Source organism: Dama dama, chromosome 4 (assembly GCF_033118175.1).
Source record: "Dama dama isolate Ldn47 chromosome 4, ASM3311817v1, whole genome shotgun sequence".
NCBI classification, from domain to species: Eukaryota; Metazoa; Chordata; class Mammalia; order Artiodactyla; family Cervidae; genus Dama; species Dama dama.
In genome coordinates this window covers 19,874,516-19,934,703 of record NC_083684.1, presented here as the reverse complement: position 1 = coordinate 19,934,703, position 60,188 = coordinate 19,874,516, and the positions used below count along the sequence as shown (strand labels likewise).

General features: G+C 53.3%; 2 protein-coding genes and 1 pseudogene across 3 annotated transcripts; 1 reads left to right on the top strand and 2 right to left on the bottom strand.

The window, feature by feature from the left end:
- Positions 1 to 3,558: 3,558 nt before the first annotated feature.
- ZC3H18 (zinc finger CCCH-type containing 18) lies at positions 3,559 to 45,569 on the bottom strand. 2 transcript variants are annotated; one of them, XM_061138354.1, is made up of 19 exons: positions 45,390 to 45,569; positions 38,705 to 39,276; positions 32,646 to 32,730; positions 31,895 to 31,963; positions 24,697 to 24,845; positions 24,291 to 24,383; positions 23,490 to 23,647; positions 20,913 to 21,030; positions 19,710 to 19,972; positions 10,764 to 10,955; positions 9,954 to 10,079; positions 9,463 to 9,564; positions 8,383 to 8,529; positions 8,014 to 8,073; positions 6,935 to 7,095; positions 6,597 to 6,796; positions 6,098 to 6,194; positions 5,042 to 5,138; positions 3,559 to 4,362 (listed from the first exon to the last, which is right to left on the bottom strand). In XM_061138354.1, the coding sequence occupies exons 2-19, from the start codon at positions 39,260 to 39,262 to the stop codon at positions 4,155 to 4,157; spliced, it is 2,883 nt and encodes a 960-aa protein (XP_060994337.1). In that variant the 5' UTR covers positions 39,263 to 39,276; positions 45,390 to 45,569; the 3' UTR covers positions 3,559 to 4,154. The 2 variants fall into 2 exon arrangements, with proteins under 2 accessions (XP_060994337.1, XP_060994338.1); XM_061138355.1 differs by lacking the exon at positions 31,895 to 31,963.
- Positions 45,570 to 51,313: 5,744 nt separating this feature from the next.
- LOC133050133 (large ribosomal subunit protein uL11-like) lies at positions 51,314 to 51,926 on the bottom strand. Its single transcript, XM_061134268.1, has one exon. It carries the CDS (start codon positions 51,839 to 51,841, stop codon positions 51,344 to 51,346), a length of 498 nt encoding a protein of 165 aa, XP_060990251.1. The 5' UTR covers positions 51,842 to 51,926; the 3' UTR covers positions 51,314 to 51,343.
- Positions 51,927 to 59,754: 7,828 nt separating this feature from the next.
- The window catches only part of LOC133052553 (thyrotropin-releasing hormone receptor-like), a 4,360-nt pseudogene continuing 3,926 nt past the window's right edge, over positions 59,755 to 60,188 (top strand).

The window sequence follows — 60,188 nt, the reverse complement described above, 5'->3', positions numbered from 1 at the left end:
CCAGCCCTGGTGGCCCCTGTGGTCCTTGGAGTTCCTGTGGGTGCCTCTCTCCCCAGGTGTCTCTCCTTCTCCACGGCTTTTACACTCTCCAAATCCAGGAAGACATCATCAAGATCTGACCTTGACCACGGCTGCAGAGACCCTTTCCTCAGGCACATTCCTCACGGGCACTGGGGCTATTAGGACCTCGACATGGTTTTAGGGAAACAACAGAGCCCCTTATACCTTCCCCTGGGCCTGATGCTCAGGTTGAGAAAGACCCCGCCTTTCTGCAGGGCACTGGGACCTCAGAAATTCCAGTCCCTCCTGCCTGGGCCCCACAAGTGAGGGGAAGTGGTACCTGTGCCTGGCAACAGCCCCTGGGGAGAAGCCACCTGGAGACCGGGGAGGTGGCCCCAGCAGTGGCCTTGCCTTCAAGCGGCTGGGGTCTCCACACAGGATCTTTGGAAGTGAAAGGCTGTAGAACTCGCTTGCACAGTGGTCCCTACGCCGAGGGCTGAGCTCTGGCATTTTCTGTGTCTTTCAGAACAGCTGAGTGAGTGGGCGAGTCAGGGACAGGTCTTGAGGCCAGGCCATGTGCCTCCCTCACCGCTGCCCTGAATTATTCTGTGGGCACTGGCGGGCTGGTTGGGGTTGGGGTCGGGGTCCGGGGCACCAGCCGGAAAGACAGGGCGGGGCCCAGCACTGCCTCATTCCTGCGGGTGGCTGAGGCAAGCACACCAGTACAGGGTTGGGTAAGACTGGAAAGGTGGCTGCAGGAGGAAGGCCAGAGGGCGTTGTGGAGGAGGTGTCCTGGATGGCTCCGCCCCCAGACCACTAAACCACACCCACCATATCCCTGTCCCCAGACTGCACCCACAGGTCCATGCTCCCAAGTCCCTGCCTGGAGAGATGCAGAAAGGGGATGGAGGGGGGACAGAGTGGGAAATGGAGGTACGGGAGGAGGGATGGAAGGAAATAGGCACAGAGATCCAAGGAGACTTGGACAAATGCAGACGCTGAGGACAGAAGGCAGCAGAGAGAGAAAAAGATCCAGGGCAGGAGACACATGGACAGATTCAGCAGGGACAGTCCCTCTATCCCTGCCCATGACTCGGAGCCCATGCAGCCCTGGCTGGAGTTGGGGAGGTGGCCTGCAGGACGGGTTTGCTCTAGGCTCTTGCAGCTAGGGGCAGACCTCAGTACCACCTGTAAAGTGGGGGTGGAAATCCCCTCCCCGTTCAACCCTCCTGTGGTGTGGCCTTCTCGACCACTGGGCCAGGCAGCGCTGCCCATGGTAAGTCTATGCCACAGTCCAGTTTTCTTGTGCTCCCCAAACTTTGCACTGTTAGGAGCAATCTCTTTGCCTTGTCCTAGTCCATGGCCCGTCAGGGGCTGGCTGACCAGGGTGGGGGTCCCTGCTTGTATACCCAGGGCTTGTGCCTCCCTTCAGCCCAACTCCTCCTGCCAATGGAGGCGGACTGCCGTCGTCTGGGGTGTACAGGCCTGAGGGGCTGGGGTGCTGGTGGGACTGTCACAAGGGCTGCTGGACAGTTGGCACAAGGTGGGAGGGTGTGTCCGAGTCAGCGGTAGATGACAGCAGGGTCGTGGGGTGGCAGGCAGGGGTGACCCCCATCATGAGAAACCCGAGGGAACTTCACTGTTACTGAACTGAGCTGCGCCATTAGCTTGATGTGTTCACTCGTACGTTGGAGACTATATTTCACATTTGAGTTAGAAAAATTATAAACTAAAAACATGGTGTCTTCCTTTTCTTACCCTTTCAAGAGAAGGGGAGAAGTCCTCACCTGAAGCTGGAGGTGGGACCCGTGGGGTGGGCTGGTGGGCATAGGTCCTGAGGGCTGCTGCACCTCATGGGTGGGGATGTGTAACTGAGACCCGACCCCTTCCCTGGAGAAGAGGGTTAACGTGAGAAAACTGAGAAGGCTGGGGTTTCAGTTTACCCTCCAGAGAGCCAGCTCGAGGATGGCACTCGGGCGGGCAGTGGACAAGGGAGGGGACGGAGCAGGCCTGGTCGGAGCTGTGAGAGGAAGTGTGGGGTGCAGCTGGGTCAGAGTTCCAGGAACAGGAAATAGTGTGTGCAAAGGCCCTAGGGTGGGAGGAACGCTAGTGGGCAGGGAAGGCTCGGCACTCTGCTGCAGAGGAGGAGGCTGGAGGGGCAGGGCCTGCCATGGAGGAGGAGGGCTGGAGAAGGGGTGGGAAGCAGAGCTTGGGCTTGAGGAACAGGTCGCGGCTCCCATCTTCGCAGGTGAACAGCCTGGCCGCACATTCCCTGGAGGGCAGAGATGCTGAGAACCCATTACACCACAGAACCTCCCTTTTCCCAGATGCTTGGCCTGGAATGTTCTTTCCACAAGACCTGTGGGGGAGCTGGCTCTGGGTGTGCTCTCAGCCCTCCTGGGACAGGTCCCTGCCCCCAGGTGGCAGAGGGCAAGATGCCAGTTTAAACCCAGCCCCGGTCCAGGGACCCAAGGCCACAGGTCCAGCCCAGGCATGAAAGGTCAGGTCAGGCCAGCCCCTCGGCTGAGTGCAGAGACCTGCATGGGGGCTCACTTGTGGACTCCTGGCTTCAGAGGTCATCACTGCCTGGCTGGCTGGTGGGGCCCAGCATGCAGAGCCAGGCTGTCACCCGAGGTGCTCTGCATTCCTGCCCCGTGTCCTCGAAGGCCGCCCATTTGGAGAATGGGAGTTCCCTCTGCACCTGGCTTTGACCTGATGGCAAACCAGATAAGACCTGAGAAATTACCCAGACACACGCCATGATGAGGCCGGTGGTGCAAGAGGCCTTACGTGTGCTGTGCTGCGGGGCCGGCACTACGGATAGGCCACTGGAGGCCCCAGGACGCTGGCTCCCGCCCGGCTCTCCTGTCCCACATTTGAAGGGCCACGCAGCCTTGGGGCAGAGGACCTGGTCACTGCACGCAGCTCCAGGGTCACGACCCCAGGCCAGAGCCCTAGGTGGCTCCTCCTGACACCCCCACAGCGAAGTGCTAGGATGTGAGTCGTCTGCCAGGACTCACGGGACTTGCTTTAAAGGTAGTCTTCTGAGGGCAGAGGCCCTGCTATCGGTCTGGGTAGGGGCACTCCCAGGCCCCTGGCACCACTCTGCAAAGTCAACCCACAAGGGAGGGTCTCCCTCCAGTGGTCCTGGTCCCCTGGGAGGGGAGCAGGGGCTAAGCAGGGTGCGGCGGCGTTCCTGCCCTGCATTGGGATGGCAGCGTGGCCCCGCTGGCGTCTCACACACAGACACCTGCATGTCCGCGTGGGGTCCAACCTTGTGTGAGGCACTCGCTGGAGAACTGGCTTGTAGGCTGGAGTATCTCTGGTCCAGGGCTCACCGGGAAGGTGGCCTCCGGTCCAGGCAGAGATGGCGGCCCTCAGGAAGCCCCGCTGGGCCAGCCACTGCAAGGAAACCAGGCGGGGGTGCCACGGGGCTGGGCTAGCAACTCCGGGGGCATCTTGGTGGCCTCCTTCAGCCAGCAATGCCCAGTGGGCAACGCCAAAGGGAGGATGCAGGGGGGCTGGGCACAGGCAAACTCACCACCAGGGCAACACAGCTGTTTATCAAAATATTTTATTTTAGGAGACCCCTCAAAAAAAGACCCTCCACATCTGACAGATGCCCAACAATACCCTCGGCCTGTTTTTTTTTTTTTCAGTCTTTTCTGTTTTTTTTTCCATTTTAAATCAACTAAAACAATTTGATGCTTAAAATAAAAGACAGGAGTATTTTCCAATCAGACTTCAGTCAAGAATATATATATTTTTGATCCTGGGGACGGCGGGGTGGGGAAGACGCTCGGCAGCACTCAGTGTTCCTGGTTACAGAGGAGGGCGGAGCTGAGGACGCCTGCCTGAGCGGAGGGAGGACTCGTAACTGACATAAAATCAGAGCTGGTCCTCGCTGCCCCCACGTCCCCACCCACCTGGCTCGCAGGACTTCTGCTCTGGGAAGGGGTTGGTTCAGTTTGGGATTCAGCATCATCTTCATTACATGTGTGGCTTCTTTTCCAGCTGAGAAACTTTTTTTTTCTTTTTTAATTTTTAAAAAGAATCACAGCCAAAATAAGACATAAACTGCAAAATCCAAAATGGCTGCGCTTACCCTATTTATAAAAACAGGTGAGTCCCTGCCTCGGGGAGCAGAGCCCGGGCTACACCTTCCCGGGGATCTTGGCCCGCTTGCGGGCGATGGCGTCCTCCACGGCCTTGAGTTGCTTCAGCAGCTCCTCCCGCCGTGACAGCGTGCTGGCCTTCCCTGACTTGGTGCCCGCGGCGGCGGTGGTGCTGGTGTCCGAGGCTTTGCCAGGCACGCTGGTGACCTTGCTGGAGCTCTTGGACTGGGGTGACAGCGGGCGCTTCCTGCAGGGGTGGGGAGGCCATCAGGGCTGCTCTCTGAGAGCCTCCTGTCAGGGCCTGGGCCCCAGGAGCTGTACCTGCTAGGCAGAAGGCACCCCCTCCCCAGCGGACGAGGCTCCCACCACAGATGAGTGTCCGGGGCCCAGCTCGGGTTCTGGCCACAGTCAGCACAGCCCCCCGTGTGGAGCACACCTGGGAGGTGGCGGGCACAGCTCCGGGGCTCGCCTGGAGCCCCCTGACCTGGCTGTCCCGCTCTGGTCCTCGCTGTGTGCCAAGGGCTGGGGGTGTGGGGCTGTGCCCGTGCCCCTCCTGCCTGGCCCTCCACCCGAACCCGGGGTGCCGGTGGCTCAGGGACTCAGCCTGCTTCCAGGGAAAAGGTGAGCCCCGCTCCCGCTTCTTGAGCCAAGTGGGAGGGAGGGAAGAGCTGCTGCCAACTGGCCCCTGGCCCTCCGGCCACAAGCCACGCACTCACAGGCCGCTCTGCACTCTAGGACCCGCTGGGGGCCCAGGGTAAAAACACGGGCCAGCAAAACCTTCCCAGCACCTCTGAGACTGCCCCGAGCTAGTCCTGACAGCTCAGGCCTCCGCCTGGGGAGGAAGCTCAGCTGGCCCTCTCTGCAGCCAAGAACCCGATGTGCTGTACCCAGGGTGGGAGCAGGGGGGTTTGTGGGGAGACACTCACCTGTCTGTTGGGGCCGAGGGGGCCTTGGAATTCTGGCCCCTCTGCCGCTCTGGCTTCGGGGAATTGACTCTCCCACCTGACTTCCGGTCCCGAGAACCTGAATGACAGGGGACAACGTTAGACCAGGGTCCCAGCTCCATGTGGGCCCAGCTGCACAGGGGCTAGTGGGCACAGGCAGGGAAGGGGCAGCCTCTCTCTGGCCCCCGGTGACCCCACGCCAGAGAACGGCGGCCATTCAGCTCAGCTTCCTCATTCTCAAAAGTGCCCAGGTCTAATTTGGGTTTTGGTTTCCTGAACCATCATCAGCATCATTCAAAGCAAGGAGCTTCCAGTGTGCAAGGCCAAGCAGACCAAAACCGTCCTCCTCTGACTTGGAAGAAACTCACAGTGCAGATCAAGTGGGGAACAAAAAGACATGGCTGCTTACAGACCACAAGCAAGACCAAGAACAGGAGTGCCTGCTGCCCTGTGAGTGTGGGCCCCGAGTGAGGGCACACAGGGGTCCCACCACTCAAGAGGCATTATGGGCAGCCTGGGGTGGGTAGGTGAGTGTGTGTTTCAGGGGTATGCCGTGTCCTCCTCCTGCTCCTGGTGGGGTGTGCTGGGCCCTCTCCTTCTATTTTAGGGGGAAAGATGGCCTGGCAACACTTGGGGTTTCACTTTACTAATGGAGCAAGCCAGGCACACCCTGCAGCACTGAGACGCCGCCCCCTCACAAGCCCACAAGCTCACGGCCTCACAAGCCCAGGTGGGGTTTCCCTAGGTTGAGCTACTTGTGTGATAACAAGGGATGACCCCACCTGTAAGGAGGTTGTGGAAAAAAAACAAAACAAAAAAACAGTGCTACTCCTGATAGCTTCTGTTTCTGAAGATACATTTTCCATAAAAAATTCTTCTTTGTGTTAAAACACAGTATCTTATTACTGTCAAAGTATTACGGTTTTCACTTCTAAAATTGTAAATGCTGACAGATGCGGACCACTCGGTCAAAAGCCCCCTGGGGGCTTCAATACTTCTCAGGGCACACGAAGTGCGGCTCCAGAGGCAGAGGCTCACCTCGGTCTGGGGAGAGGTTGGCGCGCTTGGCTGGCGGTGGGCTCTGCCTGTCCTTGTCTGAGGGCTCGTAGCGCTTCCTGCTCCCCTTGTCAGCAGCCTGGAATGACAGGTGTGCAGTCAGGACCAAGGCCTGAGTGGACACAGGCAGCCACCTGCTCTCCGCTCCTGCGGACCCTCCTCTGGGGCCCCTGCACCACGCGGCCCCAAGTGAGGCAGGGCCCATGGTCTCTAGGCTGCCACGCCAGGGATGGATTCAGGCCCTCCAGTCCCCTGGGCACTGTGGCCGCCACCTCGGAGAGGCCACGTCTGTTCTGCCCCCCGACCCAGGTCCCAGGGCTGTCCTGTGGTAACCGGCTCCTCTCCCACCGTCAACCCCCTGCCCACGCGGCACGGGCCATGAGGCTGTCCATCAGGGCAGGACAAGCCAGGCGGTGTGGAGAGCCGCTAGCTGGCCCAGCCATGGGTCTTGGGGCCCCAGCAGCACTGCCCACAGCCCCACCTTGTTCAGCAGCGTCAACTTGATCTCCTTGTGGGCGATGAACGTGGCTGCTGGGGGCTGGCCTGGTGGCACCTGCTGGGGGGTGGTGGGCTGCTGGGAGGACCTGCCGCCCGCAGGGGTTCTTGAGGGTTTGGGCGGCTGTGTGGACGAATCCCGTTTCCGCTTATCCACTTTCACACCATCTTCCTTCTTAGATTTTCCTGCCAAGGAAAAACGCCCCCTCATAGCCTCTCTTCCGGTGAGGCAGTTGCCTGCGTGCTGTCTGGGGGAGGTGTCATCAGCCCACATCGCCTCTCCTCTCAGGACCCCAAGGCCCGGCACACCTTGTGGGCACCTACCTTTCTCCTTCTTGGTCTGGGCTGGGGTGGGCGACCGCGAGCTAGCCGAGGACACGGGGCTGGCCAGGTCTGCGTACATGTCATCCGAGTCCACGCTGTGTGCTGAGCTGCTGCTCGACGTGGCGCTGGACACCGAGGACACGCTGCTTACGCTCAGCGATCTGCACAGACAGACACGTCTGTGCCCACACAGCCCCGAACCCCAGGGAAGGGGAACCCCCCAGCCTGAGGCTTTAGGGGCTCTGGACAGTTTACAGGTGCCACCCAGTGAGGGGACACCTGCAAGGCCGGGGCCAGGCCCTCGTGCTTATGGTTCCCGCACTGTTAGCTGGGCAGGGATGCACAACTGCATGTGACCAACACACAACAGAGGGCAGGGATGGGCTGCAGGACGAGCAGACACTGTGTCAGAGACGCCCCAAGGGGCCGGCTCGGGAGGCTTGAGACACGGATGGTCTACTCGGTCCAGTCCCGTCACAGCCCAGGCTACTCAAGGGCTCTGCTCTCTGAGAAAACTGCCAGCCGCATGTCCCGAGCTCCAGCAGGGAAGGCAAGAGGCAGCCTATCATGCGTATTATTTTTGGCAGTGCTGTGTCTTCGCTGCTGCTCAAGGGCTTTCTCTAGTGGCGCACAGGTTCAGTTGCCCTGCGTCCCCTGTGCTGGTGGGCGGGTTCCTAACCACTGAACCACCAGGAAAGCCCAGAGCCCAGCCTTCTTGAAAGGTTAGGTATTTAATAGACCGCAGACCTACTCAGATTCAGGCAAATGTGTATACCACCTGCTGCCTACAAGTGAAAGAGAAAACTGAATTCAAGGAATCTCAGGACTAACTTGATACCATCTTTTTAAACTAAATGGCAGAATTCTCTTCTGTTTGTTCCTGTCTCAGATCTTTTCAATAGGCCATCCCCCAGCTGCCTCGGCCTGCTCGTCCTTCTTGCCCAAGCTCTGCGGAGTGGCAGGGCCAGCCCAAGCGAGGGGCTGTGTGCACCCGAGGTGGCCTCTGCGGGGTTTCCTGGACCCTGACCGTGGGCAGAAGCTGCGGGACAGGACGGGGGAAGGACAGACATGACAATGACCTGGATCTGGAACTGGAGCCACTGTAGCTGCTGCCGCTGCCGCTGCCGCTAACTGTGCGCCTGCAACACAACCAAGAGGCCACAGCTCACGTTTCTGGGGCCTCAACACGCGGGCGCCCCCAAAGCCAGGGCTCGCTGGTCCGAGACCAACAATCCACCAGGGACTGGCCACCGAAATCAGGCGGGGCTCGGATTTCTTCTATAGAGGACTCCCCGACAAAGTGAGTCAACCACACCCCCACCAGCCCCCACTCCCCTGCCACCACCAGCAGGGGACGTCGCCGTCGAGCTCCTAGGACACCAAGGCTGGGGGTCATGCAGAGTCCCTGGGAGCATGCCTCCCCCAGCTCTGGAAGGCGGTACACTCACCTCCTGGGGGGGCTCCTCGCCTGCCGCTCCCTCCTCCTGGCTTCCCGAGGGTCTCCGCCGGGCTTGGTGGGCTCAGGGGCAGTGGTGGCGGTTTTGGGGGCCTGCGGTAGGGCTGGAGGAGGGGCTGGCTTCTTCAGCAGCTTCTCTCTGTCATGTGGGACACAGGGAGCTCAGACGCACCCCGGCAAGCCTCAGTCCTGCAGGCCAACCTCGGGGCATGGGCACTACACACACACACACACACACACACACACACACACGCACTTCACACACACCCACACCTCACACACACAGCACACACACCACACGCACTTCACACACATCCACACCACATGCACTTCACACACACACACCACACACACACACCCCACACGCACTTCACACACACACCCATACACCACACGCACTTCACACACACACCCATACACCACACGCACTTCACACACACACACACACACCACACGCACTTCACACACACCCACACACAAACACACACACGTCCCCTGTGCCCTGACCTCAGGCACTGTTTCCTGCAGACCCCACCCCACACCAAGCATCACCCTGCCTCCTCCTCAAAGGCAGGAGAGGGATGAAGATGGGGCCATCAGGAGAGCTCTGGAGGAGAGCCCACGAGCCAGGCCATGCTCCTTCAGTAACGGCACCCTGACCCCTGCCCTGCATGGCGGGGGCGGCGGCCCTTGGGGAAGGCTGGATGTGCTCGTGAGTGGGGACCTTAGGCAGGCAGGAAAATGGCCCCAAAGTAGTTCTTCGCTGTTGCGTGGGGAAGATACCCTGCCAGTGTCGAGCACCCTGAACGCGCACGGGACTGATGGGCCACAGAGCAAACCTGCCAGTGGGACACAGCGTTTGGGTTACAGGCAGCTGCCCAGCGTGGCAGCAGGACTGAGTCCACATGCAGACCCCATCTGTGAGGCTCGGGGCCGGGGCCCGGCACTGCGGTGGGGTCCCCTGTCTGGGGCCCCAATGGAGAAGAGATGCGGCCCGTGGCCTGAGGTCCACGCCCAGGAATCTAAAGGCCAGGCCTGCACCTCTTCCCCAGGGCCCGTTGGCAGCACTCACCCTGCTTTCGTAGGAGGTGGAGCTGGCTCCCCCTTGGCTCTGGCAGGTCTGTGTGGGGAGGGCGTCGGGGACGGCGATGGGGACGACGAGAAGGACCGGGACCTGGCGGGAAGCAGAGGTATGAGGAGGGCACCCCACCATCCACGTCCCGAGGGGCAACTGCTCAGCCTGGGGTGGCTCCTGGTCATTTCCTAAAATGCACCTCTGGGGAAAAACAGACGCTGGGGGCAGGCAGCACCCCCATCAACTGTCACAGGGGAGCTGGCGGGGAGGCCGCCGAGCATGGGGCTCTCGGACACAGGCTGGGGGAACGGTCAGTAGTAAAGAAACTGTCCCTGACCTTGTGAGAACAGCTCAGACACAGGGCTCTGTCATGGGTTCAGCATCACCCACTGCTCACATGGGGCCGGCTGCAGGTGAGCCCCACACCCTGGGATCGCCAGAACCCCCAGGTTCCTCAGCTGGGTTCCATGTTTCTCCCCACAGCTCACCTGGACCGGCTGCCTGAGAACGAGCTGTGCCTGGAGGACCGGCTGGAGTAGGAGCTGTAGGACGAGGAGCGGGACCGGGAACGGGACGAGCCGGAGCCAGAATAGGACGACGACCGTGAGGAGGACCTGGCCCGGGGAGAGCAGAGGTGAGGCATCTTCCCCCGCCCCGCTCACACAGACGCGCCCCCACAATCAGACACTCCGCCCTTGGGGCACCTCATGGACACTCTGAAGTCCAGTCCCCTTCTCGTGGGAGAGGTGGCTCAGAACCTCTAGGTGCCGGGTACACTCACAGTCAAGAGTGACACAGCTCCCAGGCCCTCGGGCACAGAGCCAGGACACGTGCTCATGCGTGCTGATGAACCAGTCTGACTCAGGCAGACACACACGTGTGTATCTGTATGTCCACCAGGGCAGGTAGTGGAAATACTGAGTCCACACACACCTCCAGCCCCTCCCTCTTCAGGGAGCGCCCCCACTCTCACTGCCCACAGCGTCCTCACTTGTTTGGGAGACCTGTTGCACACACACATCTCAGAGCTGCCGACCTGAGCTCGCAGGAGACAGGTGAACTGACTGGACACCAGGTCAGGCTGCTCCTGGCTCTTCTGCCAGCAGTGCCTCTTCCCTCGCTGACCCTTGCCCAGGCCTGTGCTCCGCTCTGGGCTGCCTGCACCCTGGTTCACCTCACCATTTATTCTGGGGTTCATGGAGGCCTTGCCTTGGTGCTAAGTTTCAGTCCTGTTAGCCAGTGATGCTCTAGAACCCAGCCTTGCTGAGGAGAGACAGAGTCCTGCTGACCTCCCTTACCTGGAGGAATTGGAGGCAGAGGCCGACGAGGCTGATGTTTTTCGACGCCGTCTAGCACGGCTCGGAGAGACCGACACCCCGAGTTTCTTCTTCGGAGACTTGGACCGGCGCCAGGGGTCCTTCCACTCGTCGGCTCTCTTCACCTGGGGTCCTGTGGATGCCGTCTCCTTCTTTGGTGGCTCAGCTTGACGGCTGAAATCACAGAGGGGTTAATAGGTCTGGGGCCACCTCCCACCAGACAACTCTGCCATTTGGTGAAAGAAACTGTGTGGGAGGAGAGACTATGACCTAACAGCTCACTCCAGGGATGCTACACATACAAGGCAGCAGACACTGGCAACGGGAGACCTCCCCTGGAACTGGACATGCAGGGCTCTCTCCACGAGCGCTGTCTCACAGAGCCACAGGGGAACTGGACAGTCAGCAGTGCCCTCGGAATCCCCACCCTGCCCACCACACAGGTGCTAGGCGGGGCGCGAGGAAGGGGCCCGTGGGTGTGTGCCCTAGAGCTGGGTGCACGGTGGCAGCACCACCAGCCCTTAGGACGCTAACATGATTGAAGAAATCCTGGTTTCCAAGTGAGTTAGAAACTCTAAGTATTAACCTAAGCCCTAGATACTTCCTTTGTTTTCGGGCAGGGCAAGTCAACAGTGTGAGGATGCGTGTCCAGACCAAAGGCTAGCGGGTCAGAACAACCCACCCCCACCACAGGTCACCACCAGTCAGAAACACACACGGCCGAACCTCCCAGGAGGGTGGGATCACAGCTGGGTCCTGAGGGCGTGAACGGTGGGGCCGGGCGGCAGCTCGGCAGGGCAACACCGAGAGCACAGGGTCCCAGAACTACAGCAGTTCAATACCAAGGTACCTGCTGGCCTTGTGACACACCGATCAGATAAAAATCACAGAAAGTGAAGCAGGGCAATAACCCCTGTCATCCGGCTCTCCTGGCACAGCCGCTCCTAGCATGTCCGAGTGTCCCCTTTGCCCGTGTTCATTCTCCACCAGGGACCCTGCAGGTACGGCCAGGGCTGCTCAGGGACTGCCCCGCCTGGAGTGGCCCTCCCTGACCACGGACAGCAGTGCTTCACTGTCAGGTGTTACATAATCTGAATGTTTCTCTACTGTTCGCTATTTCTGTGTTTAAAAAACACAAACGATAAAATCACCCTTTCTATTGAGTCTTTATGAACATCTTGTCTTTTCAAGGGTAAATTTTTAAGATGTGGAATCAGTGGGCCAAAAGAGGCAACCCTTTAACAGGTTCTTGCTAAGTTGTCAAATATTTTCCCTGGAAGTGAAAGCATTTCACACAGGGCTCAGCACGGTGCTTGCTCCACACCCCCTGCCCGAGCGAGCCTGGGGTCCTGTGTCACCAGGCGCACCACCACGCCCAGAGAGGAGCGCGTCTGACTCCTGAGAGCTCTGCACACAGACAGCGCTTCTGGGAGGCCGCCTGGGGGTTTCAGCCATGCCCGTGCTTGGCCAGTTTTCCGGGCAGTTCCTGGGGTATGACGATGGGAACCCTCTGCTGGCAGGTGTTTTCCCAGGCTACTGGCTTCCACTCATTGGTGACTTGTTCCAAGTGCTAATAGCTTCGTTCAGGCTTACAGAGCCATCTCCACCTGAGCCCACAGGCCGGGAAACTGCCTTCCCTCCAGAAGGTGTGGGCGATGCCATCTCCAGGCACAGATTCTTCCTCAGAGGGGCTGTGCTCCCTCATTCATCTGCCTTTTCTTATTTCAGAATCTGATCTGCACATAGAACCACCACATCACAACAATTCCAGACATGCTAATTCTCAGAGGCCTCTGGAGTGTCCTGCCTGTTTACCTAGAGAACAACTGTAGCAGCACTGTCAGCCCTGCCTGACCCACTGGGCTCTGGATCAGAACCATGTCGGACGTATGAACAGGGTCCTGACATTTATCCCCACTTTCCATGAGTGTCAGCAAAACATCAGTTTTATTCACACAACATAAAACAATCACCGCCTGCTGACATCTTCAGAACTTTTCAATCAGTCTATCCACCAATGAGCAGACTCATACTGACCATCTGCTAAGAGCCCCCACCAGGAACAACATCCAGCATTTAAAACTGCCCCAAGGACACAATGAACAGAGGCATAAAACCCTGTAACTTGGCCCCCACACGCTGAGCCACTGCCCTGCTGGCTCCAAGCGTGTCCTCCTGGAAGTGTGTCCAGGAAGGAAGTGAAACCCGCGTGCTGACTTGTGCCAGTCCCAGGCCATCCCAGGCTGCTTTCACCTTTACACTTCCTGTGTTGTTCTCATTCTGAAAAGACAACAGGAAAGGGAACACCTTGGTCACAGGTATTTTCATGAGTCATCAAAATGGCCCAGCTCTGTCAACCTGTGGCTCTTCCAATATAGGGAGAGAGAAACAGCTGGGCACCGAAGGCGTGCGTGATTCACACTGGAGCCATGTGAGTACTGAGGCTGTGCGTCAGCAATGGGGAAGCAGAAGAACGCTGGATCCTCTCCCCTCGCGGCACACAGCACCCATGGCCAGACAGGTGGCTGTGCAGCCCCCCAACCTCTGAAAGGCAAGACTTCCTCACTCTGGCTGCAGTAAGATGGTCTGGCTGTCTTATGAGCACCAGAACCAGGCCTGGAGGTGCCCCTCGAGCCCCACATTCTCCGGCTAGTGTCGTGGACGGGCCAGAGCAGGCCCTGCACTGACTGAGCTGAAGGCCAGCGCCACCTTCCTTCAGCTCGACAACCACCCCAGGACATGCAGGAACCCATCCTGCAAGTCCGCCCATGTTCCCCAAAATGTGGGAGACTGGGCTCCTGACTTTAGTTAGTATGAAGAAAACTATTTTTATTTTTTACTTTGTTTCTACAGTGACTCACCAGGACAAGTGATCTGGTGTCTGTTACATGTTAAGGGTGTAAAATTTCCTTTTAAAATGTATTTAAGTTTAAAAGGTGGAAGTTTTTTTTAACCCCATGAAGGTTTTTTGACCACACCACGCAATTTGTGGGGTCTTAGTTCCCCAGTGAGGGGCTGAACCTGGGTGCTGGGTGGTGAGAGTTCGGACTCTTAACGACTGGGCTACCAGGGAATTTCTGGGAACTATCTTAAAATATGAATCAATAGAGCAGGTGGTACCTGGATACAGAAAATCATGCAGGTGGAACACCTGTGGGACAGGGCACTTTGCAGATCAAAGTGGGGCGTGAATGAGCCAGCTGAGCCCCAAATGGCCTCCCCCGACTGGGGTCTCAAACCAGGAAGAAGTGGTTTCAGACCTGGATACAAACTGTAAACAACCATTTTAAAGACAGATGTTTTCGGAAGAAGGACGGGATGAACAATCAAGAGAGTTCATTCACAATGCTGTCTGGGGAAGCTGTCCCTAGACGACTGGGGAAGGGCAGGGACACCAGGCAAGTCAGCTCTCAGTCAGGCTTAGGGGACCAGGGACAGAGCACGGAGCCGAGTTGGCACCCCGACATGCAGCCACGGCCTGGGCTGTCCTGCTCTCCGACTACACCGAGGAGAACGCAAAGAGACCTGGGAAACCAGGCAGCCGGAAGAGCAACTACACGGGAACGCAAGACGGCAGGCCACCCGCCGACAGGAAGCTGGGGCCACACGGGAGGAAAGCTGCGCGAGCAGGGACAGCTGGGCGAAGGACGCCGTCAGCCGTGCTGGCACTGAGAGCGGACAGAACAGAGTTGGCATTTGCATAAACCCTCTGAACAGAGAGGGGAAAACACCTTCCCGTAATCTCTGGGCAGCCCTCCCCCACGGCCAAAGCCACGAGCAATCTTATCTGCCAGGCTCCTGAGCCTTTGTTCAAGGCCACATGAGAGGGACACTGAGGAGCAAAGGTCACGAGAAAGGGCCTGAGTCCCCTCTAGACACCAGGGCAGAGGTGTGAGGTACGGCAGCCACAGTGGGGGTGCCTGCGAACCCCTGAGCAGCGGCCTAGCCTGGGGTCAAAGACAAGAAAAGATAAAAAGGAGGAAGGTTCTCTTTTAAGATGGAAGGGTGATAAGCTTGGAGAGACGCACAGACAGGGAATGGGCAGCATGTCACTGGGTTTACCCGCTGCCCTCGCTCACGCCTCCCATGGACCCTTCCCCACGAGTTGCTCACCTCCGAACTCTGGACAAGGTCACCCTGGGTCCCACCCTGGGTCCCTGTGGACGTGGAGCTGGCTCCCAGGATGGTCCCCAGGATGCCACGAGCCTGAACAACCTGCCCAGCAGCCCTCCTCCAGGCCAGCAGCTCCCAGGGACCCATGCACAGACGAGCAGGGAGTGAACAGGCCCCCCGACTTCCCCCGCAGGGGCCTGGGAAGGTGAGGGCAGTTCCCAGGGAGGGGCATCTGGGATCACAGACCCATCGCTTTATTCCTCAGACTTGAAAACAAATTTTGACTCCACCGTGAGGTTGGACTTTTAATTTCTGGGTGGGGCCATGAAGACTGTTTCCACAGCGAGGCCCATCGTTTCCAAGGCCACTAATGCTGAGGAGCAGCATTAGTCTGGGGTGGCCCTGACCCAGCGCGTTCCCATTGTGGAGCGCAGCCATAGCCTGACTGCTCTCGTGACCTCGTGCATTGATGCAGTTTCCACCAAGGCCACTTGTGGGCACTTGGGTCAGAACTTGAGAGAGACCACAAGTCTCTCCATTTTGGGGCAAGCTCTATAACTCTGTGCGTCAGTCAAGAAGTTAGAACACAGGATCCACACAGGATCCACTTTTCCTCGAGAATGCCCTGGGCACAACTTTCCCAGAGGAGGAAGTAAGCCATGACCGGGAAAGACTGGAATGAGATGAGAAAGATAAACAAGGTTCCTTAGCTCCCAGGGAGTGTGTCTCCTGCTAGCAGAAAGTCCAAGCTGGGATCTAACTCCTTAAGTGCAAGGATGGAGCCAGTGTGGAACAGGAGGCCCCTGTGGCCTGGCCAGCATGGCAGTTGTCTGGGTGTGAGTGCCTGGAAACCTCGGGGTTATTTAGCAAAGGCGGGTAACACCGCTATGGGATCCCATGAATTCCACAAGTAAGACAGATGGCACTGAAGATGGAGGTGCCATGGCAAGAGGTGAGGTGCTCGAGAAAACAGGGACGGAAAAAGCCACCGAAAGCAGAAGGGGACCTAAAGTGCCCCACGGAACAGTCAGAGGAGACCCGAGCGGCCATCACCCTTGGTCCAAGCACCAGTCTGAGCCAGACAAAGTGCACGGGCAGTGACATAGCCATGGCTTGGTCAACCTAACAGTAACCTCCGTGCTCCCAGGGTCTCGAGATTCCTGGGTGGGCGCACTTGAGCAGGTCACCTCCCTGGCATCCAGGTGACAGTCGCCAGGCTGCGGGGAGTGTGAGGAAGTGGGAACAGCACTGCCCCATGAAGAACCCTGGTCCCTAGAGATGAGAAGCTGGCCATTTCAACCCCAAGGGGCCCCAAACCTCTCACTGTGCTCGAATGCTCAGTAAACAGCTTTGAAGATAACAGGCAATCTGGGCGAGTCCTCGGGAAGGTCCCGGTTACTATTTGTGTCTGGAATGACATTCATCTGCATGTCTGAGAACATCCTTTCTGCGGCGCCCTACCCACAGAGCACGCCCGCCGGCCTGGCTGTACACACTGGGAGGAGGTTTCATGGAAGTGCTCTTCCGTCACAACAATTCTCTCACAGAACTGGCTACAGGCTCCGCTCTAAAAACAGCCCAGTTATAGAAGCGGGCAAGATGTCTGGAAAGGCCCAACCATGAAGGTGAGCCTCAGTGAAGGCAGGGGTGTTGACTCCAAATGAACAACATGGGGGCTGGCCCGGAGGCCTGCAGAAGTGTCAACAGGCGGTCCCTGTGGCAGCTGCTCCACAGGAGGCAGCTTGGGCAGGTGAGGGGTGGGGGTGAGAGGGACCCAGGCCTGGCAGAGCCAGGACCTACCCTCCTGTGTGCTACTAGCCCCCTCCCAGCCACAAGCTGGGTTTTGGGAGCTCTCGCTGGTCGTGGATGTAAGGGAAGATCCAGCACCACACCCAATGGCATCCCCTACTCCCACGTGTGGGACCTTCCTCAACAGATGCCGTCCCATTCAGAGCCCGCACGCGGCGGAAAGAGCTGTGCCTGTTTCCTCTCTCAGGTGTGTGCATGCTGCATGCTCAGTCGTGTCCAACTCTCTGTGACCCCATGAGCTGTAGCCCACCAGGTTCCTCTGTCCATGGGATCTCCAGGCAAGAATACCAGAGTGGCGTGCCATTTCCTTCTCCAGGGGATCTTCCCGACCCAGGGATCAAACCCGAATCTCTTGCATCTCCTGCATGGGCAGGCAGATTCTTTACCACTGTGCAAGCTGGGAAGCCACCACGTTCTCTCCATCCAGCTGCTGATGAAAAACTCCCAACCTGTTAGAGGCTAAGTAAACAAATTCTCCCATAAAAGGGAGGTCAGGTAAAGGAATTACGGCAGGGAGCCTGGCCACCTCCTGACGTAGTGGTCACACCAGCTTGGGCTGATCAAAGGAAAGGAAACAGGAGGCCGTGTTGGAAATTCTGCTCTGGTGAAACCAACTGTTAGTTGGTGGCAGGGCTGGCGGGGCCCCAGCCAGGGTGATCAAAGATGAAATTCAAGACTCCGAAGACCAGTGAGCCGGGCTGAACTGAGGCCGACTGACAGAATATGCCCTTCTGCTGAGGGCAGTAGGGGGTCCGCAGGGGAAGAACTGAGCCCAAAGAAGGGAAGTGAACCAGGTCAGGCTGGCAGCAGAGCACACCAGTCCATGACAAAAGCTGCCTCTGATTTTAGGAGGAATTCACAAAGTTCCCTGAACCCTGACCCTCTAGTTCAGCTGTGTTGTTGCTGAGCCCTTCCTCACAGGAGACCCTGTGGCTGTGCAGACATCAGATCTGGCGGCTGCTCAGAGTGCTCCGCTGCTGGGGGCCAGGCCAAGACTTGCCACTGCCTTCAAGAAATCCTCCTTGTGGGTCTGACTTCCCCAGACTTCCCTGTAGAGAGTGAACACAGGCATCTGTCCATGAGCTACAGGTAGTCCCTGACTTAGGATGGCTAGACTTTTACAACAGTGGAAAGTGGCATGCCTTCAGGAGAAGCTGTGCTTTGAATTTTGCATTTTGATCTTTACTGGGCAGTGAGCCACAGCTCTGTCACCCACATGACCACAGGGCAGACGAGCAATACACCAAACAGCTCTTCTGGAACCAGGAAACCCTTCAGCTTTCCAGTTTAGTACAACTTTCCATAAATTCCATGAAAGATTCCACACTTTACACTGTTCAGTAGATCAGATGCATTTTCTGATGGGTCATTCTAGGCAAGACTTCTCCTAAGTTGGGTAGGCCCCGGGGTCACACACAGACTAGCTACTGGCGCCCCCCTGTGCCGGGCCCTGAGACTGCAGTGCCCTGTGCGGGCTCCTCTCTACAAAGACCACAGAGGGCAATAGATAAGCAAGTACTATGAAGTCAGGAGGAGATTAGAGCTGTTAAGAACAATAAATAAAGCAGGAATGCGGGGGCGGGGGCGGGGGCGGGGGCGGGGGGGGGGGGGGGGTTGACCTCTCTGAGTAGCAGGTAAAGCCCAGAGGCAGGGGAATGGCAGAGCAATGACTGAGGTGAGCCAAGAAGAGGCAGAGGCCAGCCAGTGGTATGGACAGAAGGCAAAGTGTCTACCAAAAAGGGGCTTCAAAGGGCCCCACAACAGAAAAATTGAAGACGGAACTCTTTCAATGCATCTAAAATATGATTTACTCTGATTGTTCTTAAAGTCTATCACTTTGCCCAATATTAGGAAAAAACAGAGCAAATTCAGGGAGGTCGGTTCACTGTCACCTAGAGGATGAGTATAGAACCCACACTTAACAAAAGACAAGAATGAAAGACTATATGGTCCTGACGTTTACTTTCAGAAACATAAGACAGGACTCTGTTCAATGGCAAGGACAGGAATCAGGGATATGAGTCTGGCTTTTCCACCAAAAACTGTTAGAAATAATGAACAAGATTCAGTGCAAATGCAGGATACAAAATCAACATACAAAAACCAGTTGTGTTTTTATATACTAACAACAAAGTACATAAAAAAGAAATAATCCTATTTATAATATAAAATAATAAAATACTTAGGAATGAATTAACAAAGGTGGTGAGAGATCTGTACACTGAAAATCATAAGACACTGATGAAGGGACCTGAAGAAGACAGAAAACACTGAAACACACACCAGGCTCACCAATTAGAAAACACGGTTACACCGTCTGTGCCTCCCACACCAACCTACAGATACACTGCAGGCCTAACCAAAGTTCCAACGGCACTTTTCATACAACAGAAAAAACAACCTACAGTTTTGTACAGCACCACAAAGGACTCCGAATAGCCGAAGCAATCCTGAGGAAGAACAGAGCAGGAGGCACCACAGCTCCTGATTAAAGCTGTGCTAAAAGCTGCAGTAATCAAAGCAGTGTGGTGCTGGTGTCAAAACAGAAGCAGAGACGTGAGGGGGAGACAGAGGCCAGAAACAAAGCCCTGCATACCCAGGCAACTAATATTTGCCAAGGAAGCCAAAAACACTCAATGGGGAAAACTGGACAGTCACATGCAAAAGAATGAAATTAGACCCTATCTTCAACCACTAATAAAAGCTACCTTGAAATGGATTAAAAAACTTACATGTGAGATGGGAAACCACACAACTCTTAGAAGAAAACAGGGAGCAAAAGCTTCACGATGTAGGTCTTAACAATGTTAGATACGACATCTAAAGCACTAACAGCAAACGCAAAAATAAACCTGCGGGACTGCATCTAACCAGAAAGCTTCTGCACAACCAAAGGAGCGGTCCACACAGTGGGGGCAGGTCCTCCACCTCAGCGGAGAGCCGCACGGGGCCGCTGCCCCTCCCGCAGCCCTCCCGCTCCCAGGCTCCAGACGGCGCGGTTCCTACCTGGGTGGCTGCGGGGAGCGGGCCTTGGGCTTCTCCTTGTCCTTCTCGCGCTCCTTGTCGCGGTCGCGGTGCTGCCTGTCCTTCTCGTCCCGCTTGGCGCGCTCGCGCTCCCACTCCTCCTTCCGCCGCTGCCGCTCCTTGTCCCGCTCGCGCTCCCGCTCGCGCTCGCGCTCCCGCTGGCGCCGCTCCCGCTCCCGGTCCCGCTCGCGCTCGCGCTCCCGCTCGCGCTGTCTGTTCTCCCGCTCCCGTTCTCGCTCCCTTTCCTTCGTGGAAAAGCCAAACACAGCACAGGCGGGATCAGACCCTCAGAAGACGAGGCGCGGGCGGGACGCGAGAGCAGGCGGAGTAGACAGAACACCTGGGTGGGGGGTCTCGTTTCTGCACCAGAAATGGACTTGAGGCCACATGGGGCGCCCGCAGAGCAGGCTCTCCAGCATCAGCACCAGGCCTGTGGGCCTGGCAGGCCTTCCGGACCTCAGCTCCCGTCTTGGGAGGTAGACACCAAGGCTGTGCACAGGCAGCCCGGCCTGGGGCTCAGGGCACCCCGGCAGGTCCCACACCCTCTGAGGCTGCCCTGGCTGGCACCAGGCACCTGCAGCCCTGTGGCCCGGCCCCAGTGAGTGAGGAGTCTGCTCTAACCGCCTGGAGAAGGGGCACAGCAGGGCCAGCAGCCAGGTCCTCTTCTCGCCACAGGCTCACCATCTGATGTGGTCCCCAGCCAGTCACTCCCCTCTGGCCCTAAAAACTCACGACTATCACTTAAGCTGTGGCACAGAAACCACTAACCTACTTCTAACGACCTCTTCCAAGCGGCAGCTTCACATCAGAAGCACAGGGTCAGGGGCTCAGAGGGTGAAGCACATATATTCATAAACCTACCACATCTCAGAGAAGTGCCGACAGGAATGGCCACGACCGGCCAAGGGTGGTCCTGAGCCGGAGAGAGGCACAGCCCCTGCCGCTGGCACTGCTCACCCACCCCGCGGCTCTGGGGAAAAGAGAGCCAGAGCACAGACCAGCTCAGAGAAGGAGCTATTCAAGTTGCCACAAGGTCAGTCCCCGGACCAGAATCCGTTCTCCACAGATGGTCAACTGGGACTTGAAATCAGTACACCATGCTCACACAATTAAGCCTTTATAAAGTCCTATAAATAAAAATGGGGTGATTTAAAGGGTCCACCAGTGAAGTTCCAACCTACATACCCGGTAGTTATGGTACGGCTCGGCCTCTGTGTACTGCACCCGGAAGTTCTCATACTGCCCGCCACGCCAGAAGCGCTCTATCTCGTAGTCGTAATAAGGGTCTGCGTAAGGCTCAAGTCTGAAAAAGAGCAAGTAAAAGTCAAGCTTATCACTTAGGAACGTTAATGCAAATACATTACATAAAATATCTGCCAAGATTTAGACACCACATTAAAAAAAAAAAAAAGAGACTGCAAGGCTGAGTCAATATTAGAAACTGAATATACTAAACAAAATCACAGACCTACAGAGAAATCAAAGGATAACACCTAGAGATGGTGAAAACATTTGTGATAAAAACCCAACCCCTTCCCAATGAGAGGAGGAAATGACACTTTCTTAATGTGATAGATACTGATGTTTATACACTTCAGAACAAAAGCCAGCACCTTATTTGCTGGGAACAGGGAGGTGTTCCCGTTAAGATCCCAATGGGCAAGAAAGCCCAGTGCCTCTGAGACAACCCACAGTGTCCTGGGGGCACCACCGCAACCAGACTCCAGGAGCCCCCAAGCCACCTCAATGTGCAAATTAAATGATACCATATGTGAAAGCCATGACATGATGGTGAAGTCAATTCAAGCGGTAAGAAGAGCCCAGTAAGGCACATAGATAATTCTAGATAATAACCAGTGAGGAGGGTAGAGAAAACCCCATTTAACCAGCAAGAAAGAAGGAAACATACTGAGGAACAAGGTAACAATACACTTAACCAGAAACATGCAGACTCTACTTGAGGAAAACTTTAACACTCTTGAAAGACACAAAAGCACAGGCGAATAAGATCACATCCCTCATCATCACAAAGGAAAACTGAACATCACCAAGAAGTCAGTTAATTTACAAATCCCTTCATTAATTTATAAATTTAGGGCAATCCCAATAAAAATGCTGACAAGGTTCTTCATGTGGGTAGACAACTGATCCTCAGGTTCACATGGACACAAGACATACAAGACCAGCCAAGAAACCCTGGGAAAGATAAGACACACCCTCTGTGTAATTTCCCTGGTGTCCAAGGGTTAGTACACGATGCTTCCACTGCAGGGGGGTATGGGTTCAATCCCTGAGCAGGGAACTAAGATTCCTCATGCCACGTAGCACAGCCAAAAATTAGGGGGAAAAAAGACACCCTCTTGAGACCTCACGATATCACAGATGGCCCAGGTCATGAAGAAACAGACCCGAGGAATAAAACAGGAGGTCTGGGCACACAGCCTGGTGTGGGTGAGAGTGGTGGACCTTCAACCATGGGGACAGGATGGCTCCTACGCCCTGGAAGAGGAGGAGGGCCCTCCCCACACACTGACCCAGAGGACCTGCAGCCCAGGATTGATTGAGTGTGTGTGTGTGTGTGTGTGTGTGTGTGTGTGTGTGTGTGTGTGTGTGTGTGTGAGAAGGGGATGGTCACCCAACAGGCCCAGGATTGATTGAGTGTGTGTGTGTGTGTGTGTGTGTGTGTGTGTGTGTGTGTGTGTGTGTGTGTGTGTGTGTGTGTGTGTGTGTGTGTGAGAAGGGGATGGTCACCCAACAGCAGCTGGGCCCTCAAGCTTCTTTCAGAGATTTCTTGACTCCAGACTAACCCTTCCCATTGGGTAAACTGGTAGGAGAAACAGAGGTGCCCAGAGCTCAGAGAGGCCCAAGGCCTCCTCCAGCCTGTACTGCCTCCACAAGGCCTTCGGTGGCTGCTTTCTAGGGCATCTCCCCCCACACTCCTTGGGCCCTGGTGGGGTGAACTCAGGGCTGTGCTGCCAAGTGACAGCCTGATCACTCCCAACAGCCAGACGGCTTCCTCACCCTCCAGCCCACAGCCTCAGGCCTACATGGGCGGCTGTGGCGGCGACTGCGGAAACACAGAGCCAACCCCACAGCCTTTATCTGCGCCCCTGACTGTTGTTTCAGCCGGAAATCAGGGCTGTGCTTTCCAGCAGGAACGCCCCTCGCACGGTGTCGCTGTGTGACCAGGGAGCTGCTGAAGTTGCCTGCTGGGGAAAGACCTGGACTGCCCTGCCTTAAGTTGAGCTGGGCTGAGTGTGGAGGAGGCGCTGGAGCCCGGGTTATGTGGGGGGGCACCACACAGCTCCTCAAGGGTTGACGGGGGTTTCAGCCACATGTGCTTCTGCAATCCATTTAAAAGGCCCATGATAAAATGTCTGGCAGCAACAATGAAGAAACCTGCCATACTCCCGGGTTTTGGGACAAATTTCACAGCTTCTCCTGGTTGCTGGGGAACCTGGGGGAAGGTGGGAGAGACGTGGGTTTCAGGGGCCTTAGGAACAGCTGTAAACCCCCTCAGAGCTTGTAGGAATCCCAATGGATGTGAGCCCTCCACAGTCCCAAGGCCCTGGCACAGCACTCAAACATATCCTTCCAGAAGAAAAACAAGGAAAGTCAGCTGCAAACTGTCTGCAGCACCTCAGGAAGGCCATTCTCAGCCCAGGGGAGTGGACTGTGCTGCTGCTCCCAAGAGCCTGGGTCCCACCCAGCCGGGGACACTGAGCTCTCAACAGGGGAAGCAGAGGCAGAACCACTCCTTACGCTGTGTCTCTGACATCTCTCGTGATCCGATAGTTCCAGTCTCGGAAAACTTCATTTTCTTTGTCAAATTCTCGCTCATCTTCACCAATGGTCACTGTAAACCTTTTCTCTTCAAAATCAGGCTCCTGTTCTTTTCGAATAGTTGCTTTTTTCAAAACCTATCATTGTAAAAAGAGAAGCCAACACTGTTACTGCTAAGGAAACACAGGGGGTCCTACCCTGACTGACCCCTGATGCCTGGGCTGGCATACCAGAGGAGCATGACCAAGCGCCCAGTAGGGATCTGCTGAAGCTCTGTGCTGGGATGCACATGGGACCCCACAAGGGCCCCATCCCTGCAGGCACAGCGCACCCTGCATTCAGGAGCTCACCTATGTCTGACTTCCTGTTTCTAGTCCTGGCCTTGAACTGGGGGCTCCAGACGTGCACTCAGTGAGGGGGCAGGGGAAGGTGCTCTAGGCAGGAGAGGCACCCAGACTGGGGCGGGGCTGGGGGAGTGGGCGGGAACGGCTCTGCTTTCGCTGGTCATTTCCCTGAAGGGGAAGCTCCAGAGCCAAGAGGGGTAAGCGCGGGCACTGGGAGCCAGGTGCCAGATGTGGCCTAGCATGAGGGAGGGGGAGGTGGGTGAACACTGTGCTTCCCCAGGAAAGATGGCTTCTCCAGATACAGAGGCCACAGGGGAAGTGGCACGGCCCCCCTGGCCTCTGGATGACCTAGCAGCCTCGGAGAGACAGAAATGCTGGCTTTGCGCAAGGACCACCATTAGTACTTTTCTTCGCAGGCTTTCCACTGGTCTGTTACCTCCTTTGCATGCCGGAGTCCTCGTTCCCAGGCACTCTCTGTGGGGGGTTCTGGAGGGGGTGGAGGCAAAATTTCATCTACTACAGGCCCGCCCTATAAAAAAAACGTAAGCAAAAAGTTACGACAGCAAGCAAAACTTAGAAATGGGGGCACAAAAATACCAGGTGAAACCCCAGCGGGCCCTGCCTGCTCTCCTCTCTCAGCCTCCCTCCCTTGACTGGCTGTCCCAAGCCTACGGGGGCCCCTAGCTGGGGACAACCAGAGGGTTGGAAGGCAGCTCTGGCCTCCGTGGCAGCCTAGAAATGTCTTACACACAAGGCACAGTCATGTTTTTGAGTTGGAACATCACAAACAGAGTTTAGATGTGACCTGCCAGCAAGGAATGGCACTCAAGGCGTTCACGTACCCATGGGTTGGCAGGCATCAGGGGGTGCGGTCCGAGCGGCGGGGCCCCATTGGGTGGGAAGGGCTCAGCCTTGGTGATGAGCGAGTAGTTGCCCTTGTCGTTGACTCCAGGGTGTATGAATCTGCAGTTCATGCCCCACGTGCAGTTCCCTGTGGAAGTAAGAGGCAGGTCAGAGGGGGCCTGGCCCACGTGCACAGCTCAGCTCCCCCTGCTCCACTGGCGACCGGCAAGACACCCAGGCAGCAGGCCGAGCACAGCCCTGTCCATCCCACGAGACCATGAAGGCAGGCCTGGACAGTCGGGGCCGCCCTGAGAGCAGCACTTAAGGGCCCACACAGGACCCTGCCCCACAGTCACCATGAGAGTAGTTCATCTCCCCTAAACAGAGACACCCACAGCATCCCGGTGATCAGGGTGGCCCTGCCTCAGGTTTCACGGCTCAGGACATACACACCCGAAGGTGCACTGACAAGGTCATGATTCTGACTCAAGAGAGCCCCATACTGAAACAGAAATCAATGAGCAGCACGATAGCGATCAGAACTCTGCCAGTTTATGCCAGGGTGATCTTTACCAGCTCTGTACACCTGCATTTCTCCTAGCAAGCCACTGCAGGCTACTTCTGGTTACTTAAAAAAAAGGGTTAGAGAGAAAACACGTAGACAACTATAATAAATGGGGTGTTTATACTTTACAACAAAGAACTAAAAAGGTTGACCTTTAGTATTATTCAGCAACAGAACACCAAGATTCAGGAAAACCACCTGACTTTACAGGACAGAAAAGAAGACTACATTTTAAATTTAATTAGTGAGTGAATTTTTTTTTAATTTAATTTTTTGAATAGGTAATACATGTGCAGGCTTAATAAATATGGCATACAATATCTAAGTGGTTTTAGAAAACATTTTCAATTGGTTAGCATGTAGTTAAATTGTAAGCCATCTTTTAATATATATTCACTCCTAAACACAATATTTCATTTGAATATTTCTGTCAAAAAAATGTTTTTTCCTTATATCATGTAAATTAAAGAGAAATAATCATTTGATATTTAAGAAACACTAAATTTTACCTTTTAAAAATTATGAGCATTTCAACTTGTATTAAAACCAACATAATAATATATGGCTCCAAAATTAAATATGGAATAAAGTATACTTAAAAAAATTTCTTCTCTGGGAATGCAAAAACAATCAACTAAGTTTATAATTTCTAAAAGTGTTTGAGAGATCACATACAAAGCAGAGGCTGGGTAACACACTCCAGGGGGTTCAAAACCCCAGAGACTCAGACAGTTTTAAAGAAAAAAGAATATGCAGTCATACATCTAAATAAAGAATTCCAAAACATCCACTTATTCATCGCTAGACTCTCATAAATTCACATCACAGTTCACACTGCTCATGCAGTTAAAAAGTAACAAAAAAATTGTAAGCACAGAAAAGTATTAACAAAATAAAGCACAGCGTTTCTATAATATTTAAAATCTAAAATACATATATGGGTAGGAGGTAAATGAATGTGTTATTCTTTGTTCTTTTTGTATTTGAATTTTCAAAACAAAACAAAAATATCACCCCTGACCTACTAACAAAAAAGCTCTTTGGTTCCTCAGGTTTTAAGGGCAGGGAGGAGGAGCCGGAGAATGAGCAGAGAGGAGTTGAGACTGCCTGTGTCTGGGCCCAGGGCCTCCAAAGAGAAGGAGGTGGCTGCTCCAGGAAGTGTGGGCGGTCTACATACATGCAAGGGCAGGCGTCCCGCGCCTGCAGGCAGGAAGAGTGGCAAGAACAGTGCAATCCCACCAGCTTTTTGAAAAGTGAATTTTCAATTATGCAGAAAGAAGTATGGGAGGATACACTCCAACTGTGTCGGGATAACTGATACTGTTTTGACTCTGTCAGCACACATTACTTTCATAATTTAAGAAAGCAATTTGTTTGGGGGAAAAAAATCTCCAGGAAATGGAAGCAAAAATAGATTTACAGGTTTAAAAACTCTCTCCTGCTTCTAAATGAAATTTCACTACCAGAAAATTTATGTGGATTGTGACTGTATGACGAAACAGGATTACAATTTGGTCAGGGGTCTGCGTGGACAGGCACAGGAGCCCAAAGGGAGCAAGCAGAGGACTTTGCTGCAATCCAAGTGGTACAGCCAGAAGGAAAAAAAGGACCCAGTGTGGTGGTGGGTGGGAGGGTCACAGGAAGACATGTAAACAAGGTGCCTATTAGTCTCATGCGCGCACACACACACACAAAGATGCCTATTAGTCTCGTGCACACACACACACACACACAGGTGCCTATTAGTCTCATGCGCGCGCACACACACACCCACACACACCCACACAGGAAGACATGTAAACAAAGGTGCCTATTAGTCTCACGCGCACACACACACACGCACACACACACACAGAACCTGCCTCAGTCTCAGCAGAAACCAAAGACACGAACACAGATGACAGAATGCACGCCACACACACACACACACACACACACACACGCACAGCCTGCCTCAGTCTCAGCAGAAACCAAAGATGTGAACACAGATGACAGAATGCACGCCCCACACAGCAGATCCAGGAGTTTGGTCAGAAACACCACCAGGCCTTAAAAGTTCTGACTGCTAGTCTGACTGGAGGTCAGTGAGGTGCCTCTGCTGGCATTTCTAACCTGCATGCCACGGCACCTATGGTGCCTCCCACAACAGCGGAGATGATTTTACACCCTCTTTCTCCAGCTTCCACACAAAACGCTTTCTTCACACTAGAATTTTAAACAAAGACTTCCTTGTTTCTAAATAAGACACAGTGGTCTTATTTAGATATTCCTCGGTCCCATTTCCTGTTAATTTGAACAACTCAGAATAACTAATAAAAATAGGGATTGTCAAAATAAGTTTAAAGTGCTTCATGGTTTTTTAAAAAAATACTTTTTGAAAAGAAAACAGAATATATAAAAATCTAATAAGGAAATATTAAAGACCAACCCAAGTTCTACAAATGCTTCCTCTAACAGGCATAAAACTCAATGAACACAAACTTAATGTAAGAACACAAAAGTCAGTGCTCTCCTCTTCACAGAACTGTGACAGACACAGACAACCAGGTCATCTGTGCTGAGCTGCTTCGACTTCTTCAGGAATAGTCATTATTCATTATGGTAGTTGAAAGAATAAAAATAGTTTCTGGGCTGCTTCTTTATTATAAATGACAGACTTGAAACCAGTGGTTTGTGTAACTTTTCGGTTTCAGGATCCCAGAGTCTCTGTAATGACTATATTTATTGATATTAAAACTGAGAAAATTTAAAGACATAAAATATAACATATATAATTTATGTTAACAATATTTGTTAACATAAAGGTTTTATGAACATACATTGAGAAAAATTAGCCTGCTCTGGGGGTGGCTCAGGGGAGGAGGTGCAGCCGCTGGGAGACCCTGAGGCCTCTCCCGACGCTGCGTGTCCTCTGAGGCTTTGGCCAGCAACTCCCCCAGCCCTGCCACTGACCTTCTCTGACTCCCAGGCAGGTCCACCTTGAACTGTGAATGGCTTTCTACCCAGGTAGGATTTTGTGACATCACACAACGTTAGCTTGGAAAAGTCATCAAATCCTGCAAAGCTGTCAAGTTTCCTAACACTCTGATTTTTCACTTGAGAGGCTGACCTTATCAGCAGCCACTGTCCTGGCTTTCTGGGTGTCCTGGAGGCAACAGGACTGGGCTCATGGCCACACCTGGCATGCCCTCCCTGGAGGCACCCCTCACACCTCAAGGGCAGCAAAGGAGCTCCGTGAGTGCTTGCAGTTTTGTTAGAAAAGCAAAAAGACACACATTGAGGGGCTGTGGTGGGGCGAAGGAAATATTCTACCCCTGGACTTTGGTGCTGGCTGCACAACTTGCTAAACTAATAAGAATCATTAAACTGGACACTTAACATAGGTGGATTTTATGACAGGGCAATTATACCTTGATAAATTTATTTATGAAAAGACCTAAACTCAAACTAATCATGGACGTTGTTTCACAGCATGTTGCAGCAGGTGGCCCCTGCCGAGTGGTGCATTCAGTCTCGCTAAGGCACTGACTTCAGGGGCCCCTAGGTCGCAAGAACATACCTGGAGACCTCCTGCCTTAAACACCAGAGGATGCAGGGATTAAAAAATGGGCAGTAAGCACTTCTCCAAAGAATATTCACAAATGGCCAAAAAGCACTTGAAGAGATGCTCCACATCACTAATCAGAGGGAAATGCAAATCAGAACCCACAGGAGACACCACCCCACACCCATGATGACAGTCACTATTGCAAAACCAGAAAATGGGCATCCACAAGGAAAGAGCTTAAACCCCAGCCGACGTGGTGGGATGCGAAACGGTAGACCACATGGACAATTGTAGGGCAGTTTCTAAAACTTTAAAGACATAAGTACCACACGACCAGGCCATCCCACTTCTGGGTGTATACTCAAAAGATTGGAGAGGAGGGTGTCAAAGAGACATCTGCACACCCATCTTCCCAGCAGCATTATCACAACAGGTCAAGCAAGGAAGCAACTGAGACGCCCACTGACGGGCGACGGGCAAGCACAGTGTGATCTGCCCCGCAGCGGACTGTCACTCCATCCTGAAGAGGAAGGCAATCCTGACACTGCCACAGCGTGGATGAACCTTGAGGACACTGTGCTGAGTGAAATGAGCCCCTCACAAAAGGATGAGACTGCACTTCTGTTAGGCACACGGGGTACTCAACTTCATGGAGGTGAGGTGGGCAGAGGTGGAGGGCTGGGAGCTCCTGTCTAACACAGACAGTTTCAGGTTTCCATAATGAAAGGAGCTCTGGAGGCCCATGGGGGTGATGGCCACAATGAAGGCCAATGAAATGGACACTTAACAACAGTTAAGATGGTAAATTTTATGTTGTTTTTTACCACAATTTTAACAAGAGGAAGAAAGTGTGTGTGTGTTGGGTGGGGGGGCAGGCGCAGGAAGGAGCAGACACAGGAGGCCTGGTCTGCAGAACAGGCTTGGTGCTACTGACAGCCAAGTAATCAAAGACCCAGGAGCAGGACAATTTAAAGAAAATGCTATTTATGCCTTTGTGGACAGAACTTCAAGTTTTGATGACTCAACCTAAGTAGGTGAGAGGTGAAAATATACCATAAACAAAGTACTGGCGCTTTAAAATGTTTCAACTTGTATTTCTAAGTACATTGTTGTTGTCATTGGTTACAAAGATCAATGCTTCCATCTGGGCAACTTAACAATTAATCTGCAGATCACAACTTGTAATAGAAATATAGCTAACAAACACTGTTTAAGTATTTTCAAATTAAGATATAATTCACATACTGTAAAATACCCCTATTTAAAGGGCACCATTCAGTGGGTTTTAGTATGTTCACAAAGTTGTGCAACCATTGCTACTACATAAGTCTAGGACATTCCACCTCCCAAAAATGAAACCCTGTACTCAATGGCTGCCCCTCCTGCTCTGGCCTGGACAATAACCAGCCCATTTTCTGTCTCTATGGATCTGTCCACCCTGGACAGTTCCCATAAGTGGAATCATACAATATGGGCTGTTAGTGACCAGCAGTGTCCTCAGGTTCATCCATACTGCTTTTATTATTCCCTGGTATGGACGGACCACATCCTGTTTATCCCCTCACGAGCCGATGGGCACTGGGGCTGTTTCTACCTTCTGTCTGTTGTGACCATGCTGCTGTGAACACTTGTGTACAGGTCTCCGTGCGGCTCAGGACACACCGGGGGGGAGTGGCTGGCTTAGCTGCAGCCCTCTCCACCACACACTCTGAGCAGGCTGCGCCCAGGGTGTAAGCAAGGTTCTGTTTCTCCACATCCTCCCCAGACACAGCAAACTTCATTGTATTTTAGTGACTCTTGCTATTGGAGAGAACCAAAATGCATCCATCTCAGCTTATAATCTTTTAAACTGCATACAAGCAAAAACGTTTACACCCAAAATCTTTTTCCTAAGGAAAGGTAAGAGGTATGTCCCAGAACACCCAAAGATCTATCACATTATTCTGTAGAATGAACAGAATATCGGGGGAAGGGAAACTATAAATTAAACAGTATACTTCTGAAACAAGTTACTGAATGTGCCCAATTAAACTACAAAAAACGCTGCTTACCAGTAGCTTCTGACTTCTCTACCAAGAAAGGCCTGACACGTTGTGCTGGTGGGCGGTGTCACTCCCTGAAACCCCACCCGGGTGCTCAGTGGGATCTGAGGCACCTCCCCTGCTGTGCTATGACCGCCCCCTCCACCCCCCCTGCTGCAGACGTCCTTGGAGAGGGCACCCCCTCCAGCACCCCCCAGTGCTTCTCTGTGTACGGCCACCAGCTTCGTCTTGTAGTGTGTGCGCTTCTGCAGCTAAATTCTGGCAAGTCCTTCAGCAGTGAGACACCACGCACCTGGCCGGAGCCTCTGTGCCCTCACAGATGGGTGCTGCAGCCTCCCGCCCTGCTGCCCCGGGGCCTCCGGCAGGTCCTGACTGTGGCCAGACTCCTAACCACAGGGTCTGTGCACAGTGCTAACTGGAAATGATCGCAGCACGTGTGTGTGCATGCACGCGTGTTGGGCTCCACTGATTTACTCCAGAAATTCCAGAGACAGACTGAAGTCTTTATGGCAAGGAAGTCTTTGGCTTAAGTTTAAGTTTTCTGAAATACTGACACTTCAAATACCACAGGCTTTGAGAAGCTGTAAGCATTTACTTTCTAGAAGGTGCTGCGTATTCATCTGCATCCTTAGGGCGGCTATGCTATCCAGGGAACGGCGCATGTGGCCGCACAGAGGAGCCATTGCGCAGCAGCAACGAGCAGCACAGAAACAGCACAGCCAAGAGGACGCGCCCCCAGGACGTGCTGACCAGGGCCCCGAGCGTTCCCAGGCGCTTGCATCCTTGGTTCACCTCAGTATGAGGGACGGGCTTGTTCACGGCCACTCATAGGACGGGGCTCCACCACCGCCCCCTGCCCCCCCGCCGCCCCCCGTGCAGGCAGCACGCGGCCCCTGCGAGCCCGTCACGGCCGCGTCCTGCCCTCAGAGCCTCCCCCTACCCCTGGCATCACGGCAGGATTCTGGATCCAGAAGAAAGGAGTCTGGCCTCCGGAGCAGGGGGACTGTGCGGTACTAGAGAGATGAATATCGTATATTTTGTACCTTTAACCTGGCCTCTGAATGGTATGGAATTTGATATTGGTGGAGGAGTGGACAATGGTGTCACAACATCTGGAAAAGAAGTACAGGAAGCTCTCGTGAACGTTAGGCTGCACGGGTGGGCCGGCTCAGTGCGCGAGGCGTCTGGGGTCACAGCAAGCCCGGGCAGGAGAAGACCTTCCTCCGGTGCAAGGGGCCGCTCCATCACAGACACGCCAGACGGCGCTGTTCCGGAGCAGCCCCGACACATGCACCCTGGGCTTGAGAGCCCCTTGTCACACCTTCTCTGTCACAGCCACTCAACTCACTCCGTCCGCTTTGCAGGAGGGAGGGGCCTTGCTGCCTTCAGAGGCCGACCCTTCTACAGGCTCCTTTCCAGCCTCTGACGCCTGGTAATAAGTGGGAATTCTTACAGAGTTGGGAAATGTCACAGCTGGGGCAAGTGGCCTTAGAAAAGTGACCACTCAGACAAGCAGTGATGCTGTCTACAGTGGAGACACGGGTCTGTGCTGGGTGAATGGGCTGGAGCCTAGGGTGAAACAAGCAGGCTGGCTGCCCTCCGAGCAAGGCACGAGAGTGACCAGGAAAGGCCCACAGCTGAGAGCGAAGCTCTGCCGATGCCACCGCCACAGATGGTCACTGCGGCCCTGAGGACAGCCCTGCCCAGGCCCAGGGCTGAACCACCACCTCTGTCCCGGGAACAACTGAGATCACACCAACGGGCCACGCAGAGGCCCCTCACGCAGACAATTACCTTTCATGAAGAATCGGCAGGTAGGACGAGGCCTCACCTTCCTGTCACTGGGGTCCTTCACCTCACCCTCCTCCAGGTCATCGTCCTGAAACAGAAAGAGTCACTTGAAGAGAGACTCACCTGAATGAGGTGATGAGGTGGGAGGGACGCCTACCAACGCGCACGGCACTCCCTAAACCAGACAGGGTACGGCCATGCGACTCACGGAGCCACGTTCATACATGCTTCCAAACCTGAGACTCCCACAATCGGGCTATGCGGATGATCGAAGCTCACCCACAGACTGCAGCGTCACAGCGATCACCAAGAAACAACGTTCTGTGATGTATGTGACATGCAACACAAGCCAGGCTGTCATCATAGTTCTGTTAATTAGCAATTCTGGGCAGGAAATGGCCACACTTCAGGTTTTTAATATTTTTTGCACTTAAAATTTACAGGAAAAAATATTTTATGTCCTTTAAACTAGGCACTTTCTCTAATTTACAAGTCTAGGGCCAAGGAGGAGGGAATTTAGGCGACTCAGGTCAGTGAGCGGATCCACTTCAGCTTAGACCTGGGCCTTCTCTTCCTGTTCTGGCCCAGAGTTCCCCACCTTGGGTTTTATAATGCAGGAGGGTTTCAAGACCACAAGTAGGGGTGGGTCTCTCCTCCAGGGATTTCAGAGAGCAACTTGGACCACTGCTCTGCACCCTCCCCAGCCCCCCACCTGTGCCCTGAGCTGAAACCCCAACCCAGGATGGCCCCTAGCCCAAGCAGGGATCCAGAGCCCTGTAGATGTAGTTAAGATGCTAAGTCCAGGATAGAGCCCCTCCGGGTCTGCAGGCCCCAGCCTGTTCCAGAGCACCCTCGTGTGGTCAACACAAGGGAGCCACAAGCAGGGCAGGGGTCTGGAGACCCTCCTCTCATCTCCTGCAGCAGTGCCCTCGTCCAAATGACTGCCCATCCCACTCAGCCTGGGGACTGCTTCTGGATGGGCACCCACACCCGTGACCCTCCGCATGCTCCCCACAGCTCTGTGACCGCAGTGAGTCCGGCCTGACCACGTTCTCGCCTCTCCTTCCCGGCAGGTAACACAGTCTGAGTCAGAGGCCCCACAGCCCCCCACCACGGACAGGGCCCCAGCCGCCGAGGCTGCTGACCAGATGGTGCCATCCGCTTTTCACTTGCTGCTGCTCCAAGAGCAGCATCGGACTCACCGTAAACAGCCTTCATTGAGTGAAGAAACACTGGAGACAAACCCTGGACTTAAGGTGACTTATTCCAAAGTGTAAATATTTGTAAAATTTCTGCCTTAAAAACACCAAGTTATTAAGAAGTATTTTGTAAAAAAAAAAAAAAAAAAAGAACAGGTGCCTGAGAGCTCTCTCTCTTAAGAGAGCCAGCAAAATGATTTCTTTCAGAGAAAGTAACAAGTGTTTTTTAAAGGTCTTGATAATTTATTCACCTAATAACTGAAAGTTTGCACCCTGTGAACAATATCATCCCCTGGCCCCCCCCACCCCGGTCTCCCAGCCCTGTCCTCCTTCCTGCTTCCTCAGGCGCTGGGTCCTACACCACCACCTCACGTGCAGTCTTGGGCCATACAGATGCTCACACAGAGCAACTGCTTTTAAGAAACCAAGATTCACAAAAAAAAAAAAAGAAAGAAAGAAACCAAGATTCACAGCCAGTGCACTCGATCATGTTACAGATCTGTTTCTGCGGAGATATTACTCTCGATATTCACAAGAGCAATCAGGAGCCAGCTGCCCAGCTCAGCCGCTTCTTAGACGCCAGACAGACGAAAGTGTCAATAAATCACCCAGCAGGAGAATATTCTCAATCGTCAACTAACTGTTCATTTAGCACAATGGCCTCTCGAGTGACGAACACAAGGAGTTCTGAGATCTTATAAAGAGTTTCAAGCAAAAACAACTCAAGAAGGATGTCTCTAAAGTCAGCCCCCCAGTGTTCCCAACACCAGGTCAGGGCTGTAACTGGCAGGAATTCTGGCGGGTGGCCTCTGATCCCGTGACCTAGAACAGAGCCAGCAGAGAGCAGGTGTCCCCAGAAGCAAACTGGTGGTTCTATAAACAGCTAAAAGGGCACCAACAACTAACTCGGGGAGCTTGTGCCAGGCCCCCCTACAGTTTACAAATCTAGGGAGAACCAGGCAGCATGTCTTTGGGGTGAGTATGCATGGGGCATAGGGCATAGGGTGGCCTGGGTTCTCCTCCTGCTACCATGACCGTGGACCTGCCCCCCCCCCCACCTCCACCCGCCACCCCGGCCCCAGCCGTGCCCTCCTCTCCACTCTTCCAGCAGCCAGAGCTTCCACCCGGGCCTCAGGAGACGCACGTGGTGGGCGCTCAGCATCTTGACAGAAACACCCCTCAGAGGCAACACGTCAAATGTGAGCGAGGGGAGCACAGGTGACTTCTACCTTCTCCTTTGTGTGGGTTATTTTCCTTAAAACAACACAAAACCACAAAGCTGGGGTATGGCCTCAACAACAAAAAGAACTCATTTCCAACCCAGCACCTCCCCGGCAACAGCAGATAAGGAAGAAGATGCAGGCTTGCGCCCCAGAGCAGAGGCCCAGGGGCCGCTGGGCCAATCAGAGGATCCTTGAACTTCCGATTCTGCACCTGTATAGTGAGCTAGCAGTTCAGGTCTATAATCCTGCATGCACACCCTTTGAGGCCAGAGTTGATGTTTTGGTTTCCAAATGGTGATGGGGTGTGGAGCAGCACCTGTGAGGGGACCCAGGACCTGTGCACAAAGCAATAAACACAAACCACAAACAGGTTCCAGCATGTCGGGTGCTGGCAGGAAGGCAGCTTGCACCCCAGAGCTTCTGGGCTACTCGGCTAAGCAAGTACAGTGGTCCAGCCCCTACTAGCCAAGCAGAGGGAGGCGGGAGGCCTGACTGAATCCCTTGGGACCAGGTCGCCATGGCTGCTTCTCCGCCTCCCACCAGAGGGCAGTGCTGCGAATGCCCCAGATTTCTAAGCCCCTAAATCCTTTGGTAGAAAATACTATGTGTCCAGACATGAAAGGAGCAGGCAGATGTGAACATGAGAAGACAAAGCCCACATGTAAAGAAAAGGCTTCCGAGGTATATTCATCCCTGGCTGGGCCAAGAGCCATCACTTCTGCCCAAGGAGCTGTGTGGACAGTCCACTTGGTGTGCGGGCCCAGTCCCGCCGTCTCTGAGCAGCCACCCTATCAGTGCGATAGTCACTGACGAAAGGAGGGAGGGAACAGAATACTCTGCCCCTTCCCAAGTGGATGGGATGCTCCAGGTACCAAAGTTTCGTTAACCAGACAACATGGGAGACATAAAAACAGAACCAAGTCACAAAGCGGAGGAGACGATGGAGGGCCAAAGATGGAAGGACTGGAGTCTGCAAAGGCAAGTCACAGACTCTCGAGGGAGGAGGCTCTGTGTAGGACCATGCAAGGCACACATGGCCGCTCGCGCCATTTGGCTGTCTGAGCTGCCGGCACAGGTGAGACCGCTGACTAAGTCAAGTTCACCCATGCTTCAGCTGTCACTTGGCGGGGACCCTCGGCCCCCTCCACAAATAAGCTAGACGCTATAAATAGCTGGCCCACAATCCTGTTTGCAAAATCCTCTCCCACTGCAACAGGGAAGTGGCACTTCCAGAAGGGCACTGGTATCTGAAGGTAGCTCACCAAAACACGTGCAAGTCATTCAAGGCCTGAGTTATAAACCACCTGGTTCAAACAGAAGAAGGTTCATTGTACATCAAAGGTTCATTGTACAAACTGATGTCACTACCAAGGAAACCACCAAGAAAGTGGAAAAGCTGGGGAGAGGGGGCCTGCCTCCCTCCAAACCAGCTGATCTGTCCCAGTGACCCAAAGCCTACAAGGGAAAAAAGCAGGTCAGTGTACTCCAACAGAGAAAAGCACTTCTCAGTTAAAAGAAGGGTAAATCACTTGTGTTCTTGGAAGTAAGGGTGCTAAAGAGCAACAGGAACACACACACTGACGACCCAGTCAGTTCAGACTGGAATCACAGCAAAGGCACCAAGCCTGACGCGACAGTCAGGGGCAGAGCCCACAGAAAGGGCGTAACATCTAAGCAAGTGATCAAAGAATGGGGAGGAGCCTGGAATGCAGGCATCTGGGCACAAGTGAACCAGAGGGGCTCCCACGAGACGAGGGTCCGAGTCTCCACTCATAGCGCCCACCCCTGTCCAGGCCTGCCTGTCTGGAGGGGCGACAGGCTCTGCTCCACCCGGTCACATGCCCCCGTGTCACAAAGAGCCCAGCAGCACACTGCAGGGCCCGTGGGGATGCATGTGGACAGACATGCCACCCTGTGGCTGAATGAAGCTGGGCCTGGGGCCAGCGGGGCTCTGGGGCCCTCTTGAGAGGCCAGGCAGGCACAAGCCAAACCAAACAACCATCTAGGGTCAAGTGGGCAAGAAAGTCAAACTCGATTTCTACTTCTCATGCTGTTTCTGAAGAAACCAGCTATCTCCAAACAACAGGTGTTTTCCTGGGCCAGCTCAGGTCAACGTCACGTCCTAGGCCACCACATCTAACTCAGTGCAGTGGTAGAGCCCCCAGGACCTGGGGGGAGATATCTGACCGCATGTGAGCATGGAAAAGCTGAGAAGTCAATGAACTTCCCCTGCGGACTATTCACAGCTGAAGCAAGAAGAGCTTGCACCTAGTCCTTTCTTAATGGGGGAGGACTGCCCAGACCCACCGGCTGCACATCCCATCACTAGGAGCCCCACGTCCTATGGGCAAGACACTGACTTAGCTTTTCTTTTTGTAAACTGAGAGACCAAACTCATGGGCAACCTCAATCAATGATTTCGTTTTCTGCCCCAAATGTCATCCAAACTGATTAACTGGAGTCTCGTGGCATCTCTTTTTCCTCTGGCAACCCTCTGGTTGAGAAGAAATTTCCTAATTGCAAGGGAAGCACAGCTGGCAGAACCTAAGAATGCTCACAGACAACGTCCCGACAGCACCCCTGTAAGTAAGTATAATACTAACAAGCAGTGGCTATTAGCTTAGGAGACCATCTGCTACGTTTAGTTGTGAGAAGACAAAAGATCTAAAATTCTAAGCTTGTAACTACACACATGAGCCTGTAACGCCTCACAAAGTTCTGTTCTCGTGAAGTTCAAGAAGCAACACCAGGCACAACCATGGCCCCAAGACATGGCATACGTACTAGCTGCTGGAGAAGCCAGTGTGTCAGGCAAATCCAGCTCACATACTTAACCAACAACCCCCTCCGCTCAGCAACCTAGAGCATTTCTGAGAGCTATTCCTCACACCTCTCACTTCAGTGCCTCTCCCATGAGCAGAATCTCCTTCCTGGGATATTAAAACTCCTGTCAATCTGTTCTGTCCCTCTCTCTCCTCCTTTGAGTAAAAGCATTTCTCAGCAGGACTTCAAATTCTTCCCTCCTCAAAATTCAACCTCTTAAAAGATGGTGATGGAAATTCTCTCATCAGATTATCTGTCATAAAAACCCAACTGCTCACAACTAAAACGATTATTACCAGATACCTTCTCCTCAACCTGAAAGGCCAGATTAATATAAATAAAGTTAAAAGAATGTGATGGTCAAAAGTCAAAGTGCTCTGACAACACAATCCCATTTTCTGCAGTCCCAAGGAGACACTTGCAAAGAAGCATGGCCTAGTGGAGACCCTCAGCAGAGGACAAAGAGAAAAATGGCCAAAATAATGGACAAAACTGGAAGGAAGTTTCCTCAGTCTCAAGAATCTAACAGGAACTGAAATCCACAATGGTTCTAGTTGAACACTAACTCAAACAGTACTTAAAGACAGAAAAAAAAAAAAAGGGCAGAAAATGACCTCTTAAAAAAAAAAAATCCACAATTTTAACACGATCCAACCAACAGCACCAGACAGATGAGTGAGGGTCTGTGGAACTTCCGCCGGCTGCCGACTCCAGGCCAGGCCAGTCTCCATGCCTCCAGTGTCCCCTCACCACCACGGCAACGGCCCCAGCTCTGGCCCCCCACTCCCTCCTCGGGGCGCCCACCGGGCCTACTCACATCGATCTCCCCGTCGTCGATCTCCCCGTCATCATCCTCTTTCCTCTTCTCCTTGGCAGCCTCTGGGGGCTCCTTGTCCTCCACGGCACGGCCCCCCACCTTTCCCTCCTCCCCAGGAGCCCCTTCTCCGCGCTCCTCGTCATCCTCGGGCCCGGCCTTCTCAGCGTCGTCCTCCTGAGCACCAGGGGCCGGCTCCTCGGGCACCTCCTCATCGTAATCTAGCTCGTGCTCATCCAGGTCCCTGGTGACCGACGAAGCCTCGTCCCTCAGGTCGCTGGCATGGTCCCCCTCGGCTCGTGGGGGGCTGGCCGGGCCCCTGCTCAGCTCCTGAGCCTCAGAGTCCCGGTCGTCCTCATCGGAACGACTCTCCTCATCCTCCTGGCTCAGTCCTGGGGCCACACTCTCCTCATCCTCCAAGTCAGAAGCCCTCCCACCCACCGCGTCCAGATCCTGTTCAGACCCGCTTTCCCTCAGGATGTCATCGTCCGAGAGCCCCTGCTGCTCTTCTTCGTCCTCCGGAGAGCGAGGGTCCCGGTCAGGGCTCTCGGCCACATCCATCAGTACCCACGGTTCTGCAAAAGAAAGAGAACACACTCAGAGCATCCAGCAGAAGGGCCAGTCAGTCCCGTGCGGCTCTCCTAGCCCCAGGAGGGCTCCTGATCTGCAGGAGGGCTCAGCACCCATGGCTGCCCAGCTCCTCCACATCTCAGACTGTGCTCTGTAGACCAGCGGCACCAGGCACCACAGCCCAGGCCTCCATGGGGCCAGGCCAGGCTCACTGACCTGGGCGTCAGGAGCCCCACACCCAGAACCACTGGGGGGCAAGAGCCCCCGCATACCCCCCTCCTTCCAGGGCAACCCAAGCTTATCAGCCAGTGAGCAGGAAGATGGGCACCACAAGCAACAGCTTTTTGGGTTCTTAAAGTAATTTCTTTTGAAATTCAGGAGGATGTGCATTAGGAACACCGTGGCAACACAGAAGGCAACATGCCTGACCACTGTCTGGAGCCCCCTACAGGGTCTGGAACACAAGCCCGATTGCCTCAGACAGTCCCCAGGATGCAGGCTGTCTCCACTCCTGCATACGTCTCTCCAGGCCTGGCCCTGACCACCAAGTCACAATCACTGGGGGTGATCCTTAAACCGCAGGCCCTTCTGGAGCCACCAAAGGACGCCAGAAGGCCTCCATGCACCCTGATTCTCAAGAAGTACCTTCCCAGGATGGGCATGCTGCAGGAAACAACTCTGGCAGAAAATCGTACATGTTTAAGTAGTTTCGAATATAAAAACATTGACTGTCATCCTAGAAGATTTCTATTTTTACTAACTAGATTTAATTATAAAGTGACTATTTCCTGGTTTTCCCACCCTAATGTGCAAAGACAGAAAATTGTCCCCATTGTTCTAAACGCAGGTTGCATAAACTGGGCTGAGAGAGTGTGTGTGTGCATGTGTGTGTGAAATCAACACCAAATAGCCAACCAACACCACACAAGCCTACAAGCGAACACTGACCATCCACCAGGCCAGAGGTCACCATCAAGCTGGTGTGAAAGAGCAGGAACAGTGAAAGGTTTAATGTTCACCTGAGTCTTCAAGGTTTTCTATTTAAAACAATGTATGCCACAGTCATGTCACGTGATACCTTGATGAAACCTGAAAACACACATAACCGTATTTGCATAATTATATAAAATTACTTATGCATTTATATGTAACTAAAAATTTAAAATATATCTTTTAAATGTACACTTTCAAAATGAGAACCTGTGTTTAAAGATGCACATATCAAGAATTGGTATCTGAACCCATAGTTAAAAAACTTTTTTTGCTGATAATGGAAATTATTAAAATTCAGCAAACATAAGGACAAATCACTTCAAAGTCATCACCTTATAAATAGTCAGCAGTAAAAGGAATTTACAAACCAATCCATTCAAAGTGACTTAAAAGTAGACAGTTTGGAAAATGACTCACTTTGCGGCCTTCTAATGACACTGTCCAGAGGTAGGCCTACTGAAGAAACTATTAATATTAAAGTCAGTCCTAAAGTGCTGTATTTTGCTGCCTCCCTGCACAGGGCAGAGCCTGTCACCACACACATTCCTCTGGCAGCCCAGGGCAACCAGCAAGGTGAGAAAGCTACCAAGACAGGGCCCACATCCTCGCCTCCTCCAGACAGCGCTGGGCGTACTGCAACCGGTCAGGGGCCAGTGGCAAACCAGCAGCCTCTCGCCCCACCTTAGCTGATGATATCAGTGAAATGTGTGAGATTTCCCTTGGTGTACAATGTCCTATGCCTACCTTTGTACAGCTTTTACTACACTGTGCGTAAGAAACCTCTCCATAGAGAGGCAGGGACTTTCACTCCCCACTTGCTCAGGGTGGCCCCTGGGACCCTGAAGGCAAGGCAGTCACATACAACTGTCACTGAGCCTCAAATTCCGATTATCACATCGTACAGTCTAATGGCAACCTTGGGAACCAAGTTGCCTCTGAAATTAATCAGCTAGTAACCAAAATTAAGTGTCCTCTTAAACTAGCTTAAAATCCACACAACTGCTACTTGAGCCTTGCAACATACTATCCTGTTCACTGTTCCTGGCACCAAGGCTGCCTGCAAGTAACATGATAATAGCCCCTTCCTGGGGCCCAGGTGCCAAAAGGTTCCATTGTCATGATTAGGTCCAAACAAACTGCTCTGTGCATTTTGGCAAACTTGGATTTAAATCCCAGGGTAAGAAATGGAAGAAAAAGAGCTCCTAGCTTCAAATATACAAACTCAAGCAAGTGGACCGTGTCTTTCTGGGACATGGGGATCAGTGTGGGCTTCTGAGTCAGAACCCGAATCCTCGCTCCACTGCCTCCTGGCCTTAGGGTCCTGGACAAATTATGTAAACTTGCCAGACTCCAGTTTCTTTATCTGAAATATGGGAAAACAGCATCCACTCTAGAAGTCACTGCAGCAGCGAGATGAGACAAGGCTGATGGCTTCCAACACCCGTGTCCCACTCCCCATGAGACTGCCCAGGGGCCAGTCACCCAACACACACCAGAGAACGGACTCAGTACGATCACGTCTTTACAACAACTATGCAGCGAAATCAACAGCCACCCTACCTGCGGCAAGACTACTACTCTGCCAGTCACTGGGTCTAGTCCCTCACATCGACCTTTTAGACAAATGATGTTACCCCTCACAGAGAAGGAAACTGAGGCCACCTGGCCACTGAGTGCAGTCCAAGCTGGAGTCTACTCTGCTGCCCAGTCCCGGAGCCGGCCTGATGCAGAACATCAGTTCCTGCTACCTGCCCTGGGACTAACTGCCACACATCACCATTGTTCTACAGGAAAATGGGACCTGAGCGCCAAATGACTCTACAAATTCTGTTCTGGAATACAGCCCTCACATCGACCAGGGACTTACACTGACCCAGGAGATCTGTCTGTTGTTTTTTTCTCCCTTCTCAAGTTTTGTGCTGATCCATCTAGCTTCCTGCCTGAGCCCTTCTAGAACCCAAAAGACAGGTTTTTACAGAGATGGAAAAGTTACTATATGGTCCACACCGACTATTAGGTAAAGGATAGTGATGATCATATGGAAATTGAACCTGTGACACCACTTATTTTAAAGTGTGTCCCAAGTTTGAAACTCAGGCACTTAAAACTAAATCTAACAAAAGAAACCCCCCAAAGGTGCACACTTCTATACCAACACCACAGGAAACACTGCCTCAAACTAAAATCCCAAGGCTGCTGGATGGTGTGTGGAAAGAAGTCCTCGAAGATCCGTGAATGTGCCCCCAGTTTGTATTATGGAAATCACTTCACCCCCCTCCCCAAGCACAGCGCTATCTTCCCTCCTCTAAAGGGCCATTTTTAGCAAAAGGCCCTTCGTGCACCTGCTTCTATCCAGGTGGACAAGTGCTGTCAGCCTTCCATTGGCGGGGGGCGGGGGGGGGGGGGGTGCAGACATGGATTGCTTTAAGAATCTGAGGAAGGGAATGGCTCCTCTCTCTAGAAAAACCTGGACATAAGCAAGTTATCTCCCATTTCTGGGAGTTCAAAACCTCCTGAGGTCCACCCAGTCCCTAGACCGAGAACTACTGCCCAGAGTATTTTGTGCAGTATTCTACCATGCACCCACACTCACCATGCTATACTACCATTGTCCATTTGCAAAGTCTGTTGGGAGACATCCCCGCTATGAAGGGCATGAGTGGAAGGACTCAGACTCTCCTGGGTCCTCTAAGCTCAGCAAATGGCTACCACACAACTTACTGTCTGAACCTGGGGGCACTGCTGACAACTACCACATGCACGAGTCACAGCCTTCCTAGGCACACCAGGACACACAGTCACCCACAGGCGGCCCTGACATTCTCCTGGGGAAAGGAGACCCACTTTTTCTCTCCCTGTGGAATCTCCTGGGATTTTACAATCTGAGGCTACACCCAGGTGAACAGCTTGCAGAGGAAAACAGACCAAAGAACTGACTTGCTTATCAGAAGCACCCTGAGTGACAACTTGTTGGGCAGGAGGGGAGTACTGCTGGGGGTCAGAATGCGGTTTGTGTTCCAGGCCCACTCTGGGAGAGTTAACTGGCTCTCTGGGCATCAGTGTCCTATTCCGAGATTAACTCAATTTGGCAAATATCTGAGTAAGTGCTGTATGTCAGGAGCCAGGAAAACATGTGGTCTACTGAGTGCACACAGTGAAACACAGGGTCCTCCGGGCACGTCTTCACAACTCCCAGGCTCGCAACTCTTACTTAGTGTGTTCTTCTCACACAATCACCCTATCATCGGGCATTCTTGGCAAAGTTTATAACTCTTTAGGCCTTTGATCCACAAGATAGTGAAACTGCCTGGAAAAGAGAATAACAGTGTCCATCATTGTGTCTCCACAGCGTAGTACACTGGCAGACAGAGACTGATAGATGCTTGTCGAATAAATCACAAAGACTCCTTGGTTGTAAATACCTGTTGCATGCCAGAAAGAAACTTGAAATAAGTGTCTACTTTTTAGAAGACTATTCTGGAACTGAGACACAGAGTGGTGCTGCCTCCTTTTCCAGCGGTCATTCTGGAAGGTTGCACCTTGACTCCAAGGGCACCGCTAAAAGTACAGAACATTTGGGAACTTTTATTTCTGAGAGAACTTTAGAACATGCACAACAATCCCCGGGCACTCTCAGTGGCAGCAAATCTTCCCTCTCTCAAGGTGGGTCAGCAGGAAGCTGTTCAAAAGCCTGGTCTGGTTAAGTGAGGTGAGTTCCCAAGCCAGGTAAGATGATTTTGGGTCAAACATGTGGTGTGACTGTTGAACAAGACTGATTTTTCCCCTATGGCTTGCATATTTACTACCAAAACAGGACTTCTAAAGAGATTCTGGCAAAAGAGCACCAATGAAATACAAGTCTAACTTTCGAGGACAACAATTTTTAATAGAGCTGTCCCTATCTGAATGCCCAAGTTCTGGTACATCTGGTTAAAATTCACGTTCAGAACTTCAGGGATTTACAACATCCAAAGGAAGGATGTCAAGACTGGTGATAGACATCATCCCCAAACCGACTAAGCCTGACACCAAACGACTTCCCAGGGAGGAAGCACTCACCTCGAGAATGATCTGTGAAAAAGGAAAACACCTCCTTTGCTCTTAGGAATGGTTTCACAAAGCTATCTTACCCACCAAAAACCGGAGAGAAATTCTAGCCTCCAGGACACATGTGACTGGTTTCCAGAGCTGGGTGGGTTCCACACTTGTGCTCAGATTGTAACATCATCAGGCAAAGATGCCCCTGCCTGGGAAGCGGGAATTGACCTGGGCCCAGCTTCACCCTGAGAATCCCAACCTCTGCTCTGGGACAGGACCACTCCACAGGCGACACGAAGGAGAAAGGATGAAAGCCACTGCTATGCCCCCAAACGCACTCTTCTTCCATTCTCCCCAAATGGATCTAAAGACTGACCTGCTCTCACAGATGCAGAGCTGAACAGCTCATATAATATGATCAACCACTCTATCTGGCAAACTCAACTATCATAAAGTATTCAGGAAAACTTAAGTTTTAGCAGGAGTAAGGCTGGAAGTTTTTAAGTCTTAGGTACTCCCAGCAATGACCCGGCATCCTATGGGCTCTTAACCAAAGGGGCACAGGGAAGTTTATTCCAAACAGTGGCGTGCGTCTTGGGGCACGGCCAACAGATCCAACCTGTGCCGCCCGGGAAGTCGAGGGAGCAAGTTCCAGGAAGATCCAGAGAGCTCAAAGCTCCCGAAGAGCCTATCCTCAGTCCGGAGGGCGAACTTGCGTGCCTCCTTCCGCACCCCCATCTTTGTGGGCGGAAAGCAGTGCCACGCGAATGTCCCGGAAGAGAAATGACAGCTTCGGGAGATCAACCCCACGACGGAGTGCGGAGGCAGCCGCCAGGCACTCGAGCTTAGGGGGATTCAGGACCCCCGGCCAGCTCGCCCGGACGGAACCTGGGATCGTGCCTAGCTCAGCGTCCTCTTCCCGGGGCCCAAGAGTCACGCTTCGGCCGGGGGCAGCCTGGAGTGCTCCCGGGAGGCAGAAGCGGCGAGGCTCCGGGCCTCGGCTCAATGCCGCCGCCACGCTCCCTGTCCGGCCGCCTCGGCCTCCTTCTCCCGCCGGCTAGGCCTCCCAGCCACCACCACCACTTACCTCAGCTCGAGGGCAGAGAGGGGGCCACGGCTTCGCAGGGGTCGGGACGGCGCGGAGAAGGCGTCTCTCGGCCCTTCCGCTGTTCACAGTCTCCGGCTTCAGGCGCGACGCGGGCGGAACAAACGGGCTCCACTAGCCGCGGGGGCCGGCCATTGTGCGACGTCATCAGGCCGCGACGGTTATCTGCGGGCCGGCGGGCTTCCCTCGCTCGCCACGCCCCCCACCTGCTTCCTTCCGGCCTCCGCGCACCCGCCCCCGCGCGGCCCCGCCCCCTCGGGGCGCGCCCGCCCGTACCAGCCACGGCGCAGGCGCGGCCGGGGCCTCGCCCCCCCCCCCCCCGCCGGGGCGGGGCTCAGAGCGCGCGCACCGCCCATCGAGGTGCAAGTAGGGCTGTCCGCGGCGCGTGGTCACGTGACGTGCTGCCGCAGGTTCCCGCCTAGAGGTCCGCTGTCCCTGCTGCACCCGACCAGGCGGAGGTGGGTCCCGCGACGTCACGGCTCAGAGCTTACCTTCTCCAGCCCTGCTGAAGATCCCCCAGCCTAAAGTTAATCCTTTTCGGGAAATGAGTTTAAATAGCAAAACTTAGACTTTTAAAATTGCTTACTAGGGACTACATAGCTCCCTCTCTGTTAAATATCAGTTCAACACAAGATTAATCATTTTTGAAAAACTGAGTTTAAATGTCAAAGTTTAAACATTTTAGAAACTATTTCTGTGGTACTAAATAGCTCTTGCTTTATCAAATATAATCAGTCCAACACAAAATTTAATCATTTTTTTGATGTCAAAGCTTTAAAGTTTTTAAACTAATCCCCATGCTGTTAAAAAGTATCAACAGGTCCAAGATCTAATCACTTACGCTAAATCTATCAAGCCTTAATACCTAATCTAACTGATGTTGCAGCCTGTCTCTAGAGTGGAAAGTTAAACCCATCAGTCTGCAACCCAACAGTGTGATCAGCACTAGGGAGGTGATCTGTGTAAGACCCCCTCCCCTCCCTAAGGTAAGGCACCCTTGTTGGAGCAACCTACCCTCTTAGCTTCATTTTTCCACCCTCTGTGCCCATAAAGACCCAGTTCCCCTCAGTCTCTCCCATCAGGAAGCTTCCATAAACCTCTTATCCTTATGCCTCAGAGTGCAGACAAAATGAAAACCACAATCACAGAAAACTAATCAAACTGATCCCATGGACCACAGCCTTGTCTAATGCAATGAAACTATGAGCCATGCCCTGTAGGGTCACCCAAGACAGACGGGTCATGGTGGAGAGCTCTGACAAAACGTGGTCCACTGGAAAAGGCAATGACAAGCAAGTTCAGAATTCTTGCCTTGAGAACCCCATGAACAGTATGAAAAGGCAAAAAGATACGACACTGAAAGATGAACTCCCCAGGTCTGTAGAGGTCCAATATGCTACTGAAGAGTGGAGAAGTAACTCCAGAGAGAATGAAGAGACAGAGCCAAAGCAAAAACAACACACATTTGTAGATGTGATTGATGATGGAAGTAAAGTCTAATGCTATAAAAAACAACATTGCATAGGAACCTGGAATGTTAGGTCTATGAATCAAGGTAAACTGGAAGTGGTCAAACAGCAGATGGCAAGGGTGAACATCAACCTTTTAGGAATCAGTGAATTAAAATGGACAGGAATGGGTGAATTTAACTCAGATGACCATTTTATCTACTAATGTGGGCAAGAATCCATCAGAAGAAATGGAATAGCCCTAATAGTCAACAGAAGAGTCCAAAATGCAGTACTTGGATGCAATCTCAACAGAAAGATCTCTGCTCATTTCCAAGGCAAACCATTCAGTATCACAGTAATCCAAGTCTGTGGCCCAACCAGTAATGCTGAGAAGCTGAAGCTGAACGGTTCTATGAAAACCTACAAGACCTTCTAGAACTAACACTGAAAAAAGATGTCCTTTTCATTATTGGGGACTGGAATGGAAAAGTAGGAAGTCAAGGGATACTTGGAGTAACAGGCAAATTTGGCTTCTGAGTACAAAATGAAGTCAGACAAAGGCTAACAGAGTTTTGCCAAGAGAAAGTACTGGTCATAACAAACACTCTCTTCTAACAACACAAGAGACAACTCTACACATGGACATCGCCAGATGGTCAATACCAAAATCAGATTGATTATATTATTTGCAGCCAAAGATGGAGAAGCTCTATACAATCAGCAAATACAAGAGTGGGAGCTGACTGTGGCTCAGATTATGAACTCCTTTTTGCCAAATTCAGACTTGAAGAAAGTAGGGAAAACCACTAGACCATTCAGGTATGACCTAAGTCAAATCCCTTACAATTATACAGTGGAAGTGACAAATAAATTCAAGAGATTAGATCTGATAGTGTGCCTGAAGAACTATGGACAGAGATTCATGACATTGTACAGGAAGCAGTGATCGAGACCACCCCTAAGAAAAAGAAATGCAAAAAGGCAAAATGGTTGTCTGCAGAGGCCTTACAAATAGCTGAGAAAACAAGAGAAGGCAAAGGAGAGAAGGAAAGATACACCCATTTGAATGCAGAGTTCCAAAGAATAGCAAGGAGAGATAAGAAAGCCTTCCTGAGCAATCAATGCAAAGAAATAGAGGAAAACAATAGAATGGGAAAGACTAGAAATCTCTTCAAGAAAATTAGAGCTATCAAGGGAACATTTCTTGCAGAGATGGGCACAATAAAGGACAGAAATGGTGTGGACCTAACAGAAGCAGAAGAGATTAAGAAGAGGTGGGAAGAATACACAGAAGTACTATACAAAAAGATCTTCATGACCCAGATAATCACGATGGTGTGATCACTCACCTAGTGCCAGACATCCTGGAATGCAAAGTCAAGTGGGCTTTAGGAAGCATAGATAGGAACAAAGCTAGTGGAGTTGATGAAATTCCAGCTGAGCTATTTCAGATCCTAAAAGATGATGCTGTTAAAGTGCTTCACTCAATATGCCAGCAAATTTGGAAAACTCAGTAGTGGCCTCCGGACTGGAAAAAGTCAGTTTTCATTCCAATCCCTAAGAAAGGCAATGCCAAAGAATGCTCAAACTACCGCACAATTGCACTCATCTCACACACTAGTAAAGTAATGCTCAAAATTCTCCAAGCCAGGCTTCAACAGTACATGAACCATGAACTTCCAGATGATCAAGCTGGATTTAGAAAAGCCAGAGGAACCAGAGATCAAATTGCCAACATCCATTGGATCATAGAAAAAGCAAGAGAGTTCCAGAAAAACATCTACTACTGCTTTATTGACTATGCCAAAGCCTTTGACTGTGTGCATCACAACAAATTGTGAAAAATTCTTAAAGAGATAGGAATACCAGACCTTCTTACCTTCCTCCTGAGAAATCTGTATTCGGGTCAAGAAGCAACAGTTAAAACTGGACATGGAACAACAGACTGGTTCCAAATTGGGAAAGGTGTATGTCAAGACTGTATATTTTCACGCTGCTTATTTAACTTATATACAGAGTACATCATGAGAAATGCTGGGCTGGAAGAAGCACAAGCCGGAATCAAGATTGCTGGGAGAAATATCAATAACCTCAGATATTCAGATGACACCTCCCTTATGGCAGAAACAGAAGAAGAACTAAAGAGCCTCTTGATGAAGGTGAAAGAGGAGAGTGAAAAAGTAGGCTTAAAACTCAACATTCAGTAAACTAAGATAATGGCATCTAGTCCCATCACTTCATGGGAAATAGATGGGGAAACAGTGAGAGTCTTTATTTTGGGGGGCTCCAAAATCACCACAGATGGTGACTGCAGCAATGAAATTAAAAGATGCTTGCTCCTTGGAAGAAAAGTGGTGACCAACCTAGACAGTATATTAAAAAGAAGAGACATTATTTTGCCAACAAAGGTCCATCTACTCAAGGCTATGGTTTTTCCAGTAGTCATGTATAGATGTGAGAGTTGGACGGTGAAGAAAGCTGAGCGCTGAAGAATTGATGCTTTTGAACTATGGTGTTGGAGAAGACTCGAACTATGGTGTTGGAGGGTCCTTTGGACTGCAAGGAGATCCAACCAGTCCATCCTAACGGAGATCAGTCCTGGGTGTTCATTTGTAGGTCTGATGTTGAAGCTGAAACTCCAATACTTTGGCCACCTGATGCGAAAAACTGACTCATTTGAAAAGACCCTGGTGCTGGGAAGGATTGAGGGCAGGAGGAGAAGGGGATGACAGAGGACGAGTTGGTTGGATGGCATCACTGAGTCAATGGGGATGAGTTTGAGCAAGTTCTGGGAGTTGGTGATGAACAGAGAAGCCTGGCGTGTTGCAGTCCATGGGGTCAAAAAGAGTCAGACACAACTGAGCGACTGAACTGAACTGAACTGTGCCCATAAAAATCTCCATTTTGTACAGCTTCTAGAAGCCTTTCTGCTTGCTAAAGGGGATGCTGCCTGATTAGCTGTTGAATAAAGCTAATTAGATCTTCAAATTTACTCAGTTGAATTTTTTAAACACCGATTTCTTTTTAAAAAATTAACTCAAGAAACAAAAAAATAATAATCAGCTCAACACAAAAGTTAATAATTTTTTAGATACTGCATTTAAATATCAGAGCTTAAAATTTTACACCATTTCCATGGGGATCAACAACTCTGCATTTTAGTAAATTCAATCAGCTTAATATGATCTCACCTTTCCTTGATCAGAAAGACATTATGTGGCATTTGGAGCATTTTAACCAACTGCCTTCACAGTCCCCCCGACGGAGCCCCACCAAGCCTCCTGCAGAGCTTCAAACTCTCCCTGTTAGAATACGAACCTGCACTTAGAGGGACCCTGGGCTTAGTCAAATGCTTTGCTGTCCTTGCCTTAAAATACTGTATCATTTTTTAAGAAAGGGCCTGCATTTTCACCTTGTAATGGGCCCTGCATGAATAAATGAGGATAGGAAGAAAGTGAGGTCGTCGACATAGAGCTACCATACGACCTATGATGTCACTCCCAAAGAAATGAAACACAAAAACCTATTCACGAATCTTCCAGCAGTGTTATTCACAACAGCCCCAGAGTGGAAGCAACCTAGGTGTCCATCAACTGACGATGGGCCAAGAAAATGTGGTCCAGGGAATTCCCTGGCGGTCCAGTGGTTAGAACTCAGGGCTGTCACTGCTAAGAGCCTGGGTTCAATCCCTGGTCAGGTAACAAGATGCCACAAGCCATGCAGTGTGGCCAAAAAAAAAAAAAGGCTATCCATACGGTAGAATACTACTCAGCAGTATAAAAGGGTGAAGTCTGTCTAAGAAGAGATACCACAGTCCAATGGTAAGAGGACACAAGAAAGTGGAAGGGAGCTCTTGCCAGAGCCCAGATCTCAGATTTCCAGAACTGTGAGAAATAGGCGCCTTGTTTAAGCCCCCCAGTCTGTGGTGTCTGTTATGGTCCCCTGGGCTGACTAATACATTCTATTTACATGAGCTATCCAGAAGAGGCAATCCACAGAGTCAGAAAGTAGGTGAGAGGTTACCAGGGACTCGGGGAGATGGGCTGGGGAGTGATTGCTTAAAGGGAACAAAGGTTCTTTCAGGGATGATAAAAATATTCGGGAGTCAGGTAGTGGTAATGGTTGTATAACTTCATGATTGTATAAGAAACCACTGAGTTGTGCACTTTAAAAGGGTAGATTTTATGGTGTATGAGTTATTCCTCAATACAGCTATTATTTTTTTAAAAAAAGAAAAGAAGAGAGATAGTGGAGGAAGGGAGGGGAAACACCAACTGGGAGCTGAGAGGTAGTGGGAGAGGCTTGAAGGGGGGCACTCCTCATTGCTGAACCTCGAAGTGTCCTCCCGTTTCTCCCCCCTGTTTCCTGCTTTGTCATAGCCCCTGACTCCCAGCCTCTCCCAGGCACTCAGAAACCACCTTTCTTTTTTTTTTTTTTTTTTTGGTTGTCAAATGATCCTTTATTTTTCTTTTTCCTTTGCAGTTCTTAACTAGCTGGGCACTCCACTGCACCACTGTTGATATCATCTGTGATGTCATGAGGGTGGCGGCCATCAACATTGCAGCCCACAGACTGGGCGGTCCCCAGGATCTCTTTAATGGTTCCAGAAAGTTCTCTAGCTAGAGACCGGTGCCGCATCTGCCGGGCAATGTTGACGATCTCATCAAAAGTGATGTTTCCACTGTGCTTAATGTTTTTCTGCTTCTTTCTGTCCCTTGGTGGTTCCTTGAGGGCTTTGATGATCAGGGCAGAAGCAGAAGGTACCACCTCAATCTGGGCTTGTCTGTTCTGAATGGTCAGTTTCACTGTAATCCTCAGACCCTTCCAATCACCAGTTGCCTTGGCTATGTCATCACCGACCTTTTTTGGATACAGGCCCAAGGGGCCGATCTTGGGGGCCAGGGCAGACGTGGCACCGACTTCCCCACCGGTGCACCTCAGGTACACGACTTTGATCTCGTTGGGGTCAAACTTAGGCGGCATGGTGGAGGCGGCTGGTGTCGGATGAACCCGGATTCGGGACGACCGAAGAAAGTTGCACCTTCGCCTCCTCCTAGCCGAAAGCCGAAAAGAGAAACCACCTTTCTAAATCTCAGGTTGGTTCCGGTCTCATCACTCCAGCTTGAGGTCTCTCCAGCAACTCCCTCTGCCCCCAGCATGCCACCCCTACACTGTACCCTCAGCCCCCGCCTGCCCCGCCGCCTGCATGCTCACTCCTTCACCCTGGACTTGCTACGTCTTTCTGTGCTCCCAGGTCTTTGCAGGAGTCACTCCTGCCGCCTGGAACAGCCTTGCACCTCCAACCGGCTCCCTCCTTTCTCCAGGTCACACCTTCAGTGGACCTCCTCCCAGGCCCCCGGCTGTCTTGGCAGCTGGGCTGTGAGCTCCTGGATTGCCCGTAACCCCAAGTCAGGCACCATGTTACAACATCCAGAGTGTGTGTGTATAGCAGGGTCAGGGGAGGGTGCATTTAGAAAGACTGAAAGTGGCCAAGGTGGGATCAGAGCCCAGGTCTCTCTGAGTCCAAATCCTGTGACCTTGAGGCCCCAGGTGAAAGATGCAGGCAGCGCTCTCTAGGCCTCAGCGTTCCAGGTCTTCGAAGTGGGGCAGTTCACACCTGCTGCTTCCCTCTCAGGATGAAGGAAGAGACAAGAGGTGCCAAGCATCTGTCCTTGTGTGGAGCTCTGAATCACTGCCTGCCTGGTGCCCCGCATCTCACGAAAGCCCTGGGAGGCAGCCCCCACATTCTCTCCATTGTACAGTCAGGGAAATAGAAGCTGTACCATCGTGGAGCTGGGATTCCACCCTGGGCAGCCCAATCACAAAACCCAAGTGACCATATCACGGTGCCCTGGCTGAGGCTGTTGGGTAAGACAAATGTAAACTTTGTGGATGAATTATCTACTCCCAAAGAAAGTGAGGCTTTAGTCTTCCCAGCAGGTGGTTCCAGCACGTCGCTGGCCCAGGTGAGTTTGTTTAGGCATCACCAGGGCTGATCTGCGCTCCCTGGAGGGGGCCTCTGGGTCCACCTCCCTCTCTGCAGGCTCCACCTGCAGCCTGTCTCTCCTAGGGCCACATGCTCTGGCTCTGCTCCCACCTGCCCTGCCTAGGGCTTTCCACTTGTCCCCGAGATTTTCCCCAGGGTGGGAGCTTCCCCTTGAGCCCCCGAGGGTGTGTCCAGCCTCCTCAGTTCAGCAAGTTGTGCCTGATGCTCTCTGTGCCCAATGCCAGGGTGGGCGCGGGGCTCACTCAGTCCTCTGCCTTTGCTCAGCGCTCATCCCCTTGCTGCCCCCCACCCCCCCCGCCCAACTGCCTGCCTCCAAGTGCCTCAGCACATGTGTGTGCGTCCTTATGAATGTGTCCAGGGGCACAGGTGAGCTCCCCAAGAGGGCAACTGTCTGAAAGCTGCAATTGGGAAAGTGGATCTGCTGGAAGGATCCACCGGAGGTGGAAATCAGGAGGTCTCACCTCTTCAAGTGGCCAACCCCCCGCTGGCTTCCATGGCTGCCTCGTGCTGTCACCAGAGAGCACCCTAGCTAGACCCCAGCATTTGGGGTCCCAGCTGAGTGGGCCTCAGACTCTCAGACACTCACAGGCTGTCCATCCCCTGCACTGGCGCACAGTCACTTGGTGAGGGGCACAGGTGGGTGCAGGCTTGTGTACACATGCACACACACCCCATCTTCATCCAGACCCCACTCACATCTCAGCCCCCACGCAGGTGGAGTGAGAGGCTGTGGAAGGGTGGGCTTACCATCAGGGGTGCTGACCCCACTGGGGTCCTTGTTCCTACAGGCTCCATTCTGTCCTCTGAGGCACGGACTCCACCTGGCCTTCTTCCCTCCCTGGAGACATCCAGGGGCAACCCTGAGACCCACTGAGGAGTGGCCCCCTGTCCCTGCCAGTGTCAGGAGGTTTGCAGGCCCCAGGAGGTAGGGGAAGGGCTCTGGGACCTTCCCTGCCTGAGGCTGTGGGCTTCTATTGTCTCTGTGGCCCCAGGGCTACCCGCACAGCAGGGCCTGGGCAGGATGTTTCCATAAATGAATGAATGAAAATTGAACTAAGGTCAGCTCAGTTCCCACTTGCAGGCCTTCATCAAGGGTCCTGGATTTCCTCCCACAGTGGTGATCTGGGCACAGCACTTTCTCACCCCAACACCCTCCTTCACCTTGCACATGTTAGTCACTCAGTCGTGTCCAACTCTTTGTGACCCCACGGACTGGAGCCCGCCAGACTCCTCTGTCCATGAAATTCCGCAGGCAAGAATACTGGAGTGGGTAGCCATTCCCTTTTCCAGAGGATCTTCCCAACCCAGGGATCGAACCTGGGTCTCCCACCTTGCAGGCAGGTTCTTTACCGACTGAGTTCACCAGGAACCTGTGAGGCCACCAGCAGAGCTTGGATGAAACCGCAGGCCCCACTGTGGTCCTATCCTGAAGACCAGTAGGCTGTGGTGGCCAGGCTCCGGGAAGGCCCCAGGAACCCACCAGCCCACCTGTGGAGACTCATGGTCCTGAGCAGCCCCTTAGTCTGGCTGGTCCCCGGTGGGTGCAGAGGACCCAGCACGGAGCTGCCATGTAGGGACCCGGCTCCTCTGCTGGCACCTCTGTGTTGAGAGCACGAGGCCCTGGCCAGCCTGCCCATCCTCTCTGCCGGACACCGGGTGTGTAAGCACCAGACCTGGACAGCCCCAGCTCCAGATTTCACCACACTCAGAAGAGCAGATGACAGGGAGACTGTAGTATCAGCCCTGCACTGGGGGCGGCTGGCCCCTAGGCAACAGAGGGCCAAGGTTGTAGGGCCACTGCTACAGTGGGGGCCAGGCTCTGTGTGAGCTCACTGCCTGAGTGTGAGTTTTGCATTTTAGCACCAACTGGCCTCGTGTCTTTATGCAAACTTCTATCTCTGCTTCCAGCTTCTTTTGCACAAACATGACGTCACCTCCCAGGAGCACCTCCCATCCCACCCCTTCCTCACAGAAGGTGGCTTGGAGCTGCCTATTCCTCTCTGTCCTGATTTCAGTAGACCCCATCACGCAAGACCCAGGCGTCCCTCTCAGATATTCATTGATAACCAGACAGCATGGCCACCGGCCAGCCAGAAGGGCCCCTGATGTAGGTCCACACATTTACTCTTTCGATCCTGGGCTGCCGGGACATCTAGACGGTCCCAACAGGTGTCGGCACAGCCAGGAGGAGGGCCTTGGGTATTGACAGAGGGTAGCTGAGGGGCCATGTTAGTGTGTGCCAGTCAGATACGTGGTGTTTCTTTGGGGTCTCACCCAGACACTGATCCCTCCCCTGGGCCCTGGAGCACCCCGGGGTGTGCTCTTTGTGACATCCTGGGCCTGGAACCCCCCAGCTGGATGTTCACACTGCTTGCTAAGCCCCTGAGTCCAAGGACTCTAGGCTGACATTTTAAGAAGTGTCACCTTCCTCCTGCCCGCGTCCTGCTCTGGCCTTGGGACCAAATACAGGAAGGCTCCCACTAGGAATGCAGCTCTTCAGCCAGGCATTTCGTCACTTTTTCTAACTACGGAATCACCCACATTCATTGGGGTAGGCGCCCGAGCACCGGGCATTCCCTTTCTCCAGGCATTTCTGGAGTCACAGCACAGGTACAGTGGTGACCATCCACCCTGAGGCTGAGGACGCCGACTTCGTAGAAGGAGGGATTTGGGCTCACACCTCAGCTCTGCCTTTGATCAGCTGTGTGGCTTTGAGCAGCCGACTTGCATCTGTGAGGCTCTGCTTTCTCTTCCGGAAAACAACAACAGTGAAGTTGTCACCATGAAGGGATAGTTGTGATGGTTACACAAGATGCTGAGGGCCATGCCCCATGCTTGGCATATGCCAAGCTCCTGGTGGATGGCGGCTATTATACATGAATACATTCTTCAAACAGGAGGGAATGCTCGTCTGCTATTTGCAGCCTGCCCTCTAATTCAACGGAAAATTCAAAGTGTTAGTTACTCACTCATGTCCAGCTCTTTTCGACCCCATAGAGCATACCCCCCCAGGCTCCTCTGTCCATGGAATTCTGCAGGCAAGAATTCTGGAGTGGGTAGCCATTCCCTTCTCCAGGGGATCTTCCCAACCCAGGGATCAAACCTGGGTCTCCTGCATTGCAAGAGGATTTTTTTTACCATCTGAGCCACCCGGGAAGTCCCATTAATTCAATGGATCATGTGCCAATTAGTTTTTCTCCAAGGCATCAGTTTTAACAGCATCAGGTCCTTACCACTCTGGACATCTAAGTTGTCAGGGCGTTCTCTTATTATGAACAAGAGCTCTGTGACCACCCTGTACCTGGAGAAGCCACAGAGAGTTTCTGTGCTGCTGGGGAGGGGGTTGCTGGCTGCAGGACTCCTGGGGCACAGGGAGGGTATGGACACAGGAAACTGAGGAATGTGGTCTGTCCACAGGCAAGCTAGTGGGTTAGCACTCAGGGCAAGTGAGGTGCTCTCTACATAGGTGCTAGCTGGCGATGCCTCTGTCTCTGGTGTCTTTCCTGTCCAAAAGAGGAGCCGGACCCCCACACCAATGGGCAGGAGGAGTGGTATAGAGAGAGGGCCCCGTGTGAGGCTGAAGACAGATTCTAGTCCAGCCAGGTGATTTCAGCACCAGCCAGGAGGACAGCAGTCGAGAGCTCTCTTGGGAGGGAATTCCCTGGGAGGGCCACTTTGGAGGGGGGGGGGGTGGGGGGTGGGCTGAGGGTGGTCACAAGGAGAGGCAGAGAAATCCTCTGTCCACCAGGCACCATGGAGCCCTCTGTGTGGCTTCCCAGCATTCCAGGAAGCCCTGGGGGAGCTGGGGTGCCCCTTCCGTGGCAGGGAACATGCCATCTCTTCTGCTGCCCTTTCCCAAAATGTACTTATCCAGGACTCACGTACAGGAGAGTTCACAGCAGTGGCATCTGTGATCCCCCAAACTAGAAATGACATAGAAGTCCACCAACAGTCCATCCTGTGTGGACATTTTGCAGCCCAGTCCTGTGGTGGAGAGCCATACAGCAGGGGGGAACGGATGATCCGGACAGTCATAGTCAGGCAGATGCCCACCTGCCAGTGTCAGTGGAATGAGCAGGACACAGTCCGCTGTGCTGGTTACAGAGAGCACCTGATGGTCGCAGCAGAGGACAGTGATCAGGATGTAAGCCAGGGCGGGGGTGGGGCTGGCAGGCCGATGGTATCCACACGCCCACTTTATTCATTCATATGTCATTTTGTATTTCAAGCACGTTTATATGAGTATATTACATTCCAAAATCAAAATGTTAAAAAAAAAAAGAGATAAGACACTGGTTGTCGTTGGACTTTCTGGGAGACACAATTCAAGGGCCTGGCTCCTGGATGCTAGACCTGGTGACCAGGAATCCGCGCCTTTCCCAGGCTCCTCCTGGGTTCCTAGGGGTGTGGGCTGCGACTCACAGCCTGAGGATGGACCTGGGGATGAAATCTGCACTTTAAACGCCTCAGAGGAGCCAGGCCCCTGGCCATTTGGAGGCCACAGCAGGATTCCTGTTTTCTGAGCCAGCTGAGGGGCCCCTGTGGGGTCTCTTCCTGAAAGCTAGCCAAGAGGAGGTGTGTCGGCCATGGGGAACACAGCAGCAGTCCCAGCCCAGCAGGAAGCATGGGGTCCCCTGCTCCCTGGAGCCCCCAGGCCCAGGCCCGGTCCCACTCCTTCACCTGAAACATTCACGCCCCGACCGCAGTCCCAGTCTCCCCGCAGGCACACACTGCAGGAGGCACTCAACTCTGTGCTCCCTCCTCTCCAGATGGAAGTGGGGGGCCCCCAGGGAGTAAAGGACTGGTCCACCCCCACCCTCCCTGGGTCTCTGCCTTGTCCTGTGGGGCTCCAGAGGCTCAGCGGGCTAATGGGGTCCTTCCCAGCCTGGCCTGCCTGTGCTCTGGGGGAAGCTGGGGTCCTGGGATTTCTTCTCAGGGGTCTCCCTGCTGGGGAAGCCACATCAGCTGACTTCAGCCCTACGAGGGGGGACTAAGGGGGACAAGGGGGGATGACAGGGGGCAGGAGAAGTTGGCAGGGCCGCATGTGTGTCTGTGAGCACCCAGCACGTCTGCACAGCACTGCAGCCTGCAGAACAGAAGCCTGTGCCGCTGGACCACGGGACCGTCTCTCCCTCCCTCTTTCCCCTGGGAGGAGGAGGGGGAGGGGGAGGAGGGGGAGGACGGGGAGGGGGAGGAGGAGGAAGGCCCCGAGGCTCCTGACCCGGTAAGTTCTCAGCACTCCAAGTTTCTCCTGGGGGCTCACCTGGGCTGGGGGAGAGTGGTCCCTGCTGCCCGCCTGGGGGAATGTTCTTTGACGAAAGGCTCATGTGCAGGGGAGGAAGAGACGGAAGTGGGGAGGTAGGGGACCCTGGGATGCCGAGGTGGCAGAGACGGGTGAGCCCCCAGCTGCAGGGGGCCTTGCCCATGGGGGAAGAGGGGCTTCTGGGAGAGCTCTGGGTTCTCCTCCACCCCCTCTCCCCTGGACTGGTGGCTGCTGGCTTCTGCCAGCTGGAGGGAAATGCAGCCTTTGGGATCGTGCCGGCTGCTGGGCTCCCGGGGCGAGATGGTCTCCTCCAGGTAGAGTGAAGGGAGGCTTGTGTTCAGGAGGGTGAGGGGCTCCGTGTGTGGGGAGTGGCTGCGGGAGCCTGGGGGCACAGGCACGTGGCATTTTGCGTCTCTGAGCACCTGGGTGAATGAACGTGGACAGTGTGCGTCTGTAGTTGTAACACAGATGCCTGGGTTGTGGGCAAGTTGTGATGTGCATTTATGTACCCACACGTGCATTTGGGTCCCTGTGTGGTTGGTACCTGTGTGTGCAAAGTTGAGTGTGTGTCTATGTCCGTGCCAAAGTGGGGACACGTATGTGTGTTGGGCTCTGGGTCGGTGTGTGTTGGGCGTGCTGTACAGGGGGATTTTGTTTCGTGTGTGTTGTGTGTGTCTAGCTTGTGCGTCTGGGTTTCTGTGTCTGTGCAAGGAGGGCTCCACTCTGGTCCTGGGCCGCTCGGCCACAGGGGCCCAGACGGGACTCTGAGGGAGCTGGCGGGGGTCCTTGTGGCCAGTGACACCCGCAGAATTAAAGGGTGGAGGAGTGGGTGGTGTGTGGTGTGCGTGTGTAGGTGTGCTGTAGGGCTGTGTGGGCCCCGGGACCTCACCTGTTGGCCCGAGTCCCAGCCATGACTTCACTGCTCCATCGCCCTGTGATGGGTGGGGGGGGGGTGACTGACTGGCGTTTCCAGAGCTGGGGGAGCGGAGTCCGTGTGGGGCCCCCGACGCCCTGGTGTGCCTGTCCCTTTCGTTCTGCACAGCCCCCTAGGATTGAGCCACTGTTAGGGTCTCCAGGTGCGGAGACTGAGGCCCAGGGGAATTAAAGCTTTCATGTTAACATTAGAACAGACGTGGGACAGAGCCAGTCTCCCAGCCCAGAACCCTCTGTGTCTCCTGGTTTTGTGGGGATCTCACTGCATCCCTGAGAAGCAGTTTTACAGATGAACTGGCCAGGGCTTGGAGAGGCCATGTGGCTTCCTAGTGAAAGGACTGCGGGCCGCCAAGCATCCAGGAGGCACTGAGTCGGGGTGCGACATGTGTCCTTCTGGGTTCAGTCTCCTTGCTGTCTCATGTCTTAAGCATGACCATCTGTATTTGTGCACCAGGAGACTGAGGCTGGCAGAGCCGGTGACTTGCTGACTACATTTACGGCAGAGACTGGAAGGAGTGTCCCTGTTGTGTCCTTCTCTTGGCCAAGCAGTCACGTCACCTGTGCGGGGTCCCCATGTGTCCCCGGGGCTGGGCTCTCGGGAGAGGCAAGTGTTTGTCCAGTGGCACGAGGCCCCAGCCAACGGTGTGGACACCTCCTGGAATCCCCCTGCCCCCTAGTGCCTGAGCAGCCACCATGGAGAGTGGGAGCAGGCCAGGAAGCCCCAGCACCGTGCCCCTGGCTCCCAGTGAGGCTGTCCCGGGCCCTGCGTACAAGGGGGTCTCCATCTTCCTGGTGCTCCTCGTGTGCGTGGTGGGCATCGTGGGCAATGCCATGGTGGTCCTGGTGGTGCTGACCACCCGGGACATGCAAATGCCCACCAGCTGCTACTTGGTCAGCCTGGCCCTGGCAGACCTCACTGTGCTGGTGGCTGCAGGGCTGCCCAGTGTCTCCGAGAGCTTGGCTGGCCAGCGGGTGTACGGCCACGCCAGCTGCCTGGGCATCACCTATTTGCAGTATCTGGGCATCAATGCCTCCTCCTGCTCCATCCTGGTTTTCACGGTGGAGAGGTATGTGCACCCCTAGTCCCCCCCCCCAACAGGTCAGGACTTCCTGGCTGTGATCCTTGG

Coding starts and splice junctions, on each gene's coding strand:
- ZC3H18 (XM_061138354.1), bottom strand. CDS start 39,262: ATGGATGTGGCCGAGAGCCCTGACCGGGACCCTCGCTCTCCGGAGGAC. Junction 31,964..32,645: donor CTGCCGATTCTTCATGAAAG/GTAATTGTCTGC, acceptor CTTCTTTTCCAG/ATGTTGTGACACCATTGTCC. Junction 4,363..5,041: donor CCCTCGGCCCCAACAGACAG/GTGAGTGTCTCC, acceptor CCACCCCTGCAG/GAAGCGCCCGCTGTCACCCC.
- LOC133050133 (XM_061134268.1), bottom strand. CDS start 51,841: ATGCCGCCTAAGTTTGACCCCAACGAGATCAAAGTCGTGTACCTGAGG.